General features: G+C 43.2%; 2 protein-coding genes across 3 annotated transcripts in view; both read left to right on the top strand.

Moving 5' to 3' along the window:
• DNMT3L (DNA methyltransferase 3 like) overlaps window positions 1-2379 on the top strand; it is a 182221-nt gene extending 179842 nt beyond the window's left edge. The window contains exon 12 of the mRNA XM_033942929.1: window positions 2147-2379. Coding sequence (XP_033798820.1) covers window positions 2147-2291 — 145 coding nt within the window. The 3' untranslated portion in view covers window positions 2292-2379. The remainder of the gene's footprint in view (window positions 1-2146) is intronic.
• Window positions 2380-14127: 11748 nt separating this feature from the next.
• Window positions 14128-55258, top strand: NFKBIL1 (NFKB inhibitor like 1). 2 transcript variants are annotated; one of them, XM_033941533.1, is made up of 5 exons: window positions 14128-14450; window positions 45210-45496; window positions 45628-45740; window positions 46953-47094; window positions 54568-55258. In XM_033941533.1, exons 2-5 carry the CDS (start codon window positions 45226-45228, stop codon window positions 55116-55118), a joined length of 1077 nt encoding a protein of 358 aa, XP_033797424.1. In that variant the 5' UTR covers window positions 14128-14450; window positions 45210-45225; the 3' UTR covers window positions 55119-55258. The 2 variants fall into 2 exon arrangements, with proteins under 2 accessions (XP_033797424.1, XP_033797425.1); XM_033941534.1 differs by lacking the exon at window positions 14128-14450 and adding an exon at window positions 14487-14802.
• Window positions 55259-72089: the final 16831 nt, after the last annotated feature.

Consider the following 72089-nt stretch of genomic DNA (forward strand, 5'->3'; position numbering starts at 1 on the left):
TCCCATGCAATATTTCTCCCTTCCCTCCCCCCATGTCCAACATTTCTCCCTCTGCCCTCTTCATGAATCTCTTCCTCCCCTTCACACCATATGCAAGATTTCTCCCTTTCTTATCCCTCTCCACTTTTTTACATCTCTCCCATCTCCTCCATCCATTGTCTAACACTTCTTCCTCTCTCCCCTTTCCCCATGTGCACCATCTTTCCTTCCTCCCCTCCCCTCCCCCACTTACAACTCTAGTTGCATCTCTCCCTTCCTCTCCTCTACCCCATGTCCAACCCTTCTTCACCTCTCCATCCCCAGTGCAGCATCCTTTCCCTCCCCTACTGACAACTGTCCTTCCCTAAGACTTTGCTTCAATGGATTGCAACAGTGACAGCAATTCCCACACACTGCCTGCCACTAACACAAAAGCCTTTCTGTGGCAGAGGAGAGGCTTCCGGGTTAGTGGCAAGTAGTGTTTGGGAATCGCCAACATTGCTGCAACCCATTGAAGCAACACCTATCATTGTGGAAGAAGAACCTGCGCACAAACAGGTAAATTCTGTGCAGCTGTGCAATTCTGCAGAAATTCTGCTTTGCTCAGTCACCCGGAATTTCACCAAGAGTACTACTATACTCTTCATTTAAAGGCAGCCTGACCAGTTGTGTTCACAACCCACCAAGCTTTAATTTCCTTTCTAGGTACTTGGTAATTTGTGCCAAGTTGACCACCCCAAATCATTTCAAAAAGTTGGTTCCTATGACCACATCCCATGTTTGAGAGAGAGCTAGTATAGGGAGAAAGTGAGGCCCACATGCTCACTTTGCCTATTATACTAGAACTAGGTTTTTAGCCCATTAACGGGTGCTAGAATAGATGTGTATCTTAGGCATTTCTTTCTTTCTCTGTCTTTCTGTCTGTTTGTCTTTCTTTCTCTCTCTCTGTCCCCTTTCTTTCTTTATGTCTGTCTTTCTTTCTGTCTCTCTCCCTGGCCCCCTGTCTGTCTATATTTCTTTCTTTCTGTCTCTCCCCCCTGTCCAGTAGGAAACCTTCCCTGTTCCCCCTGTCCAGCAGTAGCCCTTCTCCCCTCCTTTGACCTCCCCCCTGTCCAGCAGTATCCCTCTCCCTTCCTTTTACCACCCCCTGTGCAACAGCAGCATTTCTCTTCCCCCCCTTCCTGGTCTTCCTTCTCCCTCATTTCCTCTGTCTCCCCAAAAGGGTGCTGCTGCAGCATTCCCCCCGCGGTCTCACACAGCCATCAGCAGCATTTCTCCCCCCCCCTACAGTCTCACACAGCCATTGGCAGCGTTTCTCATTTCTCCCCCCCTCTCGGGTCTCACAAAGCTGTTGGCAGCGCAGCATTCACAACTCGCTGCTCATGCTTGCTGTCCTTCGTCGCTGCTGGGTCCCACCTACTTTCTGGCAGTGAGGAAGGCCCGAAGCAAGCAGGAGCAGCGAGTTGAAGCCTCCCTCCGTGCCCTATCTTCCTTCAATGCCGCCCTAGCCAGGAAGTAACTTCGGACTCTAACACTGTGTTTGCCGGCTTCGCTTCTCCTCCTTTCCCCTGTCTCCGGTTTCAGAGGAACAGGGTCGGGAAGCCGGCAAGCACAGCATAGTCAGAAGTCAGCCAGCGTCAGAGATCAGAAAATCAGCTGAGGCAGGCACTGCACATGTGCGGGCATGGCGCCATGGATCACAGACCCACCAACTTTGAAGTGCGCATGCGCGCTAAGGGAATTATTATAGCGGATGAGGTTTATAGGCATTCATTGTGAGAGTTGATCTTAATACTACAGTTCCATGGTTGAGACAGTTCTGTGGTTGAGACTTGTTAGAGAACCATAAAACAGGAACTAAAAGAGAAAGACAAAAGTCTTATTCAAGAAATCCATTTCAGATTCTCATGGTGGGGGATGATATGTATGAGACTACTTTTTCCCTGCTCTCAGGCTGTAACAAAGGAAAGAAGAGAGCATGCAAGAGACTGCGTCCCCTATATCCAAGCTCTAACACATGCCAAACACATAGGAGACTGCTCTTGTCCCTAGGCTCTTAGAGAATATGCAAGAAAATCTTATTATTGTGCCATCTATGTCTCTTAGCACTTCTCTGAATTCCAGTTGAATCTGCTTGCCTTTTTGTTCTTTTCTCTCTCTCTTGCAGTAAGTATGCCTCGCCAGACTGGGACCTGGATTTGTCCATGTTCTTCAAGAAGAGAGATTTTCAAATTCAGCCTGTGCCCAAGATTTTGAAGAGATTTTTAGCTCCACTGAAGGAATATTTCAAATGTTTTCCAGGACTCTTATAAACAGCAGGCCCTACGTACAGCTGACATTTTTATTTTCTTTTACAGCACATTAAAATATGTTCAATAAACAAATGTTCTTGCACAAGCATTTCATTTTGCTTTCTATTTAATCAAATAAAAACATACTGGCAACAACAAAATGACCACAATAAAGGCTATAAAAGAAATAGATGTAGGCTAACATGAAAATGTATGACTAATGGGATTGGTCACTATCAAAGACACAAATTGAGATTTTATTCTCTGTTTCAATCTGTATTTTACAAATGTCCAACAGGATTTCTAAGTGCAACAGTAGGGTCTTGCCTAAATATGAAATAAGATCATTTTAAAGATCATTTATTTATTTATTTGGATTTATTAAGCACAGTGGTGTACAGCAAGTTCAACATAAAACTTACAATTTTGTTAATAGCATAACAGTAGTAAAAAGACCAAATATAATGAATGAAGTAAACTCAAAATCAGCGAATTGAAATTTATCCCCCCCTTTTACAAAACTGTAGCATGGTTTTTAGCGCTGGCTGCGGCGGTAACAGCTCCGACGCTCATTGGAATTCTATGAGCATCAGAGCCGTTACCGCCACGGCTGGCAATAAAAACCGCATTATAGTTTTGTAAAAAGGGGGGTTAATAATAGGACTACCATAAAACAATTTAAAAATATACTTATAACAGCACTGAAATTCAAATAAGAGAGATATAATACAAAGTTAGCATAATACTTACATAAGAACATAAGAATAGCCTTACTGGGTCAGACTAACGGTCCATCAAGCCCAGTAGCCCGTTCTCACGGTGGCCAATCCAGGTTACTAGTACCTGGCCAAAACCCAAGGAGTAGCAATATTCCGTGCTACTGATCCAAGTACCTGGAACCAAAGAGTAGCAACATTCCATGCTACTGATCCATGTCTGTCTCAATAGCAAACTATGGACTTCTCCAGGAAATTGTCCAAATCCTTCTTAAAACCAGCTATGCTATTCGCTCTTACCACAACCTCTGGCAACGCACTCCAGAGCTTAACTATTCTCTGAGTGAAAAAATATTTCCTCCTATTGGTTTTAAATGTATTTCCGTGTAACTTCATCAAGTGTCTCCTAGTCTTTGTAATTTTTGACTGTGAAAAATTGATCCACTTGTACCCGTTCTACTCCACCCAGGATTTTATAGACTTCAATGATATCTCCCCTCAGCCATCTCTTTTCCAAGCTGAAGAGCCCTAATTGTTGTAGTCTTTCCTCATACGAGAGGAGTTCCATCCTCTTTACCATCTTGGTTGCTCTTCTTTTAACCTTTTCTAGCGCCACTATATCTTTCTTGAGATAAGGAGACCAGAATTGAACGCAATACTCCAGATGAGGTCGCACCATGGAGCGATAGAGGCATTATAACATTCTTAGTCTTATTAACCATCCCTTTTTTAATAATTCCTAGCATATGGCTTGTTTTTTTGGCCGCCGCCACACATTGGGTAGAAGATTTCATTGTATTGTCTACAATAACACCCAGATCCTTTTCTTGGGCACTAACCCCTAAGGTGGACCCTAGCATCTGGTAACTGTGATTTGTGTTATTCTTCCCAATGTGCATCACTTTGCATTTGTCCACATTAAATTTCATCTGCCATTTGGACGCCCAGTCTTCCAATTTCCTAAGGTCTGCCTGCAAATTTTTACAATCCACATGCGTTAGAAACATAGAAACATAGAAGATGATGGCAGAAAAGGGCTACAGCCCATCAAGTCTGCCCACTCTGCTTACCCACCCCCTGTCTATGCCCTAATGACCCAATTTCCTTATCTTGACCCTCGTAGGGATCCCACATGGGTATCCCATTTATTCTTAAAGTCTGGCACGCTGTCTGCCTCGATCACCTGCACTGGAAGCTTGTTCCAATGATCAACCACTCTCTCTGTGAAGAAATACTTTAGTGTAGTGTCATCTGCAAATTTAATCACCTCACTCGTTCCAATTTCCAGATCATTTTTAAATAAATTAAATAGCACCACTCTCAGTGCAGATCCCTGCAGCACTCTTCTATTGACAAAAATGACCATTTAACCCTACCCTCTGTTTTCCATCTGATAACCAATTCCTAATCCATATCTGAACTTTACCACCTATCCCTTGACTCTTTAATTTTCTCAGGAGCCTCTCATGAGGAACTTTGTCAAAAGCTTTCTGAAAATCTAGATACACTACATGGATAAAGGTGAGCCGGTTGATGTAGTGTATCTACATTTTCAGAAAAAATGGGTGGTACAGAGTCTGTTGGGATAAACAGATGGAAGGCTAAACTCAGGCAAGTTGATTATACAGTTAAGCAAGATATAAGAAACTGATTTAGTTACAGTGTGTGTAGCACGCTAGTTCTGGTGCAGAATGAGTGTATAATCAATCACATTGTGTATTAAAAGCTTTGGTGAAAAGCCTGAAATAGAAGTAGTCTGGAGTTAGATGTAGCCCCTCTGAAAGTAAATTCCAGAACTTGGGGGGTTGCTCATGAGATGGCTCGCTGGTGGGTATAACATTGCACAAATTATTCTGATGAGGATGCAAATAGGGATGCTCCTTGAGAGGACCTCAGAGGTCTCAAATGTGTGTAAAGGGTTAGCTTATTCTTTAAGTATTCTGGTCTATTTTGTCTGAAGACATTGAAAATCAAAGAGTTTTAAATTTAGCCTAGTAAGGTACTGGTCACCAGTGCCGTGTTTACAGGAAGGGTGTAATATGGTCACACTACTTGCAACCTATCAGTCATGTTGCAACATTCTGAATTAGTTGCACCTGATGCAAGCTCTTTTTGGTTAGACCAGTTTACAGGGCATTACAATAGTCTAGTCATGATATTATCATGGCATGGACCACTATGGTCAGGCTTCTCTTTTCAATATATTGAGAGAGATTTTGTAGCTGCCGAAGAAGATAAGAGATAAATTTTAAAGGTTGTTTGAATTTGTGGGATCAGAATATTGTATTTATCTCTTTCTTGAGAAGGATAATTTTCAAAAGCAATTTATACTATTACTGTTATTATTACTTATTTACTAGTACTACTACTTTCTAAAATACTACTAGACTTATGCAGTGCTGTACAGAAAGCTCTTATGAGACAGTCCCTGCTCAACAGAGTTTAAATCATTCAAAACATACAAAAAGGATAAATAATTGGGAATGATTAAAACAAAAATGGGTAATGAACTGGTGATTAGTGAGTTAAGAGTTAAAATCAGCCTCAGAAAAGGGATGTTTTAGACTAGATTTGAATAGGGCCAGAGATGGAGTAAGATGTACTAACTCAGGAAGCCTATTTCAGACAAACTGCACAGCAAGATAAAAAGAATGGAGTCTGAAGTTAGCAATGGAGGAGAAGGGTACAGAGTGACTTGCCAGAACTGAGTTCCCAGGGAGGGGTGTAAGGAGAGATAAGAGAGGAGAGACACTGAGAGCTGCAGAATGAATGCACTTGTAAGTCAATAAGAGGAGTTTGAACTATATACAGAAATGTATAGGGTACCAAAGAAGGGACATGAAGAGGGGTTATGTGAGTATAGCAACAATAGCAGAAGATAAGTCATACAGCAAAATTTTGAACCATATTGCAGGGAAGAGAGTTGGTTTAGTGGGAGCCTGTGAAAAACAATTACTGTAATCTAAGTGTGAAATGATGAGAGTATGGATAAGGGTTTTGGTAGCATCCTCAGAAAGGAAGAGTCAAATTTTGGTGATATTATAGAGAAAGAAAGGACAGATTTTTAGCAGTCTGTTGGATATATACAGAGAAAGAGAGGGTCAAAATGACCCCAAGGTTATTAGCTGAGAAGGAGGATTTGAGTATTATTCATAGAAATAGAGAATGGGGGAAGCGGAGAGGTGGGCTTATAATGAAATATAAGGAAGTTCAGTCTTGGCCATGTTCAGTTTCAGAAGGTGGTGAGATGGGAATCAAAAACAAAAAGATGATAATGAAAACCATGGGAGGAGATCAGAGCATTAAGGGAATAAGTATAAAGCGAGGAAAGTAGGGTTCCCAAGGCAGAACCCAGAGGTACACTGACAGTGGGATAACAGGGGAAGAAGCAATCATCAAAGTTATGATTGGAGAGAAAGGCAACTAAGAGAGTGGAGCCTTAAAATCCAAGTGAAGACCGTATATCAAGGAGCAGGTAGTGATCAACAGTATCAAAAGCAGAAAATACAGTAGGTCAAGAAGGATGAGGATTGAATAAAGGCCCACAGATCTGGCCAGAACAGCCTGACACCACTGCCATGGCCAACTTGGCAAGGCATATGGGAGAAAAAAAAACAACTGACATAGGGCAGCAAGTAAAGCAGTCTTATGGGAAAAGCCAAAGAGCAAGAAGATGAAGAGCAAGAGAGATAATGAGATCATAAATATAGGAAGCTTGTTGGATGGAGCAGAATTCCTCAGGGCACATGAGAAAGGACGAGAAGAGGGAGGAAGGAACAATGGAAATAAAATTAGAGATGTGATGGTTTGGCTATACAGGTAGGGAAACAGTTGATTAGGAAGGTCAGGATTGGGACTTACATAGTTTATAGTTAATTACAATTTCCTATACTGCCTTATCAAATAGGCCAAGGCAGTTTACATACTAATACATAAATCTTATTTAGAAAAGAACTACAAGTAAAAGACTCATAAGAATCATAAAGAGGGAGGTTATGGGCTTACATGCATGAGAGCAGCCACTGAACAGTAGAACTCTGCACCTTTCCTAGCTAATCAGCTTAAAAAATCAGCGATTCAACAGCCTAATGTGGAAGGCTTGTACTCTATCGGTAGAATGCCTCTTAGCGCTATTGGCACCCAAACTTTTATTTACATCTTGTTCCCTAATAGCAGCAAAATCGTAGTGAAATTGAAAGGGCTTGACAACAAGATGGCAGAACAGTCAATCGTGCCATCCTTCTCAGTATGCGCCGCATGGACTGCAGAAATAACAGCAGAAGTGATAGCAGCAGTAGAAGCGGTTTTAGATAAAAAGCTACAGAAATTGTATGACAGGGCGGAAGAAGCCCACGAGTGCCTGGATAGTGTTGGGCTAGAGCAGGGGTGGGCAACTCCGGTCCTCGAGGGCTGGAATCCAGTCAGGTTTTCAGGATTTCCCCAATGAATATGCATTGAAAGCAGTGCATGCAAATACATCTCATGCATATTCATTGGGGAAATCCTGAATACCCGACTGTATTCCGGCCCTTGAGGACCGAAGTTGCCCACCCCTGTGCTAGAGATAGATGAAATCCAGCGTGGAGTGAGCACGCTGGAGGACAATGCATCAGTGGTAGAAGGGCCCAATACTGCCTTGCAAAAATGAATCACAGACCTAGAGAACAAAGTCGACAACCTGGGAAATTGCTCCAGAAGAAACAATTTAAGATTCTTCGGAATACTGGAGTCTTCTTGAGAGTGCGAGCTCCTTCGCCTTATGGAAACCTGGCTAACTGGGCAAGTACAATTTGATTCGTATGTGTACGCACCAAATAAGTATGAAAAAAACCCTCGATTTTACGCCTGCTTCATTTTGCTCACAAGCCCTTTTGAGGGCCTTTTGATCCGGCACTGAACTGAACTATGAGGGCAATAAAATCCTTTGTTTTCAGGATTACTCAGCAAAGTAGCAGCTGCTAGAAAGAAGTTTGTACTTATCTGCTCCACCTTAATGGCTAAGAAGATTCGATTATCCTTGCTTTTCCCAGCAAAGTTGAGTGTACCACGTGGGAAATAAATCAGTTCTTTAAAGATCCCCACCAGGCTCAGGATTTTCTGAACACTCTGTCCGCTCTCTCACCTATGTCCTGACATAGAAGCCCACCTAAAGGCTTCAGGGCTCTACAGAATTGACAGTCATATTGGTAATTCAGATCTTTTGTAGTGGGAACTTTAATATTACTAGCTCTGTGACAGGTGTGGGAACGTGAGTTTGATAAGTTGTGGAGAGGTCTTTTCACTTAAGGATGGCCACTTGGTCTGCCTCAGGGAATTTGTTTCAGCCATGGGCTGTTTTGACTGGCACTATACTCAATATCAGAGTGTTTGCTTTGGGCAGTGTGGGGCTATTAGTTGCTACCAGGGGAAAGGTGGACAGTATAAGTGATCGAATCGAGCTCAACAGGCTTGACCAACAAGCAGGGGGGTTAGGGAGAGGATAAGAAGCACAATGGGCTTCAGTGGGAAGGGATGGGGAGAGGAGGGGATATAGGGACTGTGGGACCTGTCTGGGGCTGGGGAAAGGATGTTGAGACTATAATATTGGAGGTAGTAGTGAAATTAAGTTATAGGCTACAGTGGTGGAATTGTATAGGGGAGGGGGTATAGGCTGGGGTGCCCTCCTTCCATTTATTTGTTTCCTTTTTAGGTTGTTGGGGGGGGGGGGGGAATACAATGCCACATAAAATAATTTAATGGAATATGAGGAGGGGATTCACTCTTCCATAAAATACAGCAAGATTAGAAGAACATTACATAGACATAAAGCCAGTATTGCTTTACTTCAAGAAACTAATTTGACCACAACAGAACACCGTAAACTGTGTAAATGGTGGGTGGAGAATATTCAGAACCCAGCAATACACAAGAAGGCAGGGGTGATTACTCTGTTCAGGAAAGGTATAACTTTGGAAAAGCATTCAGTCTATGTGGATGCGCAGGCCAGGTTTATTGTTACTCATGTTTCAGTGAATAACCAGGAGATGCTGCTGGTGAATGTGTACACACCATATAAGTAAGGAAAAAAACTTTTTTAGGGATCTTTACAGTGAATACATTTAGCAGCTTCTACGCCAGGGGTCCCAAAGTCCCTCCTTGAGGGCCGCAATCCAGTCGGGTTTTCAGGATTTCCCCAATAACTATGCATGAGATCTATGCGCATGCACTGCTTTCAATGCATAGTCATTGGGGAAATCCTGAAAACCCGACTGGATTGCGGCCCTCAAGGAGGGACTTTGAGATCCCTGTTCTACGCTGATTATCATGGGAAAGGACATCAACACAGTTTTTGACCCTTTACTAGACAAATCCATTCATAAGGGAATTGTACCCATTGATTACACAAAGGACCTACCTCTAATATGCAATTCCTTAGATTTATTGGACTCCTGGAGATTTCTTCACCCTGATGCTAGAGATTACATGCATGTATCCTTTGCCCATGGTTCACAGTTCCACATTGACTACCTGTTGCTCTCTGCCACTCTTTCTTCCCATCTACAAGCAGCGGGTATAGGTCCCTCCTGTGTTTCTGATCATGCATTTGTGTGGTTAGAGCTGCAGGATATTGGAGGGGCCCCGTCGCCAAAGTTATGGCGGTTCCCTAGAACACTTTATTATGACACCAAGTTTCATGATTTTATTCAAGGAAAGTGAAGGGATTATGTAGAGAACAATAGAGATCATATTTTGCAACCTCTTCTTTTATGGGATGCCGCAAAAGCAGTTCTCCAAGGGGAAATCATATTTTATAACTCGCATAAGAAACGGGCTAGTGAGGCAGAAGTCAAGAGATGGGAAAGACAGGTTAGGTTGGATAGGCAACATTACGGAATCACACATGCGGGAGCTCAAATGGCAGCTTGGTTGACTTCCCAGGCAACTCTCAATCAGCTACTGCATGACAGAGTCAGGAAATCAGCTCAATACTATAAATTTCAGTTACACAAACATGCCAATAAATTTTATGCTATTTTGGCCAAACTAATAGCAAAGGAACAGGGCCCCAGAAGAATATTAAGAATTAGAAACTGGCAAGGGGTTTTGGTTAGAACTGATCAGGACGTCATCACTCAAGCATTTCAAACATTCTTTACTGACTTATACAGAGAGCCAGATGGAATGGGCCTTGATAGCTCATTATATATATCTAATGTGGAACATCCTTCTCTTTCTGAATCACAAAAACAGGCTCTTAATTCGCCAATAATGGAGAAGTGAGTATATTACAATACGGATCAGTACATTAGGGAAAGTACCAGGCATAGATGGACTTTCGGTTGAATTTTATAAGATCCTCCAATCGCAAGTTTAGAGCTGTCTAATGGCAGTGTTTAATTCCTTTCTGGAGGATACACCTGTGGGAAGCACTTCTTAAAGTACTTCTGAAGTTGGCAAAAGACCCCCAATCCTTGGATTCGTATAGACTCATTTTTCTGATATTGTATGAGGCTAAACTTTTTGCATAGATTTTGGTGAACAGAATGGCAAGGGTCTTGCTGGAACTTTTAGTGATTAGTTTGGGGTTATTTGGTGTCGAAGAACTTGAAGCAGATTTTGTTGTCTTTGGAAAAGGTAAGGAACGATTCCCTGCCTTCTTTACTAATAAGCTTTGACGCAGAAAAGGCCTTTGATCGAGTCAATTGGGATTTCATGTTTGAGGTGCTTCAGGCATAAGGATTCTCAGGAGGGATTTTGGCAGGGATTTGAGCTTTATATTATTGCCCTAAGGCAAAACTCATGGTGAATGACTGTCTTTCGGAATTGTTTGCAGGAAAGGCCTAGCATTATTGGGTAGATGTCCTGGGTATACGACCTACCTTGAAAAAATGAAGGTCTTACCTCATGCATAGCTCCCCAAAATATTATGTTTTGGGCACCCCACTATTGACACTTAAAAAATCAAAAGAGTTTTATTTACCAGACCTGGAGGTCATGAAGGGCTAAATGGCACATTTCTAATGTTAGGGGGTCTTCTGTTAGAATCCTGGGTAAGCCTTTGCTGGTCTAACAGAACTCCCCGAAGCTTCCAAAACAAGGTATTGAGCAATAATGGGAGGAACAAAGGGCATAAGAACATAAGCCGTGCCTCTGCTGGGTCAGACCTGAGGTCCATCATGCCCAGCAGTCCGCTCACGCAGCGGCCCATCAGGTCCAGAACCTGTATACTAGCCCTCTATCTATACCCTTCTATCCCTTTTTCCTTCTTGAACTCCAATACCATACCCTGTCCTATCACTCCTTCTGGAAGCGTGTTCCAGCTGTCCACCACCTGTTGGGTGAAGAACTTCCTAACATTGGTTCTGAATCTGTCTCCTTTTAATTTTTTGAAATGCCTTCTCATTCTTGTAGTTGTCGAAAGTTTGAAGAATCTGTCCATTTCCACTTTCTCTATGCCCTTCGTGATCTTATAAGTCTCTATCATATCCCCTCTAAGTCTTCGCTTCTCCAGCAAAAAAAGTCCCAGTCTCTCTAATCTTTCAGCGTATGAAAGGTTTTCCATACCTTTTATCAAACGTGTCACTCTCTTCTGAACCCTCTCGAGTATCGCCATATCCTTCTTTAGGTACGGCGACCAATATTGGACGCAGTACTCCAGATGCGGGCGCACCATCGCCCAATACAATGGCAGGATAACTTTTTTCGTTCTGCTTGTAATACCTTTCTTGATTATTCCTAGCATTCTATTTGCTTTCTTAGCAGCCGCTGCGCATTATGCCGTTGGCTTCATTGTCATGTCCACTATTACCCCCAAGTCCCTTTCTTGGGAACTCTCACTCAATAACAGCCCTCCCATTGTGTAGCTGTACCTCAGGTTTCTGTTTCCTACATGTAAGACTTTGCATTTCTCTACATTGAACTTCATCTGCCATCTCGTCACCCACTCCCCTAGTTTGTTTAGGTCCCTTTGTAAATCTTCGCAGTCCTCTTTAGTCCTAGCCCCATTGAATAGCTTGGTGTCATCTGCAAATTTTATTACTTCGCTCTTCGTCCCTGTTTCTAGATCATTTATAAATACATTGAATAGCAGCGGTCCAAGCACCGACCCCTGCGGAACACCACTCATGACCTTCCTCCAGTCCGAGTAGTGGCCTTTCACTCCTACCCTTTGCTTTCTGCCCGCCAACCAATTCCTGATCCATCTGTGTATGTTTCCTTCCACCCCATGGTTCTTTAGTTTCCGAAGTAGGTGTTCATGGGGTACCTTGTCAAAGGCTTTTTGGAAGTATAAGTATACAATGTCTATGGGGTCCCCTTCGTCCATCCGTTTGTTAATTCCTTCAAAGAAGTGCAATAAGTTCGTCAGGCACGATCTTCCCTTGCAGAAGCCATGTTGGCTTGTTTTCATAAGTTTATGCCTCTTTAGATGCTCCTAGGGCTTCTTTTACTAAGGTGTGCTAGTGGCTACAATGCCCCGCGCGCTAGACGCTAACGCCTCCATAGAGCTTGCATTAGTATTTTTCGTTTAGCGCGTGGTTTGCGCACGCTAATCTTCAGCGCATGCTAAAAATGCTAGTACACCTTAGTAAAAGGAGCGCTAAGTCTTTTCACTCTATATAAGCGCAGCTGCACATCAGTACAGGTACAAGAACTGAAGACTAAAGATCTACTGCAGCTGTAACATCAAACAGAGGACACCGTTGTTTGTGTGCCTCTCCAGACCTTGCTACTGAGAGTGGTAAACCAGCTGTTATTCTTTGGAGATAGTACAAAAAACACAAGAAAGCAGAACCTCAGTATACAAAACCAAACACACAGTACAAGAAGATAGGTACATGTGATATAAAAAAAGTAGGTAAATAAAAGAGTCAAACATTCAAACAATACCCTCAGTTCCCATGTATCAAACATCCCAAGTTTTTGAAAGAAAAAAAAAAGGGGGGGGGGGGTAGAAAAAACCTCAGAAACCCCCACCAGCTTACAGATATTGGCTGATGAAATTTATGGGGTAGGGAACCTTATAGGCATATAAACTTCCTCAAAATGTTGAAACTAAATAGGTGATCATCTACTCATCTGGTGTTCAGTCCCGTGTCAAAAATAATAGATCATGATTAAGAAATTTGGTTTTTCGCCAGAAGTTACATCGGAAGGAAGGACTTGGTGGCAAGAAGATTCCAAAGCAGTGCTATGTGCAGGAAGCTTCTAGCAGGCTCGTAGGCCTGCCCCGGGAGGCACGAAGGGGCTGATTCAGGAGAGTCGCAGGTTTTTTTTTTGTTCCTGCCGGCTATCGTGAGCCAGAGAGGGAGGGTGCAAGGACTGTTGGACCCCCGATAGGGAGGGGGTTCCTGGATTCATGAGGGGGACTGCTGCTGCACAGGCGATCATGATCCTTTACTGTGGGGACAAGGCCATTCACCACTCCACAGGGCGGTGAATGGCCTTGTCCCTATACCCACAGCAACCAGTCTATTTCCCCCCGTTCCTGCGGGTTACTCGCAACTAGCCACCGGTAACAGTCACTGTGTCATTATCTAGTTTCTACCACGGCCTGGAGTGCTAAATGCTCTGACGCTGCTCCAACACTCAGTAAAAGGGGGATGGTTAGTTACTATACAACACTGACTAAGGTTACCATATACAGTAGCTCCAGAAAAAGGAGAACAGATTGAGACATCTGGGTTGTACTTCCATTGAAAGCAATGGAAGTATAACCCGGATGTCTTAATCCGTCCTCTTTTTTTTCTGCAGCCATATGGCAACCCTAGACCACTATATCACAAACTCCTAAGATTCAGCACAATGGGGAGAAGGAGAAGCGCCGGCACTGGCTGACCGCCTGCAGGATGCGCCTCTCGCAGCAAGACGTCCTGTAGGCAATCAGCCGTCGCCATCGCCTCTCTTTCTCTCTGACCCTCTGGCTAACACGGTACTTCTGGGTGCTTCAAGCTGTGGCCACAACCTTTAGTGTGCCGCAGCTCAAGAAAGTTTGCGGGACACTGCGCTAGACACTGACTAAAGTTTAGCGCAAGTTATCTCCCATAGGATCTATTTTATTCCTATTGACCCTGCTGTAGATAACGCACTAATCGTTAGTAAAAGACCCCATAAAATTGCAACTTTGGCAACCCTTGGATACATTACTCCTATAGACATCTTATTTCGTAAAAGTCATTATATTTGATTTGTATAATTTATTTAAACTTTTTTTTCTTTGATCAACGTTATAATTTGTAAATATGAATCTTTGTTGGTTAATAAAATGTTTGAAGAAGAAGAAATAAAAGGGAACCCTCCCACCTCATAGTCTGCCACTGACTGAGCACAGCAGAAACGGCTTCTGCATACGCTCCTCACCCGGAACCTTTCCGCAACTGCCTTTGCTTTCCACCGGAATTGGTTGACCTAGGACAGGATATGGTCGCCCTAATGATGGGAAGGATTCGTCTTCGCTAATGCTACCATAGATAAAGGAAAACTTGAAGTAAGTGTCTTAAGTTCTCTGTCTCCCTCCTATTTTCAGAATAAAGCAAAACCCGGCAAATTCTGTGTGTGATGATAAAAATCTCACGCTATCCGCCCCTGATCTGAGTCCATCAGTTGGGCTCCTACAACTGCGAGGATCTGTTGGCGTTATTGTTGTGTACAGTAGACATTTATTAGTTGTAGCCGTGTGATGGTTTGTACAGTATGGTCCTATCTGTATTTTGTTTTCTGTATCAATTATATGTTCTCGTCCAGAAACAGTTTTATGCTGTCTATATAAAAACTGTGATCATTTGGATCTGGGATTTGTGAAGAAGAGAGATAGAGACCTCCACAAGGCGTATAGATACGTAAGAATAAATGTTTCTTTTTCTTTGCAGCATTTTAGCAACTTTAGATATATGAAATAATATTTAAGTGATTTTTGTATTATCATCGATAACTGTGCTGAATTAGACCAAGGTTTACTGAACACAGCATTGTGAAATATTTGACATCTCGGAAAGTAAAACGAAAATTTTTATGGCTCATTGTCATTGAATAAGTGATGGCTTTTTCCATATTAACATGGCTAATAATATTTATACTCGCACAATCTACTAGGAAGATAAATTATAATTCTGTGATGATGTATCTCAATTTCCCACTGTATATCTGCGGATACAGCAGCAGCTGTGATACAGTGGGAATAATAATATTTATAGACAGATTCACGAATGGAACTGCCAAGCCAAATTTTTTTTTAATGCAGGGTCAAAATAATATTTCCTTTTAAAAGACTTTTTCTCTTGTATGCTCCCCTCCTCCTTTGGTTTGTTTTTTGTCTTTTTGCAAGAAAACTTTATCAAGTTTTTCTTTAAAGTGATGTGTAAACCTTTCTTTCAAATTGGTATGGTTGAATCCAGTACTGTATACATTATTTCTGTGCATATTTTTTGCTGATCCTATTGTATAGATTTGTGTAAAGCTACAAATTTATCATGTCTTGTGGTACTAAAAGTGGAAAAGTTTCAGGTTAGGATAAATTTTACACTCGTAATGTTTTCTGGAGCATGTTTATTTACTGGGTTGGTTAGTGCTATTCACTACTTTGTTCTTTTACCTGGGTTAAGTTTAGCAATTGCTTTCAATTCTCCAGCAAAGGAGACCTAAACAGCTACATATTAGCCAGCAATTGTTCAACTGTTGAGTCAGTTGGTATTTTATACTTTTTTGCCACATTTTGCTTTTGGCTTTCCTCATAATGTCTACATAACTCTAATTTTCTTCTCTCCTCTACCTGTTCCTAATCTTACTTCCCTTTGGCAGGCTGCTGCAGGATCTGCAGCTGCCCCTCTAGCCTTGGGTTGATGGTGGCAGCACACTAGCATTCTTGTTTGGATGAGAGATAATGCCATCTGTACCAGATCCCATATTTTAGATGCCCAAGTGACTAGGTGATTTGAAGATTTCTTAAGAACATAAGGATTGTCATACTGATTCAGATCAAATGTCCATTCTAGCCCAAATGTCCTGCTTCTACCAGTAACCAATCCAAGTCACAAGTACATGGCATAATCCTAAGAAGTAGCAAGATTCAATGCTTCCAACCCCAGAGAAGCAGTGGCTTTCCCCTTGACTACCTTAACAGTTTATGAACTTTATCTCCAAGAACTTATCCAAACCTTTTTTAAACCCAGCTAAACTAACTGCTTTTTTAGTAAATCCAAAGCTTTAATTATTCTTAAGTGAAAAAAATTAATTCTGTTTAGTTTAAATGTGCTACTATGTAATTTCATGGCGTGTCCTCTAGTCTTTGTACTTTTTGAAAGAATAAACAATTTATGTTTACGTGTTCCACTCCTTTCAGGATTTTATAGACTTCAGTCATGTGTCCCCTTAGATGTCTCTTCTCCAAACTAAGGAGCCCTAACCTGCCTTTCCTAATATAATTCCCATCCCTTAATCATTTTGGTTGTTCTTTTTTGTACCTTTTCTAGTTCCATCTTTTCTGAGATGTGGTAGACCAGAATTTAACATAACAGTCAGGCTGCAGCCTCACCATGGAGCAATACAGAGACATTATGGTCTTCTATGTTTTATTCTCTATTCCTTTCCTAATAATTCCTGTTTGCTTTTCTGATCGCTGTCACACACCGGGCAGATTATTTCGTTATATTGTCCACAATGGCTTCTAAATCATTTTCCTCGGCAGTGACTCCTAATGTGGAAATCTAGCATTATGTAGCTATAATTTTTTATTCTTCCCAGTGTGCATCAATTTGTTCTTGCCACATGAAATTTCATCTTCCGTTTGGTTGCCCAGTCTTCAGTCTCCCAAAGTCATTCTGCAATTTCATGCAGTCCACATATGATTTAACAACTTTGAATAGTTTTCTGTCCTCTAAATTTGATCACCTCACTCATTGTTTAATGTGTATCTTTCCTTGCTAGGCCATTTATTGAGTGATTTGGGTATAAAGCTCTTCAGCTATGCTGACGATATCACAATAATTATTCCTTGTAGTGCAGCTCTATCCAAAAGTACTAAAATCCATTGAGTCAGTGTTGAATCTGATAGACTCCTGGATTCAGGAATTTAAATTTAAATCAAATCAAATTAAATTAAATTCATCTTTGACTCTTCACAAAAGATCTCCCACGAACCATCAATAAAGCTCAATTTAATGACATTCTCAATATGTCCTACAATTAGAATACTGGGAGTTGTTTTCGATCAATGTTTGACCGTGAAGAACCAGATTGATGCTATGGTTCAAAAGGGTTATTATACCTAATGGGAGTAAATAGGCAGATAGACAAGGACGACCCGGTCGACATTGTATGTCTGGACTTTCAGAACGCGTTCGACAAGGTTCCGCATGAACGACTACTTCGGAAAATTGCGAGCCATGGAATTGAGGGTAAAATACTCACGTGGATTAAAAACTGGCTGGAGCATAGGAAACAGAGAGTTGGGGTAAATAGACAATACTCGGACTGGAAGAGCATCACCAGTGGGGTGCCGCAGGGCTCGGTGCTTGGACCTGTGCTCTTCAACATCTTTATAAACAATCTGAACATAGGTACGACGAGCGAGGTGATTAAATTTGTGGACGATACAAAGTTATTCAGAGTAGTGAAGACGCAGGGGGATTGCGAAGATCTGTAATGTGACATAATCAGGCTCGAGGAATGGGCATCGACATGGCAGAAGAGGTTCAACGTGGATAAGTGTAAAGTGATGCATATCGGTAACAAAAACCTCCTACACGAATACAGGATATCCGGGGCGGTACTTGGAGAGACCTCCCAGGAAGGGGACTTGGAAGTTCTGATAGACAAGTCGATGAAGCCGTTCATGCAATGTGTGGCGACAGCAAAAAGGGCGAACAGAAAGCTAGGAATGATAAAGAAGGGGATCACGGACAGATCGGAGAAGGTTATCATGCCGCTGTACTGGGCCATGGTGCGCCCTCACCTGGAGTACTGTGTCCAGCAGTGGTCGCCGTACATGAAGAAGGACATGGTACTACTCGAAAGGGTCCAGAGAAGAGCGACTAAGATGGTTAAGGGGTTGGAGGAGCTGCCGTACTGTGAAAGATTAGAGAAACTGGGCCTCTTCTCCCTCGAACAGAGGAGATTGAGAGGGAATATGATCGAAACATTCAAGGTACTGAAGGGGATAGACTTAGTAGATAAGGACAGGTTATTCACCTTCTTCAATGTAGGGAGAACGAGAGGGCACTCTCTAAAATTGAAAGGGGATAGATTCCGTACAAATGTAAGGAAGTTCTTCACCCAGAGAGTGGTAGAAAACTGGAACGCTGTTCCGGAATCTGTCATAGGGGAAAGCACCCTCCAGGGATTCAAGACAAAGTTAGACAAGTTCCTGCTGAGCAAGAACATGCGCAGGTTGGGCTGGTCTCAGTTAGGGCGCTGGTCTTTGACTGGAGGGCCACCGCGTGAGCTGGCTGCTGGGCATGATGGACCACTGGTCTGACCCAGCAGTGGCAATTCTTATGTTCTAAATTGTGCACTATCAGATCCTATTTTGAAGCTGTGGCTTTCAAATTCTAATCCAGTCATTGCTGTTGAGTCTTCTGGACTATTGTAACATTGTTTACTTGACAAGTACTAAGAAAAATATTGCCAGACTGAGATTGATTCAAAACACAGCGGTGAAGCAGATTTGCGGTCTGAAGAAATACGATCACTTGACACCTTACTACTGTGAATTACATTGGCTACCCTTTGAGGCTCGGGTAATTTTCAAACTGAATTGCTTATGTTATAAAGTTGCCTTTGGTTTAGCTCCGTCGTACTTAGCTGATAAGTTCCTTATAGTGTCACATAAGTAGAAAAACACATGCTCTTTTTACTTTTCCATCAGTCAAGTGATGTAAAAGTAAGAAATACTTTGAGTATACTCTCTCATACCAAGCAGCTCTTTATGATAAAGATTTTCATTTATTGCTGCTTACATCCTACTCTTATGGACATTTCAGTACTGGAGTACTGTGTCCAATATTGGTCACCGTACCTTAAGAAGGATATGGCAATACTTGAGAGAGTCCAGAGGAGAGCGACACGAATGATTAAAGGCATGGAAAACCTTTCATACACTGAAAGGTTGGAGAAACTGGGGCTCTTCTCCCTGGAAAAGCGGAGACTCAGAGGAGACATGATAGAGACTTACAAGATCATGAAGGGCATAGAGAGAGTAGAGAGGGACAGATTCTTCAAACTTTCAAAACATAAAAGAACAAGAGGGCATTCGGAAAAGTTGAAAGGGGACAGATTCAAAACGAATGCTAGGAAGTTTTTCTATACCCAACGTGTGGTGGACACCTGGAATTCACTTCCAGAGGGCGTAATAAGGCAGAGTACGGTACAGGGGTTCAAGAAAGGATTGGACAATTTCCTGCTGGAAAAGGGGATAGAGGGTATAGATAGAGGATTACTGCACAGGTCCTGGACCTGTTGGGCCGCCGCGTGAACGGGCTGTTGGGCACGATGGACCTCGGGTCTGACCCAGTGGAGGCATTGCTTATGTGCTTATGTACTTTCCTTTTTTCAAAATTTTTGTCAAATTAGATCATAGAAACATAGAAACATAGAAATTGACGGCAGAAAAGGGCTATAGCCCATCGAGTCTGCCCATACCAATGACACACTCCCTGATTCTTACTCTCCTAGAGATCCCACATGAATATCCCATTTCCTCTTGTCATACTCTCTCATATTGTAATATTTTGTAAACCTCATCGAACTAATGGTTATGCGGTCTAGAAATTCGACGTAACATAACATCATTCTTATTTTCAAATTATTTATAAATATGTTAAAAAAAAAAAAAAAGCATCTGTCCCAGTACAAATTCTTGCCACGTGCCACTACTCCCCTTCCTCCATTGAGAGACTTGGCTATTTAAACCTACACTCTGTTTTCTATCTTTTAGCCAGTTCACAACAGAAAACTGCCTCTTATTCCATGGCTTTGTAATTTTCTCAGGAGTCTCTCATGAGGGAGTTTGTCAAAAGCTTTCTTACAAGTTTCAAGTTTATTGAGATTTTGATTTAAACGCAATATCAAGTATTTTCAATGCGTATAACAATAATAATTTGGGGGGGGACAAATAAAACAGTTTAAAACCATATACATACAATTTTATCCATAATTTTATCTTACAATTTAGTTATACCACATCAACCAGCTTACTTTTATCCACATTTTTAAAATAATAGTTTCTACTATTTTAACCAATACTGATGTTAGGCTTGCCAGTCTATTTCCTGGATCACTCCTAGAACCCTTTTTAAAACATTGGCCACCTTCAGGTATGATGAGCAATTTTAATGATAGATTAAAGATTACCAGTAGTTGATCTGCAATTTCATTTTTGAGTTCTTTTAACCAGTCCAGATGATTTGTACTCTTTTTAAAATTTGTTTTGGTCTATTGCATCTTCCAGATTCCCTGAGATTTCTTTCAGTTCTTCAGTATCATCACCCTGAATACTGTTTCTGGCAAGGTAGCTCTCTTAACCTGTTTTTGCTTAAATGTTTATTTTCACCCCAGATTTATAAGCCAGATTTGGAATAGTGATCAAACACAGATTAAATCCACCTTAGTAAAGACCAAAGCAAAGAATTCATTTAGTTCAGGCAGCATATTCTCGCATCATCCACGGAGCCCCAGTACGGACAGCTGCTAAAGTGCTCTTGCACTTTAAGAACTTTAGAAAGTTTGCAACTGACCACACCGCGCATGCCTTTTGCCTTCGCCTCAGCCCTCGGGGTTTGATTTGACTGAGGTGGTTTTCCCTTCCATGTCCCCTACCCATTAACTGGTTTTAAAAAGTGCGGCAGGTGCCAGCGCACTATTTCCCTAACTGACCCACATAAGTAGTGTATTCAGTGCCTTGGCCTGGACCATTGCTTGGAGTCTTGTATGTGCTGTTTGACGCTTCAGAAGCATTCCATAAAGAGCCGCCTTTTACAGCAAAGACTTCTTTTCAGAACCATGGATACATCACAAGTACCTTCAACACTGTCTAAGCCATCGACATCAAAAGCATTGCCATTGGGGTACCAGCTTCCATGTCAGTGTCCATCAGGTAAGCCAGCTAAGAAGTCACCACAGTGTCTCGGGCCACTAAGGCATCGAGTCTAGTCGTACCGACAAAGCAGAGACCTTTAATGCGGCTCGCTTCAACTTCGAGGGGTGCATATTCATCCATGTCATCATTTCCGGAGCAAACTGCGGCACCCAAGCCACAGGTATCGGTACAGGCTTTGAGAGAGAAGCTCGATGCTCTCAGTTGGAGTTTGGGGATATGTTCCAACTTGTCACCCCCATGTAGGCTCCTCCGGTACCAGCCCAGCATGAGCGTCGCCCTATGCGAGATGCTGGTCCCACCACTACCTCATTGGTACTGTGCCAATCTCTGCACCGATCATCGTCATCGAGCCATGCTTCTCGACATCATTCTTCAAGGTACCAATCTCCTACAATGCATCGATCTTCAAGGTATTGATCTCCTTCTCCAAGGCGTCCACATAAGAAGCCTCATTCTTCTGTAACTTGCTCCAGTCATTCCAGGCATTTGTCTCCATGCCTTGCTTCATCTAAGTCTGGCAAGCATTCTTCGAAGTCCAGGCATATTTCTCCCAAACGCTCAGACAAGCATAAGAAGTCTCCCTCGCCTGTTCCATTGGACCGATACTGAGCCAAACGGCAGTACCATTCTCCTTCAATTCTGGTAGATTCAGATCTTCATCTGGATTCTAACCAGGGTGCATCTCCATCTTCTACAGAGGCTTAAGATTCTTAGGCAGAGTTTTCTCCTCATACCACTTCTCACAGAGAACCTTCTCCTTCTGAGTTGGTCTCATTTACTCAATTTATCAGGCAGATGAGTAAAGACATGGCTGTGAAATTGGAATCAGACTCCAAATATTTAGAGGAGTTTCTAGAAACTATGGACTATAAACATCCTAAGGAGCTTCTCAAGCTTCCTTTGCATGGTATACTGAAAGAAACTCTCCCTAAGAATTGGGAGTCTCCTTATTCTGTTCTGGCTGCTCCTAGGAAGCTGGATTCTCAGTACAAAATCATTTCCATTCCTGGATTTGATAAGCATCAACTTTCACATCAATCTCTTGTGGTTGAATCCACTCTCAAGAAATCAGCTCCTTCTAAAGTCTACACTACAGTTCTTCCAGGCCGAGAAGGTCGAACAATGGACAGAATTTGGGAGACATCTTTACCAGAATTCCATGCTGGCTAATAGGATCCTAAAGAATAGCAAGATTCCTGAATCTCAAAGTGTAAAAAAAGATTCTGGAACCCCAAAGAGTAGCAACATTCCATGCTACCAATCCAAGGCAAGCAGTAGCTTCCACTTTGTCTTTCTCAATATCAGACTATGGACTTTTCCTCCAGGAAATTGTCCAAACCTGTAGGGATGAGACTGCACACAGGAGTCAAGTTCGGAGACGTTCCCTTTGGAAAGTCCTGTTCCCTTTTATTGTGTTTCTTTGCTGATTACATCAAAGTAACTCCCTTGTTTACATATCTTATGATTGGTGGATACAGTCTCATGTGAAATCTGAGTACATTCTAAAGGTTACAATACCATGCATTTACAGCGTGATTACCCTCAAACTCAACACGTGTTAGATGCCTGTCTGCTGTTGTATTTTTCCATATAAGGACTACTTAAATAAAAAGGGGTATCTTGTGACAAGAGGGGGGAGGGAATGATTCAGCATTCTGTCACAAGGTTTAGTAATATTAGTGTGCCAACATTTCCTTGCTTTAGAATTGCTTAACTACATTTCCTCTTTTGTTATTATTTTTAAGAGCCTTATAGAGGTAAGGCAAGTCTGATCGAGATAATTTGCGATATTGACCATGACATGGATTTATGCATAAGGTAAACAAAGAAGGCAGGCATTGAACAAAACAACAGAAAGTAATCAAAAGACCTATTCCAATGAGTACCGTATTTTCACGCAAATAACGCGCACCCGTGTAAAACGCGCACACGGGTATAGCGCGCAGAAATCACGATGATATGTACAAAAACTTTTGTATACCGCGCTCACGGGTATACCGCGCATGATGCCCGACGCTCCTTTCGCCCGCCCTGACTTTCCGTGCGCTGTCCCGACTCTCCGTTCACCCCCCTGACTTCCGTGCACTGCCCTGACTTTCCGTGCGCTGTCCCGACTCTCAGTTCACCCCCCCTGACTTTCGTGCACTGCCCTGACTTTCCATGCGCTGTCCCGACTCTCCGTTCACCCCCCCTGACTTTCCGTGCACTGTCCCCCCTTGAAGTCCTGTCCCCCCTTGAAGGTCTGTCCCCATCCTGAAAGCCTGATGCCCCCCCCGACGTCCGATACATCCCCCCCGCGGCAGGACCACTCGCACCCCCACCCCGAAGGACCGCCGACTCCCCAACAATATCGGGCCAGGAGGGAGCCCAAACCCTCCTGGCCACGGCGACCCCCTAACCCCACCCCGCACTACATTACGGGCAGGAGGGATCCCAGGCCCTCCTGCCCTCGACGCAAACCCCCCTCCCCCCCCAACGACCGCCCCCCCAAGAACCTCCGACCGCCCCCCCAGCCGACCCGCGACCCCCCTGGCCGACCCCCACGACCCCCCCACCCCCCTTCCCTGTACCTTTGGTAGTTGGCCGGACAGACGGGAGCCAAACCCGCCTGTCCGGCAGGCAGCCAACGAAGGAATGAGGCCGGATTGGCCCATCCGTCCTAAAGCTCCGCCTACTGGTGGGGCCTAAGGCGCGTGGGCCAATCAGAATAGGCCCTGGAGCCTTAGGTCCCACCTGGGGGCGCGGCCTGAGGCACATGGTCGGGTTGGGCCCATGTGCCTCAGGCCGCGCCCCCAGGTGGGACCTAAGGCTCCAGGGCCTATTCTGATTGGCCCACGCGCCTTAGGCCCCACCAGTAGGCGGAGCTTTAGGACGGATGGGCCAATCCGGCCTCATTCCTTCGTTGGCTGCCTGCCGGACAGGCGGGTTTGGCTCCCGTCTGTCCGGCCAACTACCAAAGGTACAGGGAAGGGGGGTGGGGGGGTCGTGGGGGTCGGCCAGGGGGGTCGCGGGTCGGCTGGGGGGGCGGTCGGAGGTTCTTGGGGGGAGCGGTCGTTGGGGGGGGAGGGGGGTTTGCGTCGAGGGCAGGAAGGCCTGGGATCCCTCCTGCCCGTAATGTAGTGCGGGGTGGGGTTAGGGGGTCGCCGTGGCCAGGAGGGTTTGGGCTCCCTTCTGGCCCGATATTGTCGGGAAGTCGGCGGTCCTTCGGGGTGGGGGTGCGAGTGGTCCTGCCGGGGGGGGGATGTATCGGACGTCGGGGAGTCGGCCGGGCAAGAGGGCTTGGGCTCCCTCTTGCTCCGATCGTGGGTGCGGGTGGGAGCGCGTGCGAGCGGTCGTTCGGGGTGGGGGTGCGAGTGGTCCTGCCGGGGGGGGGGATGTATCGGACGTCGGGGAGTCGGCCGGGCAAGAGGGCTTGGGCTCCCTCTTGCTCCGATCGTGGATGCGGGTGCGGGTGGGAGCGCGTGCGAGCGGTCGTTCGGGGTGGGGGTGCGAGTGGTCCTGCCGGGGGGGATGTATCGGACGTCAGGGAGTCGGCCAGGCAAGAGGGCTTGGGCTCCCTCTTGCTCCGATCGTGGATGCGGGTGCGGGTGGGAGCGCGTGCGAGCGGTCGTTCGGGGTGGGGGTGCGAGCGGTCCTGCTGGGGGGGTGAATCGGACGTCGGGCGGGGTGGGAACTATGTTTAAAAACTTTTGTATACCGCGCTCACGCATATAACGCGCGAGGGGTATGCGCGGTAGGTAAAAACGCGTATAACGCGCGCGTTATATGCGTGAAAATACGGTAGATACTGCAAAATGACTCAGAACCATTGGCCGGATGGTAACCAAGATCATAAAACTTTCCACCACTCTGGTAAGATATTTTGACGAATATTAGAGGCCAAATTATGTAGTTGCTGAATTTGTTCTTCTATACGATTACTGTTATCTGTTAGATTAAAACAACACATTTTTAATGGTTTCACAATCCTGATGATATAATAATAATAATAAATAATCTATGGCTGCTCTGTTGTCTAACACAGCTGTACGTATTTCATTTTGTTCTTGATTTAACAAGTTAAGTGCTTGTGAGGTATGATTGATATTTTTTGCCAATGCACAAGCCAATCGAGATAAAGTTTTATGATTATATAATGCTAATCCAGGTACTCCAATTAAAGAAACTGCCAAGGAGATATATTCTGCTTTTGATAGCGAGTCAACATTACTATCACATTGGTCATTGAGGATGTAACTATCGGAGGTTAAAGAGAGAGCATTTTTCTTTGTATTTTTTGAATTAATCAATTGCTTTTTATTTACTAAGGCTGCTACTAATCTACTAAGGCAGCATTGTGTGTTGTACGATAAATTAGCAGGAATATAATTCCATTTTCATTTTCCATATGTCCAAAATCATCCTGAAGGAAGGAAAAGGAGAGCATTTATATATGAAATATTTACAAAATGCGAACAGTTCCATAAAGCTAATCCAATTTGTACAATTTTTTACCCTAGCACAATGATAGATTTTTATGATTTGCAACAATGGGAGTATAAATGGTCATGGCATCCCAAGGTAATTTTCGGATGACTTTTCCCCATGACATAAACATAGTTGTGAAATATTTCCTGTTCCCCCTGGCACTTTACATACTGGAATTAAACAAGAACCTAACAAGGTGTGAGCATCAATGCTCTGTTGTAAGCAGAAATTGTCATTTCCTGAGATATCTGCTATCTTTTCCCAAATGTTATATTGCATTCTTTGCTCCCATGATTCCTCAGCAGAAGAAAAAGGAAGACTAAGAAAGGTTAACAAGCAGATAACAATCATTAAAGAGTTATTAGTTAATTGTGCAAATATAACAGCAGGAAAGATTTCAGGAGTCATTTTCTTTTCATTTTGTTTTAAGGTGAGAATGGCTTGATCACTTAAGCTTTTAATATGTCCCCAAGTCAAAGGAGCAGACTTGGAATAATGCTTTCTTTTCCGGTTATCTTGCTGTGGTATGGGAATTTGTTGAGGTCGTCGTAAAATAAAATCAAATTCAGGAATGGGAGTCTGCAGATGCTGATGCCATGACATTATTATTGTAATTTTAGGTTGGATTCTTCTTCTGTAGTTTCTGAGATAGGAACAGGAGGAGTATCAGCAGATGATCGTACAGGTTGAACGTGTCTACTAGGCACCCAGACAGGACCTGTAGGAGTTAAAACAGCAGCATAACCCCGTCCCCAGATTATCAAGGGAACAGGGCCATGCCAAACAGGATTAGGCGACAGTTTATATTGCACCAAAGGTTGTGGTAACGGGACTGCCACTTGATGATGTTTATCATGTACAGAGTACTCTGAAAAATAGTTCAAATGGTTAATAGTGAATAAAACAATGGATAAAGACATTTGAACCTGTCTCAAATTAGGAACAGCATATTTCACTGGTTTTTGTTTTAATACATATGATTTTAATGTACGATTTGCGCATTCTGCAATGGCTTGTCCTGTAGAATTATAAGGCAAACCGTGAATCAATTGGATATCCCATTGTAAGCAAAATTCAGAAAAAGCATTGGAAGAATATGCAGCACCATTATCTGTTTTTAAAGTTTTTGGCTTTCCCATAACCGCAATACATTGTAACATATGATTAATTACTTGATTAGTTGTTTGTGACGTCACCTAAAGATAACACTATTTATCCCAGCAGCATATAAACTAATCCAAAAAACTTTTATATATAATACTGCTTTAAACTGGAACCTACATATCACAACACAAAGCCCAGTATTATCCAAGAACTCAGGCCTCAGAAACGGAGCCTACGCTCAGTCGTGAATCACAGACTGGAAGGATCCGCGTAGTCAAACAGCTCCTGCTCCAATCATTGGCCAATAAATACGGCTTATTTGAAAAAATTTTTTAAACATATTTTTTTAAGCAATTTTTTAAGCAATTTAAAACTCTAACATCAATTAAAGAAATGTCTTGCATATGTGGTAGCCAGGATTTGAAAAAAGGACTTATCTCAAAGTTCAGCTTATTTTGACTGCCATTTGTGTCTTATTTTGCCGACGCGGCCACGTTTCGCGGGAATTTTAACATCCGCTGCGTCAGGGCCATCCAGACACTCAAAATCACAGGCTCACTAAAAAGTAAAGACACAAAAAGTTAAAACATTCACACTATTATACCAACGCTAAACCCACTAACACTTACATACTCACAACCATTCCACCCGTCACAAATTTTCAAACCAAATCAAGATGGCGACAACCCCAAATAAATAGCGTCAAAATGACGTCATGACGTCTAGCGCCCCCATCATCCAATTACAACAGTATAACCGACTTTAATAGAAATGTTGCCATTCATACGATCTATTCAAACCTTTTGGCCACAATGTATCCAGCCTGTTAATCCAGCGCTGTTCTCTTTGGGCCAAATATCTCCTAAAATCCCCCCCTCTCCTACCCGGGGTAACCACCTCCAATATTAGAGCCCGTAGGGATCCAAAATCATGATCTTTCTCCACGCAATGTTTTGCTAAAGGGGCCCCAAGTACCTTATTTTTGACATTACTTTTATGCTCAGTTAAACGTGTGGTGAATTTTCGGGACGTCTGCCCAACGTAAACTAACCTGCAAGGGCATAATACAACATAAACCACACCACAGGTCTTACAGTCAGATGTGTGTCTTAAAGTGTACTCCTTATTATCATTCGGATTACAAAACATATCCGTACACAACATAAGACTACACATCTGACACCTCCCACAAGCTCTGTGACCCATCCATACCAAATCCCGTTCAGCATTAGGGGGCAAAGAGGGCCCCTCTTTGCCCCCTAATGCTGAACGGGATTTGGTATGGATGGGTCACAGAGCTTGTGGGAGGTGTCAGATGTGTAGTCTTATGTTGTGTACGGATATGTTTTGTAATCCGAATGATAATAAGGAGTACACTTTAAGACACACATCTGACTTTAAGACACACATTGGATGATGGGGGCGCTAGACGTCATGACGTCATTTTGACGCTATTTATTTGGGGTTGTCGCCATCTTGATTTGGTTTGAAAATTTGTGACGGGTGGAATGGTTGTGAGTATGTAAGTGTTAGTGGGTTTAGCGTTGGTATAATAGTGTGAATGTTTTAACTTTTTGTGTCTTTACTTTTTAGTGAGCCTGTGATTTTGAGTGTCTGGATGGCCCTGACGCAGCGGATGTTAAAATTCCCGCGAAACGTGGCCGCGTCGGCAAAATAAGACACAAATGGCAGTCAAAATAAGCTGAACTTTGAGATAAGTCCTTTTTTCAAATCCTGGCTACCACATATGCAAGACATTTCTTTAATTGATGTTAGAGTTTTAAATTGCTTAAAAAATTGCTTAAAAAAATATGTTTAAAAATTTTTTTCAAATAAGCCGTATTTATTGGCCAATGATTGGAGCAGGAGCTGTTTGACTACGCGGATCCTTCCAGTCTGTGATTCACGACTGAGCGTAGGCTCTGTCACCTAAAGATAACCAGAATAGGTGTCAGTAGTAACGTGTAGATATTTCCATTTCCCAAAAGGAGGATATTGTGTGACATACATTTGCCACACTTGATTTACTGCAAGTCCCCTGGGGTTTACACCATATTCAGCAGCCAAATGCAGCTGTGAGCATTGTGGGCAAGATTGAACAATAGTTGTAGCTTGATTTAATGGAATTTTAAACATTTTTACCAAGGCCTTTGCATTTTGGTGGAAGAATGCATGACTGTCTATGGGGGTGGTAAATTGTGCAAAAACTTTCTTGGTTGCAGTGTCTGCAATATTATTTCCTGTAGAAAGGACTCCAGGAAGATTTTGATGACTACGAATATGGAATACACTGAGAGAGTGTTTACGTGTTGACAATAAAGAACGTAATTCAAGAAACAACGATAGTAAATTGTCATCAATTGACGGGGTTATGTAGGCACCAGGAAGCTGGTAAATTAAATTACGAATGTACAGATTGTCTGTGATCAGGTTCAGTGGACAATGGGAAAAGGTTTGTAGGGCAAGAATAACAACAGCTACTTCTGATCGTTGAATGGATTGTTGTGGGGTAGTGATTAAGACCCGAGGAGTATTTTCTTGGGTCCAATGCATGACCCCGCGTGTCTTGCTACCATTTGTATAAATAGTAAGAGCATTAATTATAGGTGTTAAGCTTAGTGCAGAATGAAAATCCAAAACGCCTTCTGCGACCAGAATTAATCATTTATCTTTAGGATAATGTTGACAAATATGACCATTGTAATTTGTTAAGGCAATTTGCAATTCATCATTACATTTAAAAAGACAATCCCACTGATCTCGTGAAATGGGAACGGTGATAGATATCAAGATTCTTACTGCAAAAGAATCGCTAGGAGACACTTTAACTCAAATGGGTGGCTCTCTACAGGAGCTTATTAAACATAAAGAGTGGAGAGCTATGTATGTTAACGCACGCAGCCTAGGGAATAAATTTCTAGAACTGGAAACAGAAATAGTTAATGCAGACCTTGACGTAGTAGCAATATCCGAAACATGGTTCACAGACTCTAATGGGTGGGTTATAACTATACCAGGATACAACCTGCTTCGCCAAGACAGAGAGGGTAAGTTAGGAGGAGGGGTAGCACTTTACATCAAAGAGAACATCAAGACAACCAGGATCGCGGATGTCAAGTATACTGGGGAATCCATCTGGGTAAACCTGGCCAGAGGCGGAGAAAAATGCCTGTACCTTGGTGTGGTATACAGACCTCCAAGACAATCGGAGGACAAGGACACAGAATTAATTGAAGACATTGAGAATATCACCTTACGGGGGGACGTTGTTCTGTTAGGAGACTTCAACATGCCTGATGTAGACTGGAACACACTCTCAGCGACAACTTGTGATAGCAGGAGGATATTGACGTCCATGAAGGGAGTACGGCTCAAACAAATGGTACTAGAACCCACTAGGGCCCAGGCCATCCTGGATCTGGTACTTACGAACGGGGAAAGCATCTCGGAGGTCTCGGTGGGAGAAACGCTAGCCACCAGTGACCATAACATGGTATGGTTTAACCTTAAGAAAGGCTTCACTAGATTACAAACAAAAACAAAGGTACTCAATTTCCGGGGCACTGACTTCGCACGCATGGGAGACTTCGTCCATCAGAAGCTGCAGGTTCACCCAGTACCCCAAAGATAGCAAAAAGAGCAGAGAGACTGCTGAGCTAGCTGTGTTCTTATGCCGCTCAGCAAACATCAAAGAGGACAACCCCCCCAAAGAATCGCACCCCCTACCATCCTACGTATGGACAACACTCATCCAACCATCCATACCAACCATCTACACTCAGCCAAAAACACACCAACCAACCCAGGGAAATAGCCGAGGACATACGGTATCGTCAGCTAAAACATAAGGACTACTTAAATAAAAAGGGGTATCTTGTGACAAGAGGGGGGAGGGAATGATTCAGCATTCTGTCACAAGGTTTAGTAATGTTAGTGTGCCAACATTTCCTTGCTTTAGAATTGCTTCACTACACAAACCTTTCTTAAAACTAGCTACGCTATCCGCTCTTACCACAACCTCTGGCAATGCGTTCCAGAGCTTAACTATTCTCTGAGTGAAAAAATATTTCCTCCTATTGGTTTTAAAAGTATTTCACTGTAATGAACTACCACATCTATATCAGTGCCATTCTTGTGTTTTTACAAAGCTGTGGTAAATATGGCCTTAGCGCACCTTTTACATGAGTCTCTCCTGCTTGCTAAGGCCACTTCTTTACTGCTGCCAGAAAATGGCCAGTTTTCCCATTTTCTGAATTAATGGATATATGCTAGTGTTGTCATTAATACAAATTAGTGTTTGAGCCCTTACCGCCACCTGTTTTGTAGGCAGTAAAGACTCACATGCTAATCAACATGCAGCAATGTGAATGCGCTAATCGATTAGTGCAGAATTGCCCACACTGCCCCCAGATTCGCTCCTCAAAAATTAAAAATATTTTTTCGCATTTGGAACTTCCCATGGGAATCTTCAGTGCATCCTGCAGTAAGCAGGAGCTTACCACAGTTTAGTAAAAGGAGCTCTTGGGTTCCGATCCCAGTGCTTATCTGGTACAGTGATATTGCAGTGTTTACCCAAAGTTACCAGAGGATGAGAATTGCCCCGTTAATGTGTCTTTCTGTATAGAATTCTTCTTTTTTCAGAACTTTGTAGCTAACTGTGTAGGTTTGCCTATTTAACCAGCATTTTCTTTTTTTTAAATAATAATTTTATTTCAAGGGAATATCACACAACAACTCACAAACACAACAAGCCAACAAAAAACAATATCTTATAACCAAATACAAAAAAAAGCACCAAAAAACCAAATATATCATTCTCAAAAAATTTTCCCCCTGTTTTCACCCCTTTCCCCCCAACCTCCCCCATCCCTACCACCCTCTCCCCCCCAAAATAAGAAAAAAAAAAAAAAGGGGGGGGAACCTCCCTTCCCTCCAAACAACAGGGACATGAAATAGCTCAAAAACAGCACAAAAATATCAAACCAACTATGCTGTCTGCCACTGTTCAGGTTTAGTAAAACCAGGGACACCCACATTCAACAAACAACATTCCAAACACACCGGACAATGTTTGTGTAACACCCTCACCAACACACAGCCTACCACTTGCCAGTATTCCTTAACCAATGGACACCCCCACCAAATATGAAGAAAATCCCCCCGCTCCCCACAATGATGCCAACAACGATCCGATGCCTGCCCTAAAATACGCTGCACCCTATCAGGGGTAAAATACCACCGATAATACATAGCCATTCTCGACATAATTAATAGATACAGTGGGTGAAAATTTTACCAGCATTTTCTATCCTAGCTGTAAACCATCTCATTTGTAATCTACCAACCTGGGTGCTACGTAGGAATCTCTCATCCTTAGTTTTCAGGTTACGTCTTCGTAATAATTAATGTGTCCGATTATGATTGACATATAGCTCAAGGTCTAGGAATAACAGTTTTTATTTTATACTGAATTATGCAATGGCCACTTGTTTTTGTTTATTTACAGATCTTAATTTACCCTCTCTTTTATGAGCGCATAGTGTGGGTTTTAGTGCCGGCAGTGGTGCTAACTGCTGTGATGCTCATAGAATTCCTATGAGCATTGGAGCAGTTACTGCTGGCGCTAAAACCTGTGCTATGCGTTTGTAAAAGAGAGGTTAATTTTTTCCCCCTTTTGTTTTGCAAATTGAATTGCTTCTTTCTCTACCTTATTCTTTGCAAATGGTTTTTGATATGACAATTTCTCTAAATAGGTTAATTTTGCACATACTAAGATGGGAATGAACCTCATTCCTAAGCTAGGATATGTGGAGTATGATTTCAGTCATTCAGATTTACTGCTAATGCTCACTATAGTACTTACATTGTGTTAAAGAGAGCTTCTTTTCTGGCACTTCTTTGATAGTCAATTCCTTCTCGTCATACTCTCACATAGGGCATGTTTGATTTAATCTTGACAGTCAATATTTTCCCTAGCCAAAGCTTTCCGTAGTTCTTTAATATTATTCTTAAGCCACACAGTGACCTACCTCAGCATTTTCCTTAACCCACAAATTACTAATAATGTTGGAGGAAAGGCCTCATCAAGGCATTTGCCTAGCTATATTCACATACCATTTCCTTATTATCTTCCCCCAGTCTGTAGCTCCAAATAATTTTTTTAGTGCAATAGGTGTGTCATTCTGGACTGTAGGGAATTCTCCCCTTTCTCGCGAGCTGTGCAGAAGGAATCCACTCCAGGTTTTCAACTACTCCTCCTTCTCCAGAGGACTCTGCTGCATCCTTCAGTTTTTCCTTCTGTATGTGAACCAGAAGGTGTCTTTCTGATCTGCTCTGTATATTTCTTTATTATTTTTGTAGTTTTTGCGGCTTTTGGTGCACCAGAGCTCCCCCGTGTAGGGGAAAGCTCTGCCTGCATGGAGAAGAAGCAGACTTGGGTCTGCAGTTGGCAGGTTAATCCTTGGAGACCTGTTTGGCCAGCCTGCAGAAAACTTTATGGTCCATATCCCTAGTAGCTCGCCCTACTGATTCGCAAGGGCTTGAGTGCAGGCTGTGTTACGCATCTGCAGAGGGCTCAGTGGAGCTCTGCGGGTTGTCAGCTGTGAATTTCGTCTCCCCCCTTCACGTGTGCTGTTCCACAGAGGTTGAGGATCAGTCCAACTTCGGTTTGACTGGCAGCCCAAAGATCTCAGTATTTGGAGGACTGGCTGATTTAGGAAGGAATTCTTCTGCCAGATCCAGCAACTGCTTTGAGCTGTGGCAGGCTGCAACACCTTCAGAGCACATGTCACAGTGAGTAAGGATGTCACAGCCTATGGCAGAATCAGGGGGGGGGTCTGAAAATCCTTTTTTTTAGGTTTCTGCCATATTCTGCAGGGCCCCCCATCTCTAATATCCTGTTTTGAGAGGGGTTTTTTTGCTTTTAATTAAGGCATTTTTGAGCTGCTTTTTAGCGCCAAAATGCTGCCGTGGCAGCATCTTGGATTTCCAGATTTTAAAAAAAATTTTTTTTCCCCAATAGTTTTCCAGATCTTTCATATTACCTCATTTTGCCTCAAAACTGGCAGGGATGGATTTCTCGGACACTTTTACCCCTAATTCATGAAAGATTTGCACTGGATGGATGCTGGCACACCCTTGCGCTGCTTGTCACACAGCAGGTGAAGGGGAGATGGGAGCATTGGGTTTAGCCTCCTTTTTGGGGAAACTCGTTTTGATATACGAGTAATTTGGTTTCCAAGCATGCTTCTGGAACGAATTATGCTCGTAAACCAAGGTTCCACTGTATTTGAATCTGAAAACCAGTGAAAATTTGCATAAATGCATAAAGCCACATTTTTGGGATGGTCATATCTTCAGCTTCACTTGACTGTAAAAGCTCATATTGCAAATCTTGGAAATACCTCATGGTACATGTCTGCTGGTAAAGTTGTACCCTCAGTTGACTTACCTACCAGCAGCAGTATGGAGCCAAACTGTGCCAAAAATTTTCATTTATGAATTTTTTTGCCTACTTTGCTGACCTGTAGAAATGGAAGCACAATCGCAAAAGATTTCAAACTTGGCACAGAAACTTGCCGCAAGGTGTCGTGCCAAACTGGATTTCTAGGGGATCGAGCGTGGGCGGTTTACAGCATTGGTCCACTTGACATGGAATGACCCATTCTCGATTTTAAACCATCAGTAGTTCGGGTAGCGCATATGAGGGAAAGTTTCATATGTCTCTCATGTTTCATATCTTTTATGTGCTTTATTTCAACTGCTTTGAGAAGACCTATACTGGTTGGCCAGGAGGCAGTGCATCCAAGATATACTTGAGTGCAACTCAGTGCTCTCTATCTCCACCAGCTGGTTGATGGACTTAATCCCACTAGTGTCTGGATTCATCTGCTGTGACTAAAGGAAAGAAAATTATCAGGTAAGGACATCATTTCACCTTATTTATAGTCTGCTTTTTACAAAGTGGATCACAAAATCACATATATAATATACATAACAAACATCCATATAAAATCAGACATCAAAGCATACATCTTTCTTCACTACAATATCCATTATTCTACTATAGCAAAAAAATGAGTTTTCAACACCCATATTTCATTCTACAGAATAAATACTGTTTCAACAATCTTGCTGCCTTATATAGGTCAGAGCTAGTTCCATTCTGCAGGGCCTATGCACGAGAAAACTCTCGCTCTTGTTGTTTGCAATCTTATTTCCTTTCTTGTTGGTATATATCAGTGTATCGCAAATTGTGTGCCTCCTGAGATTTCAGGTGTGCCATGACACACTGGCGAGGAGAAGAGTCACCTGTGCTGACTGACTGCCTACAGGACGTGTCTATCGCTGCGCAGATGACTTTCCTCCTGGCCTGCATCTCTCCTCCTCTCCCCACACCTCCCAGATCCCTCCACCGAAGCGGGTCATGGCCAGATGTGCCTCCTTGCAAGCACAGATATTGACGCGATGACATCACGCATGCATGTGACATCATTGCGTCGATGTCCGTGTACTTCTGGGTGCCTTCCAGCCAGGGAACTGAATTTAGTATGCCACCAGCTGGAAAGTTTGCGAGACACTGGTATATATAAATCACAATATCCCGCAGATTGTAGTTTTTGGAGGGAGTATAAAATGAAATACTATCGATCAAGTATTTTGGTGCTTGCTGATAAATACTCAGATAAATTAGTGCCAATTTATATTGAACCCTGTGTTCCATTCTAAGCCAATAAAGTTTGATGTAATAATCTGTCACGTGGTCATATTTCCCTACCCCAAAAAGGCTTCAAATAATAGAATTTTGGGTAACCTGTGTAAGGCATGCATAGCTGTCATAGAAACTCCTGAAAAAACAAATTACAGTAATCAAGGCTGGACAATACAATTGCCTGGAGAGCATGCTTATAGTCATTTCCAGAAAGATACGATCAAAGATTATTTAATAACCGCAGCTTAAATTATACCTTCTTTATCATTGCCTGTATATGTTCTTTAAAGAACAGATGTGAGTCAATAATTACACCCAAATAGCGAATCTCAGATGAGAATTTCATGGGTTGTCTAATATTCTAACAGAAGGTGGAATATTTATATCAGAATGTCTGGATAGGCACATCGCTTTTGTTTTCGCGATGTTCAGCATCAGACTATTAGCATCCATCCATTCTTTTATTTCGGCCATAACCTCATTCAATTGCTCAATAGACTGCAACAGAGATCCATCAATTGGGAGAAAAAAATTGTATGGTGTCTGCGTACAATCTATATGATACCCCCTAGTCCCTGCAGTAATCTACATAAAAAAAAGAGATACAAGTTAAACAAAATCACTGAAAGGGCCGATCCTTGTGAGACACCAATTTTTACGGTCCTTTGAGCTGATAATTGCCCCTCAATATTCATTTCCTGTTTCCGGTTAAATAAAAATGAATGAAACAATTGTAAGACCACCCCGCAGAATCCATATTCACTATCTAACAAAATATCATGATCCAATATATCAAAAGCAGCGGATCTTGGCGGTGTGTATCGCGGTTTTGGGGTCACTCGTATTCTAGCTCAGTTCTCTTGCCCAAGGTGGGCAATGCGGCCTTTTGTCTAGGCCAGGAAAATGTGGTTTTTAAACGTTGGGTGCGGAAGGGGCTTTGCAATCTGGGGCATTACCTTCAGGCTGATAGGAGTCTTTCTCCTTTCCCGGCTCTTCAGGCGTCCTGGTCCCTGAGTGGCTTGGATCATTTTGTGTATAGGCAGCTTGCTTATTACATTGTTACTCTGCCCAGGGACTCCCTCCAGCACGCTTTTCTAGTTACCTTGCAGGATTTTTTTTTAACGATAATTGGGATTGGCTCTAGTTGTCTCAATATTATTGCCTGCTGGTGGCTCTGCATCCACGGAGAGACTACCACCACCTTCTGTCTCTGTGGACTTGGGTTGCCATCCTCGGGTTACATCCTTGTCTCTGTTGGTGCAGCAGATACCCAGGGTGGTGCAGAGCACTGAGCTCCAGGAATGCCAATTTCGGGTCCTTCATCGGGGTTATGTTTCTCAGAAGCAGGCCTTTCACTTCGGGTGTGCCTCTACCTCTATGTGTTTGAAATGCCACCGGGTTGATAACTCTCTGGCACATGGTCTTTGGTCATGTGCGGTCATTGTTGCCTTTTGGCTGGAGGTTCGTTGTTATTTGCAGACTCTGGTGGGCTATGCCCTTCCCTCTCAGGTGGAGGGGATCCTCTTTTTGGCTACGGGTTTTTTGGGTGTGCTCTCTGCTGGGGATTCTTTACTTATTCGCAAGGGCTATATAGTGGGTAAGAAATGTATTTTAAATCATTGGCTCCAGGACTCCCCACCCACCATTTGGTATTGGCGCAATAAATTTCATCTGCTAATGGTCTGGGAATCCTTTTCAGCTCGGTTTTCTTGTCATCGTAGTAAGCTTTTTTTTGTCCGTTTGGGCACCTTATTTGGATACTCTTTACTCTCTGATTAAAAGCCAAGTTCTCAACCGGTTGCGGAAGCCAGTGGTACCCGTGTTGCCAGTTGGTTAAGGGGGGGATTAAGATGGGGGGTTGTAGGGGGGAGGGGTGGGGAGGCTTCTCTTGTTAGGTGGGGCTTGGCCGAGTCTGGGTATAAGAACCCAACCCGGACTCTTCCGGTCTCCGCCCGTATGGGTGGTTTATTGTTGTTGTTTCTGTATGCAGTAGACTGAAAATGCTATCTTACCTGCTATGTTTGTTTGGCCTTTATCATTTAATAAACTGTTTGGGGGGGAAAAAAAGCAGTGGAGATGTCAAGAAACACAATCAAATAATTCTTCCCACGATCAAATCCACATCTCAATTCGTCTAACATTGAGATCCTCCTGTCTTTCGACCAAACCAACCCCAACACAACGAACAAACTACACACTACACTAGAAACAGTGTCAAAATGGATGAGACCACAAATTAAAGCTGAATCATTAAGACAAAACCAATTTCTTACTTCTAGAAAAAAACTAAACCTCAACCATAACAAACCTATAAATAGACTCCATCACATACCCCATGCAACTCATTCGTAACCATGCGCAACCTAAGGCAAATCTGAAAATACTTCAACAACGAACAATTCAAACTCTTGGTACAAGCGCTAATCCTAGGACTCCTGGACTACTGTAACGTGCTATAACTGTCATGCCCAACCAACATGCTAAAACAATTACAAACAGTCCAAAATACAGCTATTAGACTGATTTACTCACTGAAAAAATATGACCACATTACCACCGCCTTCCGAGATTCACACTGGCTCCCAGTACAAGCACGCATACAATACAAATTCTACTGCACCCTATTTAAAGCTCTAAATGGAAACAGACCAAGCTATCTGAGCAACCGTCTAATCAGGAAAAACACATCCAGACCAAGGAGAACTCATGCACATTTTACCCACCCCCCAATCAAAGGTATACAAAGCAAAAAAATGTACGACGGACTATTAGCCACCAGAGCAGCAAAACTAGACCGCCACTTCTCCAATCTGCTGACTATGACGCCCAACTACAAAACATTCAGGAAAGAACTTAAAACGTTTCTATTCAAGAAATTTGTCAAATGATCTAACTAAACCTGATCAACCCTCCACAGATCCTGACACATACTACATCTGTTAACCATGTATTCTCCCTGAAAATGCCCAGGCCAACTCTTGTTGCAAACCGCCTAGAACTGAAAGGTATTGGAGGGATAGAAGATATCAATGTAATGTAATATCAGTGTATCAATGTAATGTAATGTATCTAATTTCTTCTTGACTGCCTGCTTGATTCGGACGACTTCCAGTCGGGCCATTTGACTGACACGAAAAGGGTACTATCTTTTCCTCAGTTCTTTACACGTGCATCTTCGAATTTGCACAGCGCTCTTTTCTCCTGGGTGATGTTTTTATTCATATAGGAGAGACATGTGTTTCTTTCCGGAGACTTGGGCGTGGAGTCTCTGTCTCAGATTGGTATTCTTCTTCGCTTACCATGACCAAGAGTATGGGATTCTGTATAGTTTCTGGGATCCATATTGCTGACTCCACTGGGGACTTCGGCTTTTGTTCCGGTGGTTCCCGGTATTTCAGGGCTCCAATTATTTGGTATGCTCCTCCTGCGTCGCTCTGTATGATTTGGTGGCTCAGCGCGATTTCTCTTTTCAAGGCATGCCTCGGTCTTTGCTGGACTATCTCATGACCACCGACCATCCCGGGCTGTCGGGTTGGGGGGCTCGGTGACTTACATCCTCAGCTTCAGGAGTCTGGTCTTCAGAGGCAACTCAGTACTTGTTCATTCTTCTACTCTTGAGCAGGGTCAGGCTACCTTTCTGGAGCTTCAGATCATTCTTCCGGATTGCCGCTGAGGGTCCTTTTGGTCAGTATTAGGATGGGGGTATTTCTCTACAGCTTGGGCAGTAGGTGTTGTACTTATTGGCAGGTGAAGTTGTTCTGCTTCAATGGGTGGACTCTCATCTTCGTCTTCTGTTGGCAGATCCTTTTATAGATCAGGATAAGAGTTTGAGCATGGCCCATTTCTTGTATGTTACAGTGTACAGCGCTGTGTACGCTCTGGAAAGTGTGCATGTTAGTAATAGTGTAATCTTCTGCATCCTGGATATTGAGATTTGTGGCTCAGGCGTTCTAGTTCTTTTTATGGACGTGAGATCTCCTTGACCTAGACCTCATGGCCTCGTCTCTCAATTCTAAGCTTCCTAGCGTCTTTGGCGGGCCCAGGGAGTGGGAGTTAGAGGGGGTAGCTGCATGGCTCCTTTCTCGCTTCTGCCTTCTCTTTTTCAGTGTTTTCCGCTGGCTGATGATGGCTTGGATTTGCCATCTCGAGCTCGCTTTCCGGGCACAGTATTTGTAGAATCTCTGGATTGGCGGCACCATCCTTACTTTGCGGATTTGATGAGTCTTTCGACAGCCGGATTAAGAAGTTTCCTGGTATCTCTGGCTTTGCTCGCCTAGGGTCCAATCAACATTGATATTTGTACTACTTTAGTATTACGACCTAGTTTTTTGAAAAATCTTGGCTGACGTGTAAGGGTTATGCGAAACAGGTTGTTTCTTCTCTTATCCAGGTGCTACGGACGTCTTCTCCTGTGGCTTCTGCTTCCTTTTGGAGGTTTTTCCTTTCTTGGGTGCTTCTTAACGTTTGAACCACTCCAGAGTTCCTTTTTGGCACAGGTGTATTGCCGAGGGCTTAGCGTTCATTTCCCTTCAGCTTCTAGTGCCATTCTTGGCTTGTTGCAAGGGCTAGGTATATTGCTCTTCGCTTACTTCTCAGCTTCATGTAGTTCAGTTCCTAAACAGAGTGCGATATATTCATGCGCCTCTTAGAAAGCCCGGTTTGGAGTATAATCTTCATGTACTTCTTCTCAGTTTATCGAAGGCTTCATTTCATCCTTGTCTTTTGGGACTCTAAAGGGCTGTGCCGTTGAACATGGGGTTTCTTGTGGCCATGGCTTCAGCTCTGCAGTGTTCTATGTTGCAGGCCTTGTTCAACGGGGATTCCTATTTCTGATGTCCTAAATATGGGGTATCAGTTCGGATGGTACCACTATTTCTTTCTAGGGGGGTGTCATCCTTTCTTTTATGTCCTGCTCGCTTTTCCTTCCTTCTTCCTGGGAGGAGAAATTGGGAGCAGTGCTTTTATTCACTGCATTTTTTGATACGTACGTAGCGTTCTCCGTGAGCTCGGTTTCTAACGACTTTTAGTTGTTTATATCTCCTTTTTGTATTCTTCAAGGGACGCCTCAAACGTATGGCGGCGTCCGAAGCCGCCATCACTCGATGGGTCCAGGAGGACATTCTTTATGCTTGCTTGCTGGCAGGGAAGTGGTTGGCGAAAGAACTTCATGACCATTCCGCTGGAGCGATGGCTACTTCTTGGGCTCGGCCCAGAGGTTTTTTCCTTGGAGGAGATTTGTCTCGCGGCTAATTGGTCTTCCAAGAGTGCTTTCTCTCCGCATTTCTGCTTGGATGTGGGGGCGCATGCGGTAGGGGCGTTTTGTGCTTCGGTTGTTTAGGAGGCGGCATTTGCTGCTGTTGCTAGGGAAGGAAAAATTATGTTCTTACCTGTTAATTTTCTTTCCCTTAGACGCAGCAGATGAATCCAGAGCCCCACCCTTTCTGGATATTGTCTCTCGGTTTTTTCTTTTGCAACTTTCGCAGTTTGTTATTATGGCAAGTTGTTTTCTGTATTATTGCATTTTGAGATTTGTTATGGGAAAGAAGTTTTTTACATGCTATGCCTATTGATGGTTACGGATGCTTGGGCAAGGAGCTATACTGGATAAACAGGAGGAGTGCCAGCCAATAGGACCACCTGTTAATCAGTTTCTCTATCTCCGCCTGCTGGTAGATGTGGGCTATCCCATTGGTCTCTGGATTCATCTGCTGCGTCTAAGGGAAAGAAAATTAACAGGTAAGAACATAATTTTTCCGTGCTTTTGACAGTTTTGGGGAGGAGCTTTATCCTGGAGATCCTATCGGGGATCAAGACAGATTCATAGGGCCCAGGTGAAACCAAACTGCCAGTCCTTGCCTCATGTCATCCTCCAAGAAGGTGCAATGACACCTGGTCTGAAGTATTCTCCCTGATGATAGAAGGAAGGCTCTTGGTGTATGTGGAAGTCTGAGAACAGATCTTGTCAGACTGCTGGGTGCTGGATATCATTCAGGGAGAGTACAAGCTCAAATTCAGCCTTTCCCTCACAGATTGGGTTGTGGTCTTCCTAGTGGAATGCCCAGAAAACTCATGCAGAGTCTTAGCAACTGTACAGGGTTCAAGTGACGGGCCTCTTGTGCTTCAGAGCCCATGGATGCAAAGCTCCTCTGGCTTCTCATCCAGACATAGCCAGATTCTAAAAGGAGCACTAAGGCTCAGACCATCTGTTTCTGTTGTGGAACCTTAATGCTTTTTTGCAAGACATCAGTCAGGTTCTGTCTCAGCCTTTTCAAGAGGTGTCCTTGTTGGATCTTACCGTCAAGACTGTTTTCTTCATGGCTTGTATGTCAGCGAGATGAGTCTCAGAGCTGCAGGCTCTGTTGTGCAGGGAGCCCTTCCTCCAGATCATGGAAGCGGGAGTTTCCTTACGCACAGTCCTGTCTTTTTTACCAAAAGTCATTTCAGCATTTCATATCAATCAAGAGGTAAGATTATCAGCATTCCATTGGGGTAGCATTCCAGACCCCAGGGTCAAAGAAAAAGGACCAGATTATGAGAAAGCTGGATGTGAAGAAAGTTCTCCTGTGTTATCTAGAGGTCACCAATGAGTTCCTGTTGGACCATTTATTTATTGCTCACCAGTCAAGCTAGATGCGGTAGGCCAGTGTCTAAGGTTACCATTTCAGAAAGGATACGGATGGCTATCTCATTAGCATATATTCCACAAGAAGCATAGTCTCTTCATGGGCAGAAGCTCAGGAAGTTTCACCCAGGAATATTTGTAGGGGCAGCGACCTAGTCCAGGCTGCACATGTTCTCTAAATTCTATAGAGTGGTTGTGGCAGCATGAGATGATGCTGTTTTTGGGTCCTCAAGAATAATCTATTGCTATAACAAATTGGGGGAATATTTGAGCTCCATAAATGTTTCTGATTGGTATGGTTATTTCAATGTTTCAATTGTTCAATTAAAATGTTTAAAATGTTTGTTATATTTTCAGAGCAGAAAAGATTTGTAGTTCATGGAGTCTTCCCGTACCCTTCCTTATATATTCCTGTATAGGGCTATCACCTGCTTTGGTACAAACTGAAGGGGTCAGCAGAGCCCTCTGGAGGAGGAGTTGAAAAACTTGGAGTAGATTCTTTCCGCATTGCTTGCGAGCATGGGGAAAATACCCTACTATCCAGAATGATACACCTATCTACTAGAAAAGATATTCCAAGTTTATTGTAAATTTGATTGAATGCTTATCAAAATACTAAGTGTTTTACAATAAAATAGGGGTAAAAACAATATAGACTAAATATACTCGGACAAATAAAACACAAAGTAAATATAATAGAACAAGAAGGATAGGGGGAGAACTGCAATAAATGCAGGAAAGAGAACTTATATAGGAAAAAACAAAAGGACTAAGGGGTTCTATAAGAAAATAATAGTAGCATAGTTAGCCATAGGAATCAGTAAATAGGAAGGTAAGAACCTAATCTCTTTTCTCCTTCCATTCTTTTGGCAAATCCATGTTTGACATGTTTAAGCATTTGCTCATTCAGGAGTATTTTTAAATCATCGCAGTTATTGTAATTGGACACGGGTAGGCTCTATTTAATATATTATGAGCCTTGTAAAGCCTGTGAAGACTTAGCAATCAAGGACTTATAATTATTAAATAATTCTTTCACACTGAAAGCGTAAGGTATATTGCAATCTGAAATTAATTTTTAGACAGCAGAATGTTAATCTAGGCCGGGGGTCGGCAACCTGCGGCTCCAGAGCCGCATGCGGCTCTTTTCCACCTTTGCTGCGGCTCCGGTAGTGTGTCACGCAGGTATGCACCTTACAAGTCCAGGGTCGCGGCGGGAAATAGCCATGCTGAGCAGTGAGCTCAGCACATACACAGATGAAAGCCTTGCTTGCTGATTGGTCCGGCGGCCCCACCCCGCCGGACCAATCAGCAAGCAAGGCTTTCATCTGTGTAGTGCTGAGCTCACTGCTCAGCATGGCTAGTTCCCCCGCGACGCTGGACTTGTAAGGTACACGCCTGAAAAAGAAATCATCCTGGCCGGGGTCGGTGTCATGCTCCGGAGATCTACAGCCTTCCTATCTCCCTCTCCCTTCTACCTGCTTCCGGCCACATCCCCTGCTCCGCGGCTCTCTTCGGCAACTCAGCAGCAGCTTCTGACGTCGGGGCCTACCCTCTGCGAGTCCCGCTTGTTTCAACTTCCTTTTTCCACAAAGGCGGGACTCGTAGAGGGAAGGCCTCGATGTCGGCAGCTTGTCTTGATCACTGCTGCTGACGAGTTGCTGAAGAGAGCCGCGGAGCAGGGGGGTGTTGCCAGGTGCAGGTAGAAGGGAGAGGGCCAGATGCAGGACTCGTGGGTGAGGGAGGAGAAGAGAGAGAGAAAGAGAGAGGGGAGGGAAACAAAAGGAAATCTTTCATACTGGGCTGGGCCGGAGTGGAGGGAGGGTGGAAAGATTCTAGCTACAGGGTGCAGTAACAAAGGAAAAGGGGAAAGCTGAAAATGGAGATAGTGACACAAAGAAGAGAAAGAGTAAGCAGGACCTACTGAATAAGGATAGAGATACAGAGGGGACATGAAGAGGAGGTGAAATAGAGACATAGAAGTAATGCTGAAAAAGTGGGGGGGGGGGAGATAAAGACATTGAAAGGGCAAATGGTGAACATGGCGTAAAGATAAGGACAGAGACAAATGAAGATTCTGAAAAAGTGGTGAGATAGGGATATAGGTGAGATGGACACAAAGAAGGTGATGCTGGAAAATAGGTGGAATGGTAATTCTGACAGACACAGAAGGGAAATGCTGGATCAAGGAGAGATGGGGCTCAGGCTGGATGGAATGAGGAGAAATGCCTTGTTGGCCCGGAACTTCCTCTCCTACGTCAGAATTGACGTCAGGGAGCGGAATGCTGGTCAGCGCAACACTTCTGCAGGGAAAGCTTGGGACGGCAGTGGCTTGGGGGCTGTTTCCCGATTGCGGTGGCAGCAAACCGAGTGGCTTGGGGGAGGGCACGGAGACAGAAAGAAGGGGGAACAGGGAGACAGAAAGAAAAAGTTGGGGAAGAGAATGAGGTCTGGAGGAGAGGAAACATACAGGAGGCTGAAAGAAAGGAAGAAAGATTGGATGCACAGTCAGAAGAAGAAAGTGCAACCAGAGACTCATGAAATCACCAAATAGCAAAGGTAGGAAAAATGATTTTATTTTCAATTTAGTGATCCTGTATATAGCATTAAGATAAGAAACAATATATGCAGTGTTAGATTTGTTTTATAATGGTTTTGCGGCTCCAAGTTTTTTTTCTTTTCGAAAACGGGTCCAAGTGGCTCTTTATGTCTTAAAGGTTGCAGACCCCTGATCTAGGCAGTCCAACTTAATTTTACCCTGTGCAAGCAATGTACACTTCTGCATGCAGTCAGTTGAATATGTGATGATGCTGTGTTATACATAATGCTTAAGCTTGGGCTGACCCCCTACTGCAAGGTCTTCAGCCCAGCACAGCTCTCTGCATGTTGCATTGAGGCAATACACAACGATGTACAGATATGTGAAGAGTTTTCCAAGTCACTGTAAGCATTCTCAAAGGGCACAATATGAAAGTGAGTGTAAATGGTGATTTAAATTGAGGGTGTATAAATACAGCAGCTGTATTTTATGTCAGAGAGTTAAGTAATCCCAGGCCTTGAGCATCACAAACAAGCTTGATTTTCAATATAAAAATATAAGTAAATGAACTGTGAAGCCGAATGCATGTGAAATAATTTATTTGGTTGTGTGATACTAGAGAATCAAATTCAGTATCGGGCAGATAAAAACATATACCAGTTGTTCTTATTGTTAAGTATATGATTAATCTCTTTTATACTGTCTGCTCTGCAGGTACTCCCAGGGCTTGATGGTGTCCCGGAAGCAGAAGAAACTTTACCGTTATGTGGAGGAGGGCAGCATTCTGAAGATCAGGTCATACCTGCGCAAGCATCCTGGCCTGAATGTTAATTTCACCTTGCGCAAAGGACGTACACTTCTGCATACAGCTTGTGCATTATGTGATGATGCCATGGTGCATATATTACTTAAGCATGGGGCTGAACCCCTACTGCAAGACCATCGGGGCAACACAGCCTTACATATTGCAGCAAGGCAAGCCACAAGAAAGGGGCATAGAGGTAAAATAGAGGGCAATGAGAACTCAATCTGATGTCATACAGTGAAGGATGGATGTAGAGGAATGGAATTGGATTTTATGTACTAAATGTGCTTTCCACACATTCCAACAGTCTCTCTCTTTTCTCTCCAGTATATGAAGACTTAGTAGTCCTTCTGAAAAAATACTGTCCGGCTGCTTTAGAAGTTACAAACAGGGATGGGAAGACACCTTGTGATCTTTTACAGTGGATAAAAAGGACACAGGTACTGCATCAAAATTTAAGTCCTCTAACAACTGGGGTCATTCATGGAGCTAAATTTACACATACAAATATTTTTCAAAGATGGGGAAATGATAGAACTAGAGGACATTAGTTGAGGTTGATGGGGGGGAGGTGACTTAGAAATAATGTCAGTGTGAGGGAATGGATAGTATATGACCAGGTTCCCATAAGATCTTTCCCTCACTGTTGCTGAGGTAGGTGGAGTTAACCTTCTGGGTCGGGGGGGGGGCAGAGATCAGGCAGAGAGGAGGTTAAAGCCCTGGAGCAGAACAGAATGGAGAGGCCCTGAGTAAAAAAATCCTCCCAAGGTATTCCTGTTGGCTGCAATACCTGGGGAGAGCCCAGGGAAGAGGAGTGGCCCTCAGCCAATGTCCTACCTCAGTTAAGTTTCTGTTTCTGGCAACATAGGGCAAGAACAAGTTTCCTTGAAATCTTGAAGTTAAGCAAGTGAATGTTTATTGAACTTGTGGAGCCAAGTCAGGAAAGGCTCCACTGCTCATTGGGTACTATCTAAGAGGTTTACAAATAGCTAATTTAACAGAAGCTGAGATAATACAAAAAAAATAAAAAAGGGAGCTCCATCTTTATTATTTCTTCCCTTATCTTTGCTTTATAAATCACAATGCATTTCAAGAGCAGCACTTCAGTTCTTAGTACATAGTAAACATAGTAAATGACAGCAGATAAAGACCTTAATGGTCCATCCAGTCTGCCCATTAGTTATACCCATTAAAAATACAGAAACTGAGCTAACACATACTTGCAGTCCCCTATTACTACCATATACAGGCTTTCTGTTAAAAAAGGAAATTTTGCTTATACTGACAGTTGAGGCCATCACTGACATGTCCCCATGCATAGAAAGGGAGCACTATTGCTGCTGTGGCCATATATTGATAGCAACAGTGACCAGATCTTTCTCGCCGTTTAGGCATGGAAGAGTTGAGCAGGTTGGGTGGTATAGTGGAAGAAAGGGATAGGTAAAGGAAGAAACATGGTAGTGGGCTTTGAAGGCAGAGAATGACAGTGGAGGCATGTGGTAAGGACGTTGTTTAGAGAGTAGCTGCAGAGAAAAAGGGAGTTGGCAGCACTAGAGGTCATATGCATGTTAATGGTGGGAGGAATGTTAGCAGTTTACCTGCTGTTTAATTTAGGATGAGCCATGTTAAAAGGCATTTTTCTTGTTTCCTAGTCTTCTTGTGGAATGGCGGCATCTAACGAAGGAGGAAGAGATGGTGGAGAGAGGGATCCTACTGAAGTGGAAAGGGAATGGCACTGGAAAATCTTTCAAGAATGCCAGGATGAGTTTCAGGAGAGCTTTGGGCAGTATGATGGTAATAAAATAGTACTGAGAAGCTTGGAAAATCAAGTCACCATAGCAAGTAGATATCAGAGGGAGTGGGGCAGGATAACATAAATTCCAGTGCGATGGGGATTGTATGCTGTACAAGAGGTTTTCTATCCCAGCTCGCAAGCTGCATTTGCAGATGTCGTCGATCAAACTTCTCAGCTCCTCTTCTCCCCAGGCATTGCTACCCTCTTCAGTTCTATTTTCTGAAAGCAAGACAGAAGGTGTCTTTATGATCTGCTCTGTTTGTTTTATTTTTTTGTGGTAGTGTCCATTTTTTTCACGGTTTTCCCGGGGCAAGTTGCCCCAGTGCAAAGAGACTGCCCAGCCTGGTCAGAGAAAAGCAGACCTCTGTCTGCAGCTGGCAGGCTGATCTTTAGAGTGCCAGCCTGCTGAGCATTTCTGGACCTCAGTGTTCCGTGCCCCCAGCAATTGTTCATATCCTTGACTCGGTCAAGAGCTTGAGTGCAGATTGTAGACATCCATTGCCTTCTTTTGGGGTGCTCGGGGTATTGGTTGCATGTTTGCTCCCCACTTGGAATCTGTCCAGGGGAGGGGGGTGGTTAAGAATCAGTCGGTGACAGCTCGAAAACCTCAGCTTTAGAACAAGCGGGAGGATTGAGGCACAGATCTCTCCAGATCCAGCTACACTTTCAGGGTGCTGAAGCGCCATTCCCCATCACCTGGTCTGTGAGTAAGACACTGGCAGCCTATGAAATAAATGGGAGGGAGTTCTGAAAAAGCTGTTTCTGGTGGTGATTTCTGTTGGATCTTTGGTTCCCCCCTCTTCCCAGAAATCCTGTTTTGAGAATTTTTTGGCCCCTCCTAAAGCTTTTTAAAGACATTTTTTGGCACCAAAATGCTAGCAGTGGCCATCTTGAATTTTTCCCAATTTTCCCTCCCCCCTCCCACCAAGTTCTCCAACTTCTTTAAAACTGCTAGTTTTGCTTCAGAACACGTTGGGATGGAGTCCTCAAGTCCAAATACCCGCAATTCATTCCTCCTTTACACTGGATTTGTGCCTGAAGGGTGTCCATGCGACTTGTGCTGCAGAGCAAGTGAAAAAGGGGCAGGAACTTCAGGTTCAGCCTCTCTCAGCAGGCTCCCAAGCTAGGAGAGATGCTGGACAACCTGTCAGGAGGGAAAGATTTCCCCTCGGAGCTGCTGGAAGGAGGTCCTGCGCTCTGCAAGGGTATAGAGCCTGTGAAACCTAAAAGGCAACAGTTTAGCCACTCCAAAAGGCAGAGAGAGTTCCCTTCCTGGGCCTTTACCCCAGAATTTGTTAATATTCTCTGGAGGCTTATTCAGAGGACAGAACTCTTGTCTGAAAATGTTGTTAATAGGCTGAGTACGGTACAAACGGCCCACACCTTGCTTGGGTGAGTGTTTTTTTAAGGTAGAATCCTGCATAGAATCAGAGGGATTCTCTGACAGAGACTTTGGGGATGAAGGGCCTGATATTATACCCTGACTAGCTGATGCCCCGGCGTTGCACGGGTATTTAATTATAGCAATAACACTGTAAATGGATTCAGATAAAGATACTTTATAGTGGTGAATGAAATTATTTTTTTTACAGTTTTATAAAAAGTACAATATTCAAATTATAATGTGAAATATTTGACAAAATGAATACAATACAACTAACACAAAACTTGATTATAAAAAACATTTTTAGTTTCACCTCCAGGAGCAAGAACATATAAATTCTTGGGTGAAGAGACCCCCAGAACATATCACCCCAGGTAGTGAGGGATCTGCATACCAAGTTTCGTTCAAATCGGTCAAGTCGTTTTTGATTTACTGTGAGAATGGCAGCTGTTTACATTTTTTCCATTGACATGAATGGGTGAAATCTGATTTTCTGTTTGTAGCTCCGCCCACGTGTGCAGGTGGGCCGCGAGACCCCCAGAACATATCACCCCAGGTAGTGAGGGATCTGCATACCAAGTTTCGTTCAAATCGGTCAAGCCGTTTTTGAAGTACTGTGAGAATGGCAGCTTTTTACTTTTTTTCCATTGACATGAATGGGTGAAATCTGATGTTCTGTTTGTAGCTCCGCCCACGTGTGCAGGTGGGCCGAGAGACCCCCAGAACATATCACCCAGGTAGTTGGAATTACTGTGAGAATGGCAGCTTTTTACATTTTTTCCATTGACATGAATGGGTGAAATCTGATTTTCTGTTTGTAGCTCCGCCCACGTGTGCAGGTGGGCCGCGAGACCCCCAGAACATATCACCCCAGGTAGTGAGGGATCTGCATACCAAGGTTCGTTCAAATCGGTCAAGCCGTTTTTGAATTACTGTGAGAATGGCAGCTTTTTACATTTTTTCCATTGACATGAATGGGTGAAATCCGATGTTATGTTTGTAGCTCCGCCCACGTGTGCAGGTGGGCCGTGAGACCCCCAGAACATATCACCCCAGGTAGTGAGGGATCTGCATACCAAGTTTCGTTCAAATCGGTCAAGCCGTTTTTGCGTGATCGCGGCACATACACACACACACACACACACACACATACATACACACATACATACCTCCGATTTTATATATATAGATTGTCCCAGAGCGAGCCATCCCTGCTGGCAGATTCTGCAGTGAGGGATATATGGTTTTTTATTTATTTTTTTATTTTAAAAATTTATATTCCACATATCCTGCAATTCTAGAAACATAGAAGATGACGGCAGATAAGGTCTGCCCACTCTACTGACCCACCCCCAAGTCTACTATCCTAGGGATCCCACTCCTGGTGACAGGTTCCCTTGGCTTAAACCTCTAAGGGATCCCACATGGGCATCCCATTTGCTCTTAAATTCTTGCACGCTGTTTGCCTTGATCACCTGCATCAGGAGCTCGTTCCAAGGATCAACCACTCTCTCGGTGAAGAAATATTTCCTGGTGTCGCCATGAAATTTCCCGCCCCTGAGTTTGAGCGGATGCCCTCTTGTGGCTGAGGGTCCTTTGAGAAAGAGAATCTCTTCTTCCATCTCGATACGGCCGGTAATATACTTAAACGTCTTGATCATGTCTCCTCTCTCCCTACGTTCCTCGAATGAGTACAGCCGCATATTTTTCAGCCTTTCCTCGTACAATAGATCCTTGAGCCCCGAGACCATCCTGGTGGCCATCCGTTGCACCGACTCTACTCTCAGCACATCTTTTCAGTAGTGTGGCCTCCAGAATTGCACACAGTATTCCAAATGAGGCCTCACCATGGTTCTGTATAATGGCATTATAACCTCAGGCTTCCGGCTGACGAAACTCCTGCGGATGCAACCTAACAACTGTCTTGCCTTAGATGAAGCCTTCTCCACATGATCAGCAGTTTTCATGTCTGCGCTGATTCGGAGTACAATAAGACATCCAAATGAGAAATAACAAATTACAACCATCACATACAACACATATATCAATAATACAACATATACAATAAACATATTACAATACACCTACCAAACATAACAATGCTACCGACAATAAACAACACAAAAAGAAATACTTAATTGCTGTTACTTGACTGTTGGTTCATTTCTAGCTGTTACTGATTGCAAAAGCATGCAAGAACAGAGACGAAGCTGCTTGCTTGAGATTCATAGAAAGCCTGTTCCAACAAATAGGGCCCTGAACCGAAAATATCACTCAAAAGTTTAACCACAGACAGGGATGGTTCTAAAGGACATGCAGGATCACAGGGTGATGTGGGTCTTCACAGGCAGTTTGAAGCTTTAGCCTTAGGAGTTAAGGTTGCTGCTGCTTCCTTTGTAGCCTGGGCTTATCTTTCCTGGATAAATAAGCAAGACACAGAGGAAGGCGAGCCTCTTCCCCAAGTCATGCTGTCAGGAATTGATTATGTGGCAGACACCCTCTATGACATCCTGAGAGTCATGGGTAAGGTCTCGGCTTACTCTTTCTGCCTGGAGAATGCTCTGGATCAGGCAATGGGCAGGTGACTCTACTTCCAAGGCAACTCTAAACAGGCTTTCCTTTAAGGATCAGTTCTGTTACATCCACTCCGGAGTCTGTACAGTAGGTATTTTATCTCAACCCATGAACCGGGTCTTGCAGAAAACCACACACTTTTTTCCTCAGCTCCTCCCACATGGCTGAGGAACACAGAGCCCCCTACAGTTTTTATTTCTGCAAGCAAACATGTAGAAGTGCACTGGCAGGCGCACCACAGACTTCCATGCCAGTGCATTCCTTTACGGAGGTCACTGCTTGGGTCTCCATTGTTCCAGTTGCTATGGACCTAGACTGTCATAGCTGGCATACTGATACTATGCTGGACGCTGCCTCCACCCTGGATGACACTGATTCTTTTTGAAGGACAATTAAACACAATGATGTCTTGGGGAGCAATGATCCGGGTGATGACCCCTTCGTCCACCGGCTGTCTTTAAGTCGGCCTCTCTACACCATTTTATTGTGGATGCCATAAAGGAACTGAAGTAGGAGGCTGAGGCCTGCACATCTCAGTGTCTAAGCTTTATCCTATGGTGCTGGAATTTCAGCAGCTATTTGAGCAGCCGAAGGTGGATTTGGTGGTGGCTCAGGTTACCAAGTGCACTGCCCTCCTTAGTAAAGGAGGAGTGATGCTTAAAGATTCTCAGGACTACAGGACTTGAAGAAACTCTTTGAGGTGGAGTCTTAAGGCAGCGGCAGCTGCTTCTTTTACGGCACGTGCCTGTCACAACAGGCTGCGCTGGAATCCATCAGCAGAGGACGTCTGCCCCCAGCTAGTTCTCGAGGGGGTAGATTATGTGGCAGATGCCTTATATGACCTTATAAGGGTTCTGGGAAAATTCTCAGCTTATGCAGTGTCAGCTCGCAGAACACTCTGGATTCACCACTGGGCTGGAGATTCAGCCTCTAAGGCAACCCTAAGCAGACTCTCTTTTAAGGATCAAATGCTTTTTGGAAAGGGGCTGGATGACCTTATAGCAAGTGTGGCGGACCGCCGCCCTAAGTCCCTCCCGGATAACAAGCCTCAATGTACTAATGGAGGTGGTCGCAGTAATTTTCGTCCTTCAAGTAGGTTTTGCCAGAATTCTATGAGCTCGTCCACCCAGAGATATTCCCAGAGCTACAGACAACCCCAGCTGTGGAAACCCCAGACGCAAGCAGGCTTCGGGTTCTCACACCAGCCCCACCTACAAGAAGTCCCAGTGATGCCAATCCCAATGATGCCTCATATTGGAGGCCGGTTGTTGGAGTTCCTCCAGGAATGGAAACTGATCTCTTAGGACCAAAGGATGCTGGACATCATACGACAGGGAAACAAAATAAACTACTTTCGTTTCCCTCCAAAGTTATTTCTGGGTTTTCCACCTGGAAAGCCAGAGGCATTAAAGGTCTGGGCAATGCTACAGTGTCTCTTAGACATTAAAGCCATAGAGCCAGGTCCTGAAATTGAATCGGGCTCTGGCAGATACTCCTTAAACTTAAGCATGTCAAAAAGAGGCTCAGAGAACTGGAGACCCATCCTGGATCTCAAATTGGTCAGTGCTTTTCTGCGGATTCCACACTTTTGTATGGAGACGGTGCAGTCGGTCATCGCAGCAATGCCTCTGGGGGAATTCCTTACATCTCTGGTTCCGACAGAGGCTTTTCTTCATAACTCTATATTCCTGGGGCACTGGAAGTAGCTGAGATTTCATGTTCTCCAGCATTTCCAATTTGCAGCCCTTCCCTTTGGGCTTGCAACAACTCCCTACACCTTCACCAAGGTGATGATGGTGGAGGCGGCGGCTCATCTCTGCAGGATGGGGGTCCAAGTTCATCCCTATCTGGCTGATCAGAGCTCAACCTAGACTGGAGGTCGAGAAAGAAGTGGAGACTGGTTACAGTGCCTGGGCTAGATTGTCAATTTCAAGAAGAGCCAGCTTATGCTTTCAGACACTGGAATATCTGGGAGTCCAGTTCAACACAATCTAATCTAATCTTTCCTCTTATATACTGCATTATTCCCATTTATATTGAGGCTCGACACAGTTTACAATAAGATATAGATTAGCCAATCAACTAATCAAATTGTTCTTTGAACAGATAAGTTTTTAGCTGTTTAGGATCCAGGGATGTGTTTTTTTCCCCCAGAGCTACACAAACAGAAGCTCCAGAAAAGATCATGGATCTCTTAGCACTACAAACCCCATTACTTGGCATTACCTTCAAGTATTGGGGTCCATGACGGCCACCCTGGAGGTTGTGCCCTGTGCCAGGGTGCACATGCAGCCTCTGCAAGAGCCCCTCCTATCTTGGTGGTCCCCTCAGCATCAATCCCACCTGCCCTCTCAGCTCTGAAGCTGAGAAACGACCATGCAACCCCCCAAGAAGCTCTCTCCAATTGGAAATGGCATGTAAATGCTTAATTCTCCAACTATTCCCCACTTTATTCCCCGACTAGGGAACCAACTGCCTGCTCAGATAAGATCGCAAGACTCTGTGATGTCCTTCTGAAAAGCAGTGAAGACCTTCCTCTTCAACTGAACAGCTCAAACCAACAGACTCCTCCATTCTCCTATTCCTATGGCTCCTTTTTCTGCAACAAATTTTTTCTTAAACTTCTGTTATTTCTTCTGTAACTTCTGTGAATGCCTTTCTACATCCGTACATGTTTTTGCTACCATGAATGTCTTGTAATTTACTGTGAATGTCCTTTTGTAACCTGTTCTGAGCTCCTGGGAGAACGGGATAGAAATAGATCTTTTCCCTGCGTCTCTCTCTAATCTGTAGTGCAAACTTATCCCCTTCTTGAATTCAGATGCTTTATAAGCTGCAGATAGATACTGTATATTCATAGAACTTTACTTAAGGTATATTTATGGTAAGGGATTATTGCAGAGAAATATAGGGGAAGGCAGGAGAAAGAGAACTCTTAATTTTCACATATTAAAACTGGCAGGTGTATTTGTGGTTGGATTATGTGTTCAAGGTTTGAATATTTGATATGGGAAGGAAAATATTTATGAAGTATTACACTTTCAAGACTCTATAGTCATCTGGGGGGTTTTCCCTGTATTTCAGTGCTCATTTCTGATCATATCGTGAATGCAGGTTTTCTCTTGCTTCTCATCATTTCTCATTTACACCCCTTTTCCCAAACGTTATGCTTAGCACAGACTTTTCTCTTTGTCCCTTGCTGTCCTCCTTTTTTCAGTTAGGTTTTCTCTTAATATATATTAAGCCTTATCTCTTTACACTTTAATTAGTCTATATTTCTGAGAGAAGCATTACACTCTTTTTTTGGGGTGGTTGTATCACTACAGCATTTGTCCTGTTCTCAGTTTCTCATTCTTCTTACTTGATTGTAAACTTTTCACAATAAAAACTTTAATCTATTGTAGTGTTGTAATCTGTCCTAGATCATCAACATTTATCTTGTGCTACATGTGTAACTGTAAATTGATTTAACATATCTATAAATACTGAATATTTTCTCTTGTTGGTGTTTTAGAGGATTTCTGTCGAGCAGATTCTGAGCCAGAGAACTTTGATAATTGGGCAGATCGTATAGCAAGGGAGTACAACAGAAAACATAAAAGAGATCAGCCTATCAGCAGCACTGCAAAGGCAGCAGAGGAGCAACAGAGAGAAAAGGAACAACAAGAATTTCAAAAGCGTTTAGAGCAGGAGCACCGTCAGTACCAGGAGCAATCTCTGCGGCAACACCAGGAGCTGTGCAGCAGCAAGAAGCAGTGGTATGAATACCAATGTGCCACTGTGTTTTCTGCAAGCGCCACTGAGCAACTGAGGTATCACAACATTCCATGGCCATGTCTGAAGGGTGGTGTGGAGGACATGGTGGCTATCATCCTCCACGGCATAGATTCCAGTGATACAACAGAATACAAACGCTACCTGCGCAGGCAGCAGGCCCTTTGGCACCCAGATAAGTTTATTCAGCGCTGTGGACCTCGTCTTTATGAGGCAGACCGGCAGCAGATTCTTGATACTGTGACTGCATTGTCTCAGACCCTTAACAAGTTGGCAGGAAGTGTGAAATAGTGCCTGCTTGACATAGCCATAAGAGGAGAGTGAAGGAGAGGGTACCCTGTAGAAGAAACAGTATTTATTGGTATTTTAGTGTAATACAATTTATAAAAATTAACATGTGGCTAATAAAATCAACAGAATGAAAATGGATGTCTTTTCTCAGTTTTCCAGTGCAAATTAATAGTACTTTCTAAACCCCTTTTACAGGGCATATGTCAGGATGACCAGGGGCAGATGTAAGTTGTGTTTTTCTTTTGAGCCTCAAATCCCTATTCTCCCGAGCACTTTTTTTTTTTTTGAGAGGAAATCAGCCTCTTGTGAGTCCTGTGAGTTGAATTCAAGTTCTGGAGTAGACCGGTGTTCGCCCTTTCCCTGAAAAGTAAGTATATCTGGTAAAACCACAAAGAAAGATAGAAAAAGAGGGAAATGCAGATGTGGCTAAGGATCTATATCAAGAGAGATGGACAGACTGGCAGTAATAGTGACAACCGGGGTAGACTAAAATAAATGCTCAGATCTGTTGAAGGTGGAGAATGACGTACGAGGTAGAATTGACAGAATTGGAACATTGTCTCAAGCCTAGAGACTTCATCACAGGAGATAATGAAAGAGTTGGCTAAGCTGAGGGCTGCTCTGAAAAACTGCAAGGACAGAGCTAAGGAATTAGAAAATGAAATGAGGAGTAGCAACTTGCATTTTATAAGGATTCTGGAAAGTCTGGCACTCAGAGCTACAGAGGATTTTAGAGAGATTGCTGCCAGCGGAGCTGTATATAAACTAAACTAAACTAAATCTTGGGTTTATATACCGCACCATCTCCACATTTGTGGAGCTCGGCACGGTTTACAGGAATTATAATGAGAAAGGAACTCCAAGGAAGGGTTGGGTGAAGATCGCTATATGCTGGATTCTGCTGGAAACTCTGCATTGAAAGAGTCTCTAGCAGATGTGGATAATCTTGGTCCTCAAGGGTTACAGTGTTCCCTCTAAGCGGGCGGGTGTTGTGAGCAAACTTTTTTCACCGTGAGCCAAAAATATCGGGCGCCAGCAAGTTATGAGCCAACTCGCCCGATTCTCCTCTCGCCGCCCTGCCATCTGCCGTACGCCTCTTCCGATCGTGCGCTGTGACGAGAAACGTGTGCGCTGCGATGTAATATTTTGTGCGCCAGCGCACGCCAGCGCAGCTTAGCGGGAACACTGTAAAAATAAATTTGGGGAAATAAATAAAACCATTTGAACTTCAAATGGTTTTATTTATTTCCCCAAATTTATTTTTGTTATACGCATTGAAAATATTTGATATTGCGTTTAAATCAAAATCTCAATAAACTTGAAACGAGTGCCCGTGAGATTGTGGGAGGGTTAAATACTCAAAACTTAGAAGTTTTTGCTACGCCAGCTTTCTGGTATCTTTACATACAGTGGCGTACCTAGCATATGTAACACCCGGGACCCATCATTTTTTGGCACCCCCCCCCCATCTGTAAGAAAAACATGATTTTTAGTAACAAACCACACGTCACACATGAGTACCTAGGAAAAGGCAGCATCTTACATATTGCAGTGAGCAGTACATCAATACACCCATTGTAAAACTAAACAAGCCAGACCAGCACAGATCAATCCTACACCGTCAATCCTAACAGAAAACCATGTCTTTCGAACACACAGAACACAGAAAACACCTTCGCCTAGTAAGGAATATGTAATCACAAACTAACCCCTCCCTCTTTTACAAAACTGTAGTGTGGATTTTAGCTACGGAGGTAACAGCTCTGATGCTCATAAAATTCTGAGCATCAGAGCTGCTACCACCAAGGCTGGTGCTAAAAACGCTTCACAGTTTTGTAAAAGGGGGGATAAAATAAAAATACATAGACAAAGGTTAAATTGAACCAGCAAGAAGCTGGACTCTGCATACAATGCTTCACAGAAACAGTGACACATGTCTCCTAAAGCAATAAATAAATAGAAATTTTTTCTACCTTTGTCTTCTGTGGTTTCTCCTTTCCTCATCTTCTTGTAACTCTCTTCCTTCCATTCACTGTCTGCCGTCTCTCTTCCCCTATATGGCATCTTCTCTCCTTCTATGCCCCTTCCAGAAACTGTATGCCTCCCCCTTCCATCTCTCCTTTCACCCCATTGGTCTGGCATCTCTCTCCTCGCCTTCCCTCTCCCACACCTCTCCTCATAGTCTGGTATCTCCCCTTCCCTGATTCTCTGGCATCTCTCTCCTTTCCTTTTCTTCCATCTTTCGTTCCCCCTCCATGCTCTCACATCTCCCCCTTCCTTTTCCCTTAGACTGGCATACCTTCCTCCTATGCTCCAAGCCCTGGCATCTCCTTTAATTCCCTCCCTCATCTTCCTTCTCCCTCCAGCTGGGTACCGCAACACTCTTCCCTGCAGCTCTGCACTTCCCCACAATTGCCATGCTTCGGTTCCTCTTCTTCCTTCCTTCCTCCCCCCCCCGCGGGACCCTGCGGCACCATCAACTCTTACTCCCTCTAATGTCGGCCCTGCAGCTCCAGACTTCCTCGCACCTTCTCCCCTCCCCCTTTGGATCGCTATTATTTTAAATGTTATAGCCGCGGAGCTGTATCCATCAGTGGAGATGTCTAACCTCGGCCTGCCCCGGAACTCTTACTGCAGCAGCCGCCCGTCTAGGCAGGAACAGGAAGTCACTGTTGCAGTAAGAGTTCCGGGGCAGGCCGAGGTTAGACATCTCCACTGATGGATACAGCTCCGCGGCTATAACATTTAAAATAATAGCGATCCAAAGGGGGAGGGGAGAAGGTGCGAGGAAGTCTGGAGCTGCAGGGCCGACATTAGAGGGAGTAAGAGTTGATGGTGCCGCAGGGTCCCGCGGGGGGGGGGGGGGGAGGAAGGAAGGAAGAAGAGGAACCGAAGCATGGCAATTGTGGGGAAGTGCAATCCCCCCAATGCGTCCTCTTACCTTACCTCCCCTTACCTTTGCGACGCGTGTGTGCGCTGTGAAGAGAAACTTTGCGCTGCGATGTAATATTTTGTGCGCGAGCGCAGGCCAGCGCACCTTAGCGGGAACACTTTACAACCCAGTTGAATTTTTAGGATTTACCTAACAAATACGTATGTGATCTACAGGGCTTGAGAAAGTTTCTTAGGATTTAGGAGCCAGACTTGTAATGAGCCAGCACACACATGCATGCGTGCACCCCCCACCAATAGCTGTCTGCCTCCCTCCAGCATGTACACACTCAGATCTGTCAATCACCACCCCATATACCCCTCCGGTGGCATACATACCCAGCCCCTTCTCCCCACAATAGTAGCTGTTTCCGAATGAGGATTCCCTTCTCAAACTGAATTCTCTCAGTACTGTTCATATCTCCCCAATTCCTGCACCCCCCCCCCCCCCGCATTCTGCCACCGGTTTTTGCTTTTCTCTCCCTCCTCCCAGTAGCACAGACACCCAGTACACGCTCCACCCACCTCCAGCAATACTAGAGAGATGGCAACAGAAATGAAAGATATCAGAGATTCACATTTCCCAAAGCTGACATGGTCCAATTGATAAAAAAATTTTCTACCTTTGTAATCTGAGCATTTTATTTTTCCATTCAATTTGTTTTGTCTCTTTTGCTTTTCTGTTTTTTCCAGGGTAGATCTTGGAAATTACCAATAAGCCTGACTTCAGTGCCAGACAAAACAGTAAAAATAATGAGGGCTTGATTCTTTATCCCGATTTTAGGCAGTGGTAGGCGTCCTACCACTGTCTGACAGCCAATCGGGATGCACGTTTTCTTTAAAAAAACCAAAAAAACAAAAACTCAGGCAAGGAAGGTTGTAGGTGTCCGTTGCGGGTCTACAGGGATGCATAGGGACACTTAAGCACGCCGAAAGCGAAAGATACCTGAAATGTAGTCGTAAAAGTAGATGCTGCAGCTGTAGCCAGATCAGCTGATCTTGGCACAAGAATCCCCGATCAGCTGAGCTGGCAGGACCCTCCAAAACCACGGCTTCATTGAGTCCTGCCGGCTCAGCTGATTGGGAGGAAAATACCCCTGCCATAATCAGCTGAGCTGGCTGTGGCAGAGGAACCATTCCCCCTACACCAATCTCTGAGATCGGCAGGAGGGATACCCACTCCCTCCTGCATGACATCCCCCCCGCAACGATTAGCAGGAGGAATATCGGGCCCCCTCGATCCCTTGACACCCCACCCTGATCCCCTGACACTGCCCCCCCCCCCGTACCTATAGGTGAACCCTTAGGCACCTGGGCTAATTAGGGCCTTAGGCCTCCTTATCTGTGTCTGGGACAATCGGAGTCTTGGGCTACTCCCAGTGTATCCCAGGATGCACTAGGTCTTAGGACACTCCTAGTACATCCCATTATGCACTGGGAAGGGGAAGTTCCGCCATTTTGAAGAAGCGGGCCTACCAGCAGGAGGGACTGAACATCTCTCTTGCTGGTCTTCATCTACAGGTAAGGGGGGATATCAGGGTGGGGAGGGGGGGGTCCTCTGCTGCAGCTGGTTCAGCTGAGCTGCCTATCTTTGCGATCAGGTAGATGCAATTCTCTAACCGGCACCAGTTAGAGAAGTTGATGCAATTCTGTAGGGGACATTGGTATGTGATTCTCGGTGGCTTCTTAGGCGGCCACCGAGACCAGCATCCTATACAGAATCAGGCCTTTACTGTATAAAAACATGATTTAATGGGACAGAGTCGACATGGGGTTTAGTCAAGGGAATTCTTGCCTCACCAATTTGCTTTACTTCTTTGAAGGTGTGAATAAAAGTGGATAAAGGTGTGAATAAAAGTAGATAAAGGTGAGCCTGGTTGATGTATCTAGATTTTCAGAAAACTTGACAAAGTTCTTCGTGAGAGGCTTCTGAGAAATTTAGTCATGGGATAGGAGGCAATAGTCCTTTGTGGATTAGGATTTGGTTCAGACAGGAAGAAGATGGAATGGTTAAATGGCCATTTCCAGTGCAATAGGTGAGACATTAAAGACAAAAGGGTTATTTCCCTTTAGCTGCATGCTGCAGAATGAATCCACTCCGGATTTTTCACTCTACCTCGGTTATACTTCACTGGGCTCTGTAGCTCCATCTTCTGTTCTTTCCTTCTGTAAGCATGACTGCAGATATATTTGTTCTGCTCACCCCTTTTTATTATTTTTAATTCGATGCAATTTTGTTCCCTTTTTAGGTATTTTAGCGCTTGGAGCGATTTTGAAGCTCTGCCTGCTTGACAATTCACAGACTTTAGTCTGTAACTGACAGGCTGATCTCACTGGGTACCTGTTAGCCAGCCTGCATAGTTTTCTCTGGAGATCAGGGCTGTCCCTGATGTGGTCTCACCTACTGTTAATCAGAGGTCAAGCACAGGCTGTTAGGTGCCCTTAGGAGGCTTGGGGGTGTCTCGCAGGGTTCCGAACTGTGTCGTCGCACCTCTGCCCATACCGGTGAGCATTCATTGGTCTGCAGGTTGGACATGTAGTCAGATACAGGAATTTGACTGGCAGCCCAAAGAACAGCTTTACTGAACTCTTCCCAGCATTGTGGCAGTGAATTTTCTCAAAGATTCAAAATATCACTCTAAAACAAAAGCCCCATACAAGCCAAGAAAGCTAGCTTATTAGTTAAGCGGAGAGGTGTACCCATGATGCTTGGGTGGAAGAGTGTGGGTACACCTCTCTGTTTATCAGAGGCTTTTCTTTCGCTTAAGTAATAAACTAGCTTTCTTGGCTTGTGTGGTGCTTTTGTTTTGGAGTGATATTTTGAATCTTTGTACTATACTTCCCTCCATTCCTCCCTGTTTTTAGTGAATTTTCTCATCCAGTTTTTGTGAGAGAGCTGAAAGCAGGCTACAGCACAGATACTGTCAGGTCACAATGAGTACACAGGCTATGATAGACATTGGGGTAGTTTGGAAAAGTAGGGGTTTTAGTGTTTCTGAATGTTCCCCCTTCTGAAAAAATCCTAGAGTTTGGGAAGTATGAAAAATATTGCAATTTTGGCATGAATTTTGTGACAGTGGCCATCTTAGATTTTTAGCGATTTTATTTTCTAAAGCTCCCTGCTTCTTCAAAACTGCAAATTTTGCCTAGAATCTTGGTGGAATGGAGTCCTTGGGTTTTCCTCAAGTGGATTCTTGCCAGGATTGTGCAAATTTAGCGCTTTTAGTGCATTTTTGTGCCATAAGCAGCAGCATCCAGCTTAGTTTCTCCCATGCTGAAGCAGGTGACCAAATGTTCAGCCTGGCATGGCAGACTTTGTAGTTTTCAAGGCTCAGCACAGCTAGTAATTCTGTCCACCAGGCTGTGGACCCTGTGCAGCCTCAGAAACACACAGTTTAGCCACTTTAGAGTGACCTTAGAGCTGGACACCACCTCAGAACTTTGAAATTTTTGCGCTCTGGATTTTGGACTAATATGTTTTCCCCTGCGCAGTCCCAATCCACCTCCAAGGCGTCTCTCAATGTGTTACTCATTTGGACACGTCCTAGATTCACCCTGGCACTATGCTTGCGCTGCCTGACCCTGATCTGGGGGATGCAGTCGAGATTTCTTGGAATGATGTCTCAATATATAAAGCCAAGCCTTCTGACCTCTTTATTTTATAGGTGCACACACCGCTTCCTGGGGCGGGAGATCAGGGACTGTGTACTGGATCTGGGGTTTTGGGAGCCTAGAAATGTTCTCATGAGCCCGTGCCTATTTGAGTCTGCAGCTTTACCAGACCTCCTTTCTGAATCTTTACAGGAGATCCTTTTAATCCTCAGCCGGCTCCATCCACTTCTTCCTCCTGGCTTTATGGCATGTGCTGGCAGTCTACTACCCTCCCCTAGCACCCTAATATGTACGTTCTGGTCTCGGAGCAGTTTAGCTTTCTAGAGGGTGCTCTGAAAATTGCTAGAACTATGTCACGCTGGTATTTTCTGGCACAGGAGTGTCAGTAACTTTTGGATCATTCTAGGGTGGATTTTTTGGTGGCGCAGGTGACAAAATGCACCTTTCTCCCCAATATGGGTGGTTTCGTGTTAGAAGATATGCAGGACCACTGTATGGAGGTGACCCTCAGGAAACTCTTTGAGGCAGCTGCTTTAATGATTAATGGACTTTGAGAGAACTGTGTGGTATTGTTATGTAGTAGTAATAGTGGTATCTAGTGATACCAGACGGGGAGTGTGATGCCTCATGTTATGTGGGCATTTTCTCAGTTAATGTTTGTTTAAATGTGTAATAGGTATGGGTGCTCTGTGGACTCAACTACCCAGAGAGCTTTGCTTCCAGTAGTCTGCGAAGCTTCCACAGAGCATAGGCCTGCCTCCTTCAGTCTGAGGAGAGCAGTGGCCATATTTGCTAAGCACATGCCAGAATGAGAGCCTGAGAGTGGTGTTCTCCCACCAGGTTTTTCACCCTTTAATTCTGACAATCAAATACAGCTTAGATTACTTTGAAGTCTGGAGAACAGTGTCATCTCCACAGTGTGGACACTCCTAGCATAGACGTGATATGTTAGTGGAGTGAGAAGGAATGTACAGGCTTGAACTACATTGAACTATCATCTGACTGTAAGTTGTTTGCTTCATTATTAAAGAACTGTTCAATTGATTCAGAGTCTGACTGGTGACATCAAAAGTAAGGAATTAGGGGTTGGCTGAACAGGAAGTTTTTACAGTGGCCAGTAACTTAGAGAAGTCCTTGCTTCAGTACAAAAAACTGAGGACTATGCTGAGAGATGTATTTGTTTTGTAGAAGTTAGACAGCAACAATAACACAATATTCCTGAGCTACCTTAAACAACAAGTTATGGCCCCCAACCCTGCCATGCCAGCAAGGATCTGAGGGGTGGCATGTCCCCAACATGCCCCATTCTCGAGGGTCACTCAACCCACCAGACACGGCTCTCAGCCACCACACAGCTCATCCACTGATAATAATAATAACAGTTTATATACCGCAATACCGTTAAGATCCCATCAGCCAGTAGCTCGGGATACCGCACTCTGAGCCACCACAGCACCGCTCCTGGAGCTGGAACCTAAAGTGTGAGCTGGCGGGAAAAGCCACCTCAGAGGACCAGGTAAACCCTGAGTCCTCTGAAGTCCCAGCTTTTAAACCCTGATGCTCTCTTTGGCCGTGGCCCGCCAAAAGTGAGTCTTACTTGGAGTGGGAAAGACCTGCCAGCCTATCCCAATCCACCCACCCTCTACTTGACATGCCCCGCGCCTACGACGGGGGTACCATGTGAGCTTTCCAGCTCCGCATTAAGTTCGCTCGTTGAGACGAGCTCTCGGGCTTCTAATACAGAATCTTGAACAGCACTCTGATGCAATAAATGTTTACTAATAAAAAAAATGTATGTTAGAGAAACTGTTGGGAGAGAGTAACTGATGCTAAAATAGAGCCAGAGGTGCACAGGAGGGCTGCTGTGTGTGTGAGGAACTTTAATTTAGAAAGTTAAAATTTGGGAGTTGTGTGACAAAACTGGTCTGGAAAGAAAACATTTGGAGTGTTGGTAGTGAGAGTGTTTCTTTTGATTTCTCTTTATAGATAGGCGAGTTGAAAGAGAGAGAGGTGTTATTTTTTTGTGACTTAACAACCTTGGGAAGCGGCTGAGATCAAGAACATTTTGTTGTTTTGTGTTTATATTTTGACTGTTTTCATAATTAAGCTGTTACTTTCAGTTTCTGAGAAAAAAAAAAAAAATCCAAAGGCAAACAATTCAGTCTTATGCTTGAATTTTTGGTTAAGGAGGAGCTGGTTGTTATTTCTTCAACTTATTGGGAATTTAGGTGAGTAGGAGAGAATTATTAAAGAAGGTCTTGGAGTGTAGGCCTCCTTTTACGAAACTGCGATAGAAATTTCTAGCTTGGGGAGCCGCGCGCTCTAGCGCGTTGGGAGCAGCGCGGGCCATTCAGCAGCTTTGTAAAAGAGGGGGTAAGGATTCATTGGGAGCTTCCTATGAGGGATAAATAGAAACATGTCAAGAGTTCTTTATTCTTACATTTTTTTTAGTGCAATGTGAGAGTGTATGACTGAGGGGGTGCCAGCAGGGCTCCAAAGCATCTGAATTCAGCAGATCCACTGTTCCTGCCTCTCCTGTAGTGAAGTTAGGGAACAAGTTCTTAAGAGTAGATAGAAATTTAGGGAAAAGAAATGTTTTATTTCACTAGTTAGAAATTACAGTTTAGGTATCCTGTCAAGCAGGCTAACAGATTACCACACACACAAAGGGAGATTGTTTTCTTCCAATTATTTTGTTTAATATAGGTTTAGGAATAAGAGCTGAAAAAAAAGAAGAAGAAATCGTCACAAACAAGAAGAAGAACTGAAGATACAAGCAAACGGGAAGACTACAGGAATAAAAGTTTTATATCATACACTTGGGTATTGATGCCTTCTTAGCCGAGTAAATAAAAAATATATATACAGTACAGTACTTGCTGGAGTGTCTACCTCAGCTTGCTTCTGAACAAAGTAACTATTAATTTAGAAAATTCATTATGATTGTAACCAAGGGTTCCTCACAGAGAAAAATATTTATCTTGTATTGAAGTATATTGGTGAAAATCTCCAAATTATTATATTTAAGATTTAGTCAAAGATAATGTGCAATAAATTCTCAGATCCATTTTAATATATGTTTGGGGTGAAGATGTTAATCTAATTTTGATAAACTAATTTTTTTAAACATTTATAGGTTTTTCCAGTAACTATATATTAATTACAAGCTTTCTTATAGCTTAATTTTACCCATTTGGGTGGTCTATTTACTCATTTGGGTGATCTATTTTAAATGTACAGTATATCTGGTTAGTACAAAAGGAAGTGGGAACGGACAATGAGCACTCCACTGACGAATACTGATGTAAAACCAACTTGTTTATTTCATAGCTTTTCAGTGATTTTGGTTACTCTGTCATGTTAGTTGGACCGAGCTTTGTTTTATCCCAGACCTGCCACCTGTGAACACATACGTCACAGTGACCCCGATGCAGGCATTCCTCAGACGCCGAAACACAGTGCTGTGTCGGGTCAACAGCTTCTGCTTGTGTCCTTTTATGAAATAAACAAGTTGGTTTTACATGAGTGTTCTTCAGTGGAGTGCTCATGGTCTGTTCCCACTTCCTTTTGTACTGTTTTATACCCGTGGGTTCTCTGTCCTGTTGGACATTTTGGTGTTTACCAGTATATCTGGTTTACATTCCCTGGGAAGCTGGCTGCAAAATAATTTTTGGTTACTTGGCCACTCATACCAAGGGAAAAGCAGGAAGCCTTTCAGTGGTATGATGGTTTACAGCAATGTTTCTCAACTTCTTCAAGCCAAGTACCCCTAAGCCTAACAAATACCAAACGAGTGCCCCTGGCCCCACCCCATAATAATGCTAATTGTAACAATTTCTTCCATCCATTTTTCATATACACACAATATAATCTTATTAATACATAATGGTAACCACAAAATTTAAAAAAACACAAAGCACATTGTATGCAGAGAAAATGTTAATTATTTATATTCAGGTTTTTTTTTCAAGAAGTTAAAGATGACTTTAAAATATGCAATGTCACCTCAGTAACAGCTATACAAAAATGGTTGACTATTTTCAACTCAATACCTCAGAGGAAGTCTCATTGGAAACTATTTGGGATGCTTTTAAAGCTACGATGAGAGGGCAAATAATTTCTTATTTGGCACACATACGGAAAATGCTGAAATTATAATTTTCTAATTTGGAACAAAATATTCAATCCTTAGTCACAATTGGCTTTGAAATGAGAACACACTACTTTACAGGCCCTCTTGAAAGCTAAATATAAATACAATGAGATTTCACAATATGCTAGGAAAGATTTGTTTTCTCAACAAGTTCTGTATTATGGAAACTCGAATAAAGCAGGAAGATTATTGGCTAATTATCTCAAAGCCAAAAAAAGTAAAGTAAAAATTGTGGCTATTAAAGATGAGAAGGGTAAAACTCATTCTCAAATTGGAGATATTTTGAAGCAGTTTTTGGAATTTTATAAAGCTTTATATTCTGAGCTTTATTCCGATAAAGAAATGGAAGGTTTAGAACTTTTAAAGTTAATTCAGGAACCAAAAATTCCTGAGCATATAAAAGGAAATCTTGATGCATCTCCTATATCACTAAAAGAGCTTCAGACAGCATTGAAGTCTCTCAGAGCTGGATCTGCTCCGGGTGGTGATAGATTTACAGTGGAGTTTTTCAAATCATTTCAATTTATACTTTTACCTCATCTTCTAAAATTATATTAATCGCAACTGACTAAAGGTTGTATTTCAGGTACTATGGCTGAATCTTTAACTATTGATTTGCCGAAGCCAAATAGAGATCCCATGTTGGTCTCAAATTACAGGCCTATTTCTTTAATCAATGTGGATGGAAAACTCCTGGCTAAGTTATTGGCTTTAAGGTTAGCCAAGGCTCTCCCACATGATTGGTATGCACCAAACGGGTTTTGTTGCTCAGAGGCACTCTTCAAATAATACTAGATTAGCATTTTGTATGCTAAATTTATCAAAAACAATGAATGATCCAGCTTTCTCTGTCTCTTTGGATGCAGAGAAGGCCTTTGATCGAGTGGAGTGGACTTTCATGTATCAAGCAATTGATTGGTTTGGTATAGGATCTGGATTTATACAAATGATTCATACCTTGTATAGCTCCCTTTCGGCCAGATTATATACTAATAATACTTTCTCAGAGCGTTTTCATCTGGAGAGGGGAGTTAGACAGGGATGTACCTTGTCTCCTTTGCTTTTTGATATTGTGTTGGAACCCTTGTTGTTGGCTATATAGCAGGCAAAGGAGATGCAGGGAATTCCTTATGCAGGTCAGGAATATAAGGTCTCTGCGTATGCAGATGATATCTTGCTTCATTTGAGAAATCCTGATTTTACCATGCCGTATTTACTGGAATTGATTGACCGATTTGGTAAATTTTCTGGTTATAAAATAAATTGGAGTAAATTGGAGGTTCTTACGCTAAATGTACATTGTGTAAAAGGACTATTTGACCCATTCCTTTGGAAGGAAGAGGGTATAAAATATTTAGGTGTTATGAATCAAAAAACTCTGGAAGACACAATGACAGTAAATGAGAAATCTTTATTGCTGAAAGTCAAAGAGATGTGTGAGCATTGGAACCCTTTACATCTTTCTTGGTGGGGGAGAGTATAAACTGTCAAGATGATGATATTGCCTGTAGTTTGCTACCAAATGGGGATGTTGCCAGTTTATTTCCAGGGGTCCTTTTATAAGAAATTAAATAGAATTCTCACTAACTTTATTTGGCTGGGTAAAACTGCTAGTATAGCTCTAGTATCTTTGCAAAAACCAATTGTGGAGGGTGGGGTAAATTTTCCCAATTTCTACAGATACCATCAAGCTTTTATGAGACAGAGTATGTATTGGATCCTTCCTGAGCTCATGGAACATCTTCCGGATTGGCTTTATTTAGAATGGCAACTTATGTCTCCTTTGAGATTGTGTCATGTTTTAAGTTTCAATTTACCCAGATATGTTAAGGACAATAGTATTTTATTTGACACCTGGAAAACCTTGAAATTTATTAACAACTTAACAGATATTCCAGTAGAAAAAGCCATGTGTCAATCCTTATGGCTAAACTCCAAGATTCAAATTGGCGAGTCTAAGATCTTCTGGAAGCATTGGATGCAGGCAGGTATACGTACACTAGATGATGTTTTATCAAATGAGAAAATGCTTGATTTTTCACGACTGCAACAATCATTCGGTATTTTAAAGTCTCAAATTTATAAGTGGTTGCAGTTGAAGCAGGCCATTCAGAAAGGATCCCTGATTGGCGCAATCTAAAAAATCAGTATAGCTTGCCGGTCCTATGCTTCCAGACAGATTTGCTAGGGCATCAGGCAGCCAAGTGGTATACATTAATATCTGGCTATATGAATAAGAATCCAAAAACAAGTTTGAGAGATATCACTGCACAACAAAGTTTTTGCTTCCTGAACACTGCTGGGTGTTTCTTATAGAATTTTGGGTGCTGATCATGAATATTACATCAAAAATTACCCATCACGTACCATTTCAGAGAAATCTTCAATTTTGTCGTGATTTTTTCTTATATTTGGATGCAAACAATTTTTTCTCCCATAAGTGTCTTATCAACAACGGTTTGTGCCGCCTGGGTATGTCCATGCATAAAATCTAGCCAGGTTGGAAGCTGTTTTATGGAAGATGACATCCTGGGCATGTCTGGGCAGGTCTGAACGAGCTTGCGCTGTCTCACCATGCTATAATGGTGGCTTCCATACACCGATCCTGCTCATTTGGTTAATATAGATAGTCCGTGTGTGTATATAGTATCAGTATAGTAAAGTATAGTAGTATAGTAGCTGTAGCAATATAACAGTAAGTAAGCTTGATGCTATAGACGTTTTGGTGTCGGGCAATATGTCTCATCGGTGTCGTAACAGCCGCGACACATTCTGCTATATCTGTGGGGAATATACACTTACGCCTCAGAGACGTTCGATGACTGCCCTTGTAAAGAAAGCCTATCATCTGTATTTTGGCTGCAAAATAGGTGATCAAGACAAGCAATGGGCGCCTCACATTTGCTGTGCGACATGTGCTGTTAGTCTGAGAGCCTGGCTCAGAGGTACTCGAAAGACGATGCCATTTGCTGTTCCGATGATATGGCGAGAACAGAAAGACCATGTGACGGACTGTTATTTCTGTTTGACTAATGTGTCTGGTTTCTCTGCCAAAAACAAGAAGTCAATTGAATATCCTAATCTGCCTTCAGCAATGAGACCCATGCCACATGATGACAGTCTTCCAGTTCCGAAACCACCAGAGGATTGGACCTTAGACGAACCAGATGAAGAAACTGCAGTGCAGGGTTCTAACAGTGACATTGACCCGGATTTTGAACCATCCTCATCAGGCGATCCACATCTGATAACACAGTCCGAATTGAACGATTTGGTCAGAGATTTGGGTCTGTCAAAAGCAAAAGCTGAGCTGCTAGGTTCGAGACTGCAGGAATGGTGTTTGCTATCACCAGGTACGAAAATTTCTGTGTTTCGAGACCGGCATCATGATATAACCAAATTTTTTGCACAAGTCGACAGTCTCTGTTTCTGTTGTGACATTGAAGGATTGTTCTCGGTCTTTGGTTGTGATCACAACCCGGAAGAGTGGCGTCTTTTCATTGATTCGTCAATGTTAAGCCTGAAAGCTGTTCTGTTGCACAATGGCAACGTTTATCCTTCAGTACCTGTTGGCTATGCAGCACATATGAAAGAAACATATGAGAATATGGAAATGTTACTAAAGTATGTCCAGTATACCAGGTATAACTGGAATATCTGTGGAGACCTCAAAGTCGTTGCTCTGTTACTAGGACTGCAGCTTGGCTATACAAAGTACTGCTGTTTCATCTGCGAATGGGACAGCCGAGACAGAGAGTCGCACTATTCTAGAAAGAACTGGCCACTCCGTAAAAAGTTAGTTCCAGGACAGAAAAATGTAGCACATGAATCGCTTGTTGACCCGACAAAGATATTTTTGCCTCCTCTTCACATTAAACTGGGACTCATGAAGAATTTTGTGAAAGCAATGAACAAGGAAGGGGAAAGTTTTCGTTATTTAAGACAGATGTTCCCAAGAATAACTGATGCCAAGATCAAAGAGGGTATTTTTGTTGGCCCCCAGATCAGACATGTTATGAGTGACAAGCGATTTGAAGATCTGTTAGTTGGGCCGGAAAAAATTGGCTGGAAAGCCTTGAAAGACGTTGTTGACAATTTTCTGGGCAATTACAGAGCCCCAAACTACATTCAGCTGGTAGACAAACTTCTCAAAGCATACAAGAGAATGAAGTGCAATATGTCACTCAAGATTCATTTCCTCCATTCACACTTGGACTTCTTCCCCGCAAATCTCGGTGCTGTGAGTGACGAGCACGGTGAAAGGTTTCATCAAGACATAGCTACGATGGAGAAACGATACCAGGGCAATTGGAATCCGTCAATGCTTGCCGACTATTGTTGGATGCTACAACGTGATGCACCAGACACTGAATATAAAAGAAACTCGGGAGCAAAACACTTTTAATTCTGTTTCATTTAGTCGCTTGTGCGAAACGTAAACTTGACTATATATTTTATTGTCAGTAAACATAAAAATGTCTATTTCTCATAGTTCTTACGTGATGCAGTAAAACCAAAACCATATTTGAGCATACCAAGTTGGTACCTGTCATAATCACCAAAAACTTTTCAGGAATCAAGACTTAACCAAAAAATTGTTGTGCAGTGTATTTGGAGCAGAGATTTGTGCTACTCAATGGCCACAAATTTGGTCTTGGAGGATGAGATGTACAGCGTCAGTAACTCTGAGACAAACTTGTTTTTTTCTTGTTGTATAGGATTTTTTGGACCTCAGTTCATCTACAGAAGTTAGATAAATCTAAATCTCACAGATGCTGGCACTGTCATCTTGACATTGGGACACGGGACCATCTATTGTTTTACTGTCCTTTAATACTTAGGGCTCCTTTTACTAAGGTGCGCTAGTGTTTTTAATGCACGCTAACCCCACGCTCAATGCTGGCATTAGCGTCTAGCACGTGGGGCATTGTAGTGTGCACTATTCCGCGCGTTAAAGCCCTAACGCAGCTTAGTAAAAGGAGCCCTTAGTTTTTGGAAGTCAATATGGGGACAGATTAACACTGTACTGGAGTCATCGATCCCATTGACATATGATGTAGTCATATGTGGGATGTTATTACATCTTAAAACCCCTTTGGACCAATATAAAAGCTGGCTACTCCTTATTATGACCTGGGTAGCCATACAGATGGTTTCTTGTAATTGGAAAAATTGTGATCGCCTTAATTTTCCTTTTTGGTGGGCAAATTTATGCCTCTGCTACAGGTATGAGAAAATGAATGCTGATATGTTGGGGCATAGCACATTATTTAATTTGATGTGGGGCCCATTGACATCTTTATTACGTCGTTATAATTGTCTTTTATCTTTATTTTTTTGTGGAATTACACACACATCCAGGGTAGGATGGGAGGGGGGTATATCTTTGTTTTGTTATGTTCTATGTCTTCAGGCTATAGAAGGGAAGGGAGGGGGGTTATTCTTTGTATCATTATTGACAGATTAAAAGTGCTTACTGTGGTGGATTAATGATTGTATATATATTCTGTACTTTGTTGGCTTGAAAAATTAATAAAGTTAAAAAAAAAAGAGGTCAAGGCAGGTGACAAAAATATGCAATCAGTAACAACTATAGAAAAATAGATAAATATAGAGCAAAATATAGAAAGCAGATATAAATTCACAAAACTGATGCATTTTGATCACTAAATTGAAAATAAAATTATTTTTCCTACCTTTGTTCTCTGGTGATTTAATGAGTCTGGTACATTTCCTTCCAACTGTGCATCCAATATTTCTTTCTTTCTGCATGCTTCCACTTTCCTGGACCCCATTCCCTTCCCCAACCAACATCTCTCTCTCTCTCTGTCCCTCCATGAGTCCAACTTTTCTTCTTCTCTCCTCCACACCTATTGGCAATATGTCTCCCTCTCTCCATCTGTCTTGAGAGATCCAGGCATCTCTCCCACCCCCTCTTCCTCCACATCCAACATTTCTCCTTCTCTCATCCCCCGTATCATGTACAGCACTTTTCACCACTGTCCACCAGCCCCATGCCCATTTCTCCTATCACCCCTCTCCAGCACAATGCCACATTTATCATTATGTCCAATATTACTCCCCTTCAATCTGCTCTCTCCACCACCATATCCAACATTTCTCTCTAATCCTTCTATTCCCCATGCATCTCTACCTCACTCCTTTCTTCCTTTCCCCATGTGCATCATCTCTCACTCACTTATGCCCATCAATTCTCCCTTTCTATTCCCTTCTCTTGTGTGCTGAGTCCGTGCCCTTTCCCCCTCCCTGCCTTC

This window comes from Geotrypetes seraphini, chromosome 4 (genome assembly GCF_902459505.1).
Source record: "Geotrypetes seraphini chromosome 4, aGeoSer1.1, whole genome shotgun sequence".
In the NCBI taxonomy this organism is placed as follows: domain Eukaryota; kingdom Metazoa; phylum Chordata; class Amphibia; order Gymnophiona; family Dermophiidae; genus Geotrypetes; species Geotrypetes seraphini.

Excerpts from the sequence above, each read along its gene's own strand:
- NFKBIL1 (XM_033941533.1), top strand. The coding sequence starts at position 45,226 with ATGGTGTCCCGGAAGCAGAAGAAACTTTACCGTTATGTGGAGGAGGGC. Across the intron at positions 45,497-45,627 it reads CACAAGAAAGGGGCATAGAG|TATATGAAGACTTAGTAGTC; the intron begins GTAAAATAGAGG and ends TTTTCTCTCCAG. Across the intron at positions 45,741-46,952 it reads AGTGGATAAAAAGGACACAG|TCTTCTTGTGGAATGGCGGC; the intron begins GTACTGCATCAA and ends CTTGTTTCCTAG.